Here is a 70,410-nt window from a genome sequence, read left to right as displayed (position 1 = left end):
AATCTTTGCGCATAACGTTTGGACCATTTGCAATTTAGATATTTGTCCTTTGTTTATTGTAATTTGTGACAGCACAAACCACATTTTTGTCCTTGTCCTTTCATAAAAAAATTGTTTGTTGTGATTTGTGCTAACACACCTTGTCCTTTGTATATTGTGATTTGTGCTAGCACACAATACATTTTTGTCCTTGTCCTTTCATAGAAAAAATTGTTTCTTGTGATTTGTGCTAACACAACTTTTTCTTTATTTATTGTGATTTATGCTAGTCCACATCAAATTTTTGTCCTTGTCCTTTCACATAAAAAATTATTTGTTGTAATTTGTGCAAACACACCTTGTCATTTGTTTATTGTGATTTGTGCAAATATACTCCACATTTTTGTCCTTGCCTTCCCTATAGAAAAAAATTGTTACTTGTGATTTGTGCTGACACATTTTAATATTTGTCTTTGTGTTTGTATAGGATAAATTGTAGTTTGTTAATTGTAATTTGTACCAGTACACATCACATTTTTGTGATCCTATTTTATTGTGATTTGTGCCAATACAGACCCCATAATCTAAGCTCCTTGCTGCTAGCCTCTATGACAAATTTATCATGCACAAGGGATTCCGCAAGATGGCCAAGGTTGCGAAGAACCCTGGTATAGAACAACTCCATTCCATGCTCAATCTTTTATGTAGTTTGGGGCATCTGGTGTAGTTCTAGATGAAGCTGATTTGCGCATAGAATACAATTTTGCCTTACTATATATCAGAAAATATAGGAAGCCTTTCTGGATTTTTAGGGCACAACAGGAAAAACCTGATATGTTTTTCCTCATCTTTTGTGCTATGGTACGCCTAGAGATATAGGCCTCAATGGCACCACAGAACATATAGATGGTGTTTGATCATGCACCAGTGGGCTTTTCTATATGCACATTTATCTAAACAATGAACCATATATATGATGTTGAAAAATTATGATTTGTGACAACACAAACCCCACAAACTCAGCTCCTCCTCCCTTCAAATATTCTCTCTCGTGTGTGGGTCAGGCCACTGCTGGCCTGGACCTGGACCTAGACCGCTAGCTGGCTCTCTTCTTCCCCCACCCACCCACACACTCTGTCTCAGTCTCTCTTCGTCTCCCTACCCTAGCAGCAGCTAGCCAGAGGACAACTAGAGCTCTATCCTCTCTCACTCTCATCATTATTTATGCATCTGTTATAAGATGGGGTTTCACAAGAATATTTTTCTTATCATGTGATCTGTTTGTGGGGGAATTTATGCAAAACAGCTCTATCCTCTCAGTTTTTCTGTTTTGTGCATGATCTTATCACATTGTCATATACTGTGGTTACGCTCGAGTCAACTCTAGAAAAAGAATACAGTGTGTTGATCTATTTTGTTGTTAATTTCAGGTGCTAGCTACTATCAGGTTTGTATTAGACGAAGAAATGCTACCCTATTTACTTATGAAGGATCTGATTTTGCAAATAAGCTTACAAGATCTGATATTGCATTTTTCAATACTAGAAATTGCACCAGTTGAAATGCGCATTTTTTCATTATTGTTTTGTAATTCGTAATATCTTTTCATTTTTCTTAGTATGTTTGGCACCATGAACTATATTGTCTATCCTATTCTCTACCATTGCAGAAGGGGAAGAAATGTGGAAGGAAATATAAAGTAAGTCATGAGGCAACTTTTGAAGGTGCTTCTGCAGAGAAGATAATAATTTCTAGTGTTTATGTATAGACTGAGTTGTCTATTTTGGTATCAATAAATAGATTTCCAAAATGCTATTTTTGGTCAATCATATATAGCTGATTGAATTGGTTGTTTATGTGTCAAATAGCTGTTTTAAATGACTATTTCAATAACCAGATATGACCGCTTGGATTGGCTATAGATTCTCATGAATTAGTCTAAGTATCTAATATTTTGGTGTGTTATTATTGATTATTAGTGTTTTCAAGGTTCGAAAAGGTTCTAAAATGTTTATAAAATTTGTAACTTTTGTGAACAATTTGCTATAATTTTATCTGAGATTTGGACTGCATATAAAACATTTGCAATTTTGGTTTCTGTAAAATGTGGTAATTGTGGTGTGTCTTTTCCAATCCATAGATTTTTTTTGAGAAATGTATGGCATGTTTTCTGAGATCTATATTCCATAGAAATGTTTTTTGTCCTAAAGAATCAGACATATGTGATCTGATATTTGCATTGCTCTAGTAGTGTCCTTCTGGTGTAGGATTACATTAGTTTTTGGTCAGCTCTTGTTGTGCATTCTAGTGTCTGTGCGAGTATTGCAATAGTACCTTTGAAGATGTAATCTTTTCAATCCATAGTTTCTATTCAATTGGTTTTGTTTCAGTTGCTTTTCTTCCTTTGAGGTGCAGGTTGCACTCTTAGTTCTGCTATTTAAAATTGGCAGTCGTGCCTGGTTTCTATGGTGGTTACATTTCCTCATCGTTTTCTTGCCTGTGTTGCTTTGCACTGCTGAGAGGCAATTCCATCAGGCTGCAACGTTCGCTCCTTTTGCTTCCTTTGCTTTGCACTCCTATGTTTGGGGATGGATGCAACTAGTTCTATGGTTGGAGCAGGGATTTGGTACTAATCTGGAGTTTCAATTTTTGTAAGATGAGCTATTTTGGTTGATCTACTTGTTGCCCTTGGTAGATTTTTTGGTTTTGGATCCTCGTTAGATTACATGGGTATTACTTGATGACCTGCAGGTAGTTATCAGGTTGATGAGTTACCTTGGCTTTAGTTGTAGGTTGTTTCTGAGTTCTCTTGTCATAGCTTTGGTGTCGACCGAATATCATCGGCAGTCCTCCGAGGGGTATCCCATGAAGGTAGATTGATCGGTAGAGAAGCGTGTGATCAAGAACAAGAAGGCAACAGAGACACACGAGTTAGATAGATTTAGGCCATTAGTATGACATAATACCTTACTCCTATAGCCTGTTGGTTTATATTAGCTATCATATGATATTGCGTGAATTTGGAGGGGGTCCCTGTCTGCCTTATATAGTCCGAGGGCAAGGTTACAAGTCGGTTAGATCTGAGAGATAACCGAAAAGTAATAATAGATTATAGGAATCTTGAGATCATACGTATCCTAATAGATCTCATAGTATCTTTAGGATATCTTCCTGGTGTCTTGCGAGAGGTGCCGAGCAGAGTCACGCCTCGCAAGGCTTTGTCTTATGGGCTAGGCCGCCCTTGGGGGCGCAACCCATGTGGTCTACCATGGATATCTGAGGTCGTACCCCCCACAGCTAGTCCCCGAGCGTCTTGTACCTATTATGCAATGCCGTCTTGAGCTTGTCCGAGCAGGTGTGAACAAAGTCGAGCAGTCAAACTCATGGTCCGACCACCATGATAAGTTGCTGAGTAGTTGTGAGTAGTTGCCGAGCAGCGTGAAACATCACCGAGTAGCGTGAACCATAGCCGAGTAGTATAACACAAGTGCGGCTTGCCATAAGGGTGTAAGGAGCTCAAGTTCAGAATTGAAAATTTCTTTGTAGTGGACCAAGTATGCCCACATAGAGTCCGGCCACAAGAAAAAGGAGAGTCTTCTTCAGCTTCAAGAGGTGTGGAGTCTTCCAGGAAAAAGCAAACACATTCACCACAAGGTAAAGTGTGCCCACTTAGTCCCCGAACCTGATAGAAGATGATGTAGTCATGTGGTGCTAGGGTTCAAAGTAGAAGAAAAGTAGAAGACCAGCCAAGCAGGTAGCCAGTCACCGGGCGTAGCCTCAAAAAGCACATTCACCATGAGGTGAAGTGTGCCCACTTAGTCCCTGAGCCTAATAGTAGGTGATATAGTCACGTGGTGCCAGGGTCAGAAATAGCAGTCAACTTGGAGAAAATAGAATCACAGAGAAAACACTAGAGTAATGCCTATACAGTAGTAATTACTGAACCGTAACGGTTGGCGGAAATGTCGGCGAATATTCGGTGAGCCGTAATAAATTATGGAGATAAATCATTGAAACGGGTTAGGGTTGCATGAAGGCCCAAGTAATTCCCACCTTTAGTTGTGGAGAATTTGGAGAAATGGGCTAGGGTTTCCCAAAAACCCTCAAAAGCGAAAAGGTGGGGGAGTGCTTTATAACTGCACTGCCACACCCCGCACTCATACCTTTGCCCCTTTGCCATTTCATCCTCCTCCCCAGCCATCGCATTTCTAGATTCACATCGACACCTACTTCGGCCACCAAACCCTAACCAGATCTGAGAGATGGCACTAAAGAAGGGAGCTACGAAACCGAAGAAAGTAGCCCAAAGAAGGCAGATGCCAGAGCCAGCCATGACGAAGAGTGGGCACTGTCGCACACAGGTGAAGCGGAGCTCAACGGATTGCTGAAGGCGGGCGTTCTTCCTGATCATGTCACCATCGGATGGCGGTCAGCCAATGGTGAGCCCTTCCCAATGCCTCACACTGATAAAATAGTGGTGTTCGAGGATTATTTCTGGCGAGGATTGGGATTTCCCGTTTATCCTTTTTTGAGGGATCTGTTGGAGTTCTGGGCAGTTAGTCTATGCAATCTCCACCCAAACACCATCTTGCACCTCTCAATTTTTATTCACTTCTATGAAGCATCTTTGGTGATTCTTCCACACTTCAACCTCTTCAGACATCTGTTCTAGCTGAAGTAGAAGGGTGGCAGCGGTTCAAAGGTGGTTGACGGAGTATATCTTTAGTTGTGTGATGGAATGGCGGGCGAGTACATTACTGTGTCACTAAACATGTCACTGAAAGGGTGGAACGCCAGGTGGTTCTACATGAAGCAGAGTCATCCTACAATCCGCTACGATGCTGACCACATCCCAAAGAGCCAGAAAAGCTGGTCGGAGAGGCCAAATAGTGCTGATATGGAGCAAGTGAGGGAGCTCCTTGGCCTAATAAAGGGCGTGAAAACAAATGGTGGACTGGTAGCGGCGAGCTTCATAATGCGCCGCATCCAACCCTACCAGGAGAGGGCCTAAGTGGGCTTTGACTTTAAGGGAGACACCAATGACACCTGAGAGAGGTTAGAGGCGCTATCGAAAGATGAGGTTGTAGAGCGGGCCACAGAGCTGTTCACTCCATTGGCCTCCTTCGAGTGTTAGGGTAGACAAGACCTTTTAACTACATGAATCCATGCCCTTAGGTAACCATCTTGATTGTTTGTTCCTGATACTTTTAATCATGTAGCATTGCCGAGTAGTGAATTGATTCACTTTTACAAAGATCTATTCACAGGAAAGAGCAGTGTACTTCTCAGGCGTGCCGAGGGGTGATTGGCCAAGGGAGTAGACGCCCGGCCACTAGCTCGGCCTGAAGAAGATGCGTCCAGTGAATCATTAGAGTCCGAAGGCATAGACGCTGGTTGGACAGAGAGTCCTCCCCTAGTGTCAGAGAAGGTCTAGGGGAAGAGGGCAACGGCGGATGAGCCAGCCAAGAAGAAGAGAAAAATGGGGAGTACCGCTTCCCTCAAGCCAAGTGGCATCTCGCTTGGCGGTGATCGAAACACTTGGACATGGAGCACCATGGTGTTTGAGTGGTCGGACAACAACGACGTGCTAGTGGCTCCTCCACCGAGCATGAAGGTGCCTCCAAGCAACATGCACATGGAGGCACAATCAAAGAGAGGCAAAGAAGTCCCTGAGCAGTAGGCGATGGGAATCATTGAGCAGCAGGCAATGGGAATCCTAGAGCAACGAGTGGGGGAAGTCCTAGAACGATAGGCAGAGGAGAGGTCGATAGTGGAGAAAGCGGGACCTCCACCCCAGAGCATGGGAGTCAACCCCATGGCCATGCCTAGGGGCTCAAGTATGAAGCACCGGTTCAAGAAATTATACCAGTAGACTAGGCCATAGGTATCCTTGCCTTGAAGTTAGTTTGCCCTCATTTCTTATCCATTTTTGGCAATTGATGAGTTGATCTAATATAGAGCAAGGCATACAGAGGATCTAGCCTAGCCCATCTAGACTGGCGAGTAGCTGAAGGCTAGCCCTAGGGTGGAGGAGATGCTGGTGGACCCCATCCCGGAGTCCTCAGGTGCTCAGCAACCTAAAGAGGAGTCAAACTCCCCTTCTACTGGACTTGGTGATGACAAACGGTTAGCATCGACAGCAGAAGGATCAGCGGCAGTGCTCGAGGTAATGGTGGGAACCACTGGGTCCTCAAGAGGGGCTGGAGTTGCTGACGTCATGCTAAAATCTATAGCAGAAAAGCCTGTAGTGCTAGGAGAGCAGACGGCGCTCACTGAGGCGTTAGAGGGTGTGGTCGGACATGCTATCTGGCCACAGACCCCAGGTGATGCCTCTAGCTATGGCGGAGGAGGATGAGGTGGAGGAGATCGAGCATAATGAACCTCGACCCCAAGCTGTCCAAATCCTCCAAAAGCACGGCGATGAGGTGGTGGTTGTCGAGGAGGAGGACACCACCAGGGAGCTCAGGAGATTGGAGTCCACCCTTGTTGGGGTGATGAAACAGATCAAGGTTAGTACTACGTCTAGAATGCTCCTCTTTAATGTTGGAGACCAGAGTTCTTCATAATCTTGGCATTTTTGCAGGGAATAACTCGAACTATCGAGCAGCGGCGCCAGCTGATAAAGAGGATGGAACCCCTTGCCAAGGAAAATGAAAAACTCAAGGAGGTGATGAACCTTACAGAGAAGAACATCTAGAGGGCCTAATGCGAGCAAGACCTTGCTGAGTCCAACATGTGGGACCTAGAGTACCAGAAGGGGGTCCTGTCCGAGTAGCTGGGGGCTGCGTTCGAGCAGCTATGGGGCAAGTCCAAATAGCTGGCGAATGCTTCCATGCAACTAGAGCAGAAGTTCGAGCAACTCAGAAGCGTATCCGAGCAAAAAGCAGGTACGGTATATTGGATATGTGCTTTGTATTGCTGAACAACCAAATTTTTGGTGATGACTATTGTGCTTGTAGAGCAAGACACGGAGCTCGCCCAGCTATGCCAGGCCCTCGAACAACTTCAAGAGGAGAAGGTGAAGGAGACAAGATGTGCAGACAAACTGGCCGAGGAGCTGAACGGTGAGTACTTCCTAGTTAGAGTTACTGCTAAAGTAGTTTCCTCGTATGATGGAACCTTGTAATGCTTGCAGACTACCATCGAAGGGTCAAGGCATAGTTCGATGTGTTGGAGCAGGATGCTCAGACCTAGAGGGACAAGTTTGATGCCATAGTTGCTGAGTCAAACCAGTGCTCGACTGCATCGACCTAGAGGTGGCTCTCAGCCTGATAGTAGGCCGCCATGTCCAGACATAGTCATCGAAAGGTGCAAGACGACGTGGGAGAGCTTCAACCATGATGCCATTGTTATCGCCATTACTCATGCTCTTACGGTGGTTCGGTCCCACTATCCATTCGTTGACCTACAGGAGATAGGTGTCGGATTCATCAAAGGGATGGGTGAGGCAGAGACCCAGCAGCTAGAGGATGAGGTGGAGGATGTGGCGAAGAAGCTGGCCGGCGACATCGACCTATTCGGTGAGATGGATGGCAATGGTGGAGCTCGGTGATCTGCTTAGAGAGTATTATCTGTAACATCTGGAGAGGGTAGTTAGAGCACGTGAGAGCGCAGAAAACATTTATGTATTTATATAAATGTTATAAAGTGCATGTTTATGCAGCTTGCTCGTATTTGCGGTGAAAAATCATTGTAGTAATAACCCTAATGCAATTATACATAGTATAACTAGCATCCGAGCAGTTAGAGTGTTACTCAACTCTTTGGCCTTAGCTAGCCCATAGTCCATAACGTTGAGCGTGGAGCCCATGCACTTGTTGGAGGAACATGCATCACCAGGGAACCATAGCCGACCACCCATAACGCAGAGCATGGAACCCGTAGCACATGTAGGGAGAGATCAGAGACTGGGTCTTCTCCATAGAGCGTAGAGTGGAATGTGTGCTGCTCGACGGTTGGCGAAATAACTTAGAGATAAACATAGTATAAGTGGTGTCCGAGTAGTTAATTCTTTACTAAGCTCTCAGCCTTGGCTAGCCCATAGTCCATAACGTCGAGCGTGTAGTCCATGCATGTGTAGGAGTAACAGGCGTGACCAAGGAACCATAGCCGACCACCCATAATGTAGAGCGCAGAGCCCGTAGCACATGTAGGGAGAGATCAGAGACTGGGTCTTTTCCATAGAGAACAGAACATAACGTATGCTGCTCTCTGATCGATGAAATATCTTGAAGATTTGGAGAAAAATGTTCGACAATTTGGAGAAATATGTTTGGCAAAATACATTGGTGATTTGGAGAAAACGTGTTCTACGATTTGGAGAAACATGTTCGGCAAAATACGATGACGATTTGGAGAAATGTGTTCGGCGATTTGGAGAACTTGTTTGGCAAAATACATTGGCGACTTCGTATTGGAGTTCATTATGGAGTAGCGTAGAGCTCGGCGACCGTAAGTGGAGATTAAACCGTAATGGAGAAAAAGTGGAGATAAATTATGGAGACCAAAATTTTACTCATCACAAAGTGGAGAGTACATCTGCCTAGATGTTTTTCTTCTTTCTGATATAGCCTCCTTTTGAGGGCATCAAAGATCATGCCGTTCGCCCATTTGACCTGGCCATTGGCTCTAGGATGGGCAACAGAGACGTATTTGACGAAGATGCACCGGTCTTCGTAGAAGTCCCAAAAGTGATGACCAATAAATGTAGTTCTAAGGTCGGTGATGATGCTGTTTAGGAGACCGAATTTGTGGATGATATCTTCGAAGAGCTCAACTGCTTTCTTTGCAGTAGCCGAGATGAGCGGTTTATACTCGATCCACTTGGAGAACTTGTTGATGGTGACGTATATGTACCAGAAACCACCTAGCACTAGCTTGCAAGGCCCAATCATATCTAGTCCCCAGCATGCGAAGGGCCAGGAAGCTGGGATGGTCTACAGCTCTTGTGCCGGCATGTCTATTTGCTTGGCGAAAAATTGGCATCCTTCACAATGTTGGACGAGGTCTTCTGCATCGGAGATGGACGTGGGCTAGTAAAAACCAGCTTGGAAAGCTTTGTCGACTAGGTTTCTCGAGGCCGCATGGTTGCCGTAGGAACCAGAGTGAATTTTGAGAAGTAGCTTCACTCCTTGGGTGATGCATTTTTATAGTATCCCTTCCTTGGCACTTTTCCTCATCAAGTTGTCGTCCACCAGCACATAATGCTTGCTTTGATGGATTAGGCATTCAGTTTTAGTCTTATCGGTGGGTACTTCAGTGCTCGAGAGGTACTTGATGAACTGTTCTCTCCAATCGGCAGTCGGCGAAGGTACCGTAAGTACCAACTGCTCAGCGAGGGGAACTTCCTAAATTTCCATATCTTTCTTAATGGATGGCGCTAGAAGATCTTGATGAAGACCCCTGGCAAAATTGTGGCATGAGAGGAGCCTAGCTTGGATAGGTGATCGACGAGCTGATTTTGATGGCGTACCACGTGGTGGTACTCGATACCGTAGAACTCCCCTTCAAGCTTCCTGATTTTAGCGCAATATGCATCCATCTTCTTGCTAGAGCAAGACCAGTCTTTGTTGAGCTAGTTGATGACTAGCGCGGAGTCCCTGTATACCATGAGGCATTTGACGCTGAGCTCAATGGCTATATGGAGTCCGTGGAGACATGCTTCATATTCAGCGGCGTTGTTGGAGGCTGAAAAGTGTATCCAGAGAACATATCGTAGCTTATCCTTGGTCGGCATGATGAATAGAATGCCCACAGTAGCACCGTTGATGTTGAGGGCACCGTCGAAGTACATCACCCAGTGCTCGAGGCAGGTGGCGACGATGGGCTCTTGGATCTCGGTCCACTTAGCGACGAAATCAGCAAGCACCTAAGACTTGATGGTAGGCCTGCTTCTAAATTCAATGGAGTAAGTGTCAAGCTCAACAACCCACTTGATGATATGGCCATTGGCCTCTTTTTTGCGGAGAATGTCCCCTAGAGAGAACTCGGTGACCACTGCGATCTTGTAATACTCGAAGTAGTGGCGGAGCTTGCACGACGTAATTAAGACGGCATACAGCAGCTTCTAGACTAGAAGATAATGAGTCTTGGGTTTGTTGAGAACCTCGTTGATGAAGTATACTAGACATTGCACCTTATAGGCATGCACGGCCTCCTCGCATTCGACCACAATGGTTGTGCCGATGACACGAGAAGTAGCGGCAATGTAGATCAGGAGAGTTTCGTCTAGCCATGGTGCCGTCATGATCGAAGGCTTTGTTAGGAACAACTTGAGCTGCTCAAAGGTTGTGTCTGCCTCCTTCGACCAGGAAAAGCGCTCAGAGGCCTTGAAGAGTTTGAAGAATGGTAGCCCTTTTTCACCAAGGTGCGATATGAAGCGGCTTAAAGCAGCCATGCAGCCTATAAGCTTCTGTATATCCTTGATGCATGTTGGCCATTTCATATTAGTGATGGCAGAAAGCTTGTCAGGGTTGGGCTCAATGCCTCATGTGCTGATAATATAGCCCAGGAGTTCAGCTTCCATTGGTACCTTTTAAGGTTGGTGAACGTTTCTTCGAGCTCGGCGATAAGATCATCGGCGATCGTAGACTTGATGACCACATCATCTATGTAAGCTTTGATGTTGCGGCTAATCTATTGATCGATGCACATCTGGATAGCCCATTGATAAGTCACCCCGGTGTTCTTGAGTCCAAAGGACATGGTGGTGTAGCAGTACACACCGAAGGGCATGATGAATGACATCTTGATCTGGTCTTCTTCCTTGAGGGAGATCTGGTGATAGCTGGAGTAACAAACTAGGAAGGAGAACAGTTCGCAGTCGGTGGTGGAGTCTACAACCTCATCTATCTGAGGCAGATCGAAGGGGTCTTTAGGGAAGTGTTTGTTAAGATCAGTGTAATCAACGCACATTCTCCATTCTTTATTCTTTTTTTGAACAAGAACAGGGTTTGCTAACCACTCAGGATGATACACTTCTTTTATGAATCCAGCAGCTAAGAGCCATTTTATTTCTACCCTAATAGCCTCCTTCTTGTCTGGCGTGAATTGGTGGAGTTTCTGCTTGATTGGTTTGGCGATTGGCGAGACATTCAAGAAGTGTTTGATCTTCTCCCACGGTACCCCTGGCATGTCTATAGGTTTCCAAGCAAACACATTGGTGTTGGCATGTAGGAAGGAGACGATTGCACTTTCCTATTTGGGGTCAAGGTGAGCCCCAATCTTCATGGTCTTGGAGGGGTCGTCGAGGCCGAGGCCAACCTCCTTTATTTCCTTGGACTTGGCGGAGGCGCGAGGAGGCTTTAGCTCTAGGATCTCCATGTTGTCGATGGGCACCGTCTTGGCTTCGGTGACCACGATGGCCATCTAGATGGAGAGGTCAGTGGCTTCGGTGAGGGCGAGACTCTCTGTCTCACAGGCGTAGGCAATGGAGAGGCTGGCCCATAGGGCCAGGACTCCTGCAAGTGAAGGCATCTTCAGCACTAGATACGCATAGTGCAGTACAACCATGAACTTGGCTAGAGCTGGCTGACCAAGTATGGCATGGTAGGCGGTGTTGAATTCAACAATGTAGAAGTTGATGTACTCGACGCGATAGTTGCTTGCCATGCTAAACTGTACTAGTAGGGTGACCTCTCCAACTAGTTTGGATGCCCTGCTAGGTACCACACCCTAGAAGGAGGAGTCTGAGGGTGTGAGATCTATCATCCCGAGGCCCAACTCCTTTAGGGCTCCATCGAAGAGGAGATTCAGAGCGCTCCCACCGTCGACGAGCACTTTTCTAAAAAGCACCTTCTAGATAGTTGCATCAAGGATGAGGGGGAAATGCCCTATGTAGAGGATGTCCACCCATTGGTTGGCCCTGCTGAAGGTGATGGGGACCTCGAACCATGGGCGATAGATGGGGTTAGCGACGATGTATTCCGTAGTGATGGCGAGCACCCGCCGAGCGGCGAGCTTCCGTTCTCTTCTACTCTCAGTGGAGGCGAGGCCCCTGAAGATGGTGGCGACCACCTTGTCATGGTCCTAGAAGGCATTGTTATTGCCCCCAGGTGGTCGGCGGCCACTGACTCCATCGTTGGTGTCGTCGTCTAGCTTTTTGTCCTGGAACTCCTTAGCCAAACCGAGGCAGTCTTTCATCTTATGTCTGGCGTTCTTGTGGAGAGGGCACATGCCATCAAGGATCTTCTTGTATTGCTCATTGTAGTTGCGCTTGGCGTGAGGTTCATTGATGGTGGCGATGATGTGGTCTGGCTGGCGGTGGTGATTTTGGACAGACTTGGGTCCTTTTGGCCAATCACTGCCGCTGTCACAATGGTAATTGCGGTCATCATTGTGGTGGTCATTGTAGCATCGGTCATTGGGGCAATCATCATAGCAGCATGTTGAGCGATGAGTGCCCGCATCCTCATTGAAGCGTACCTCGGCTTCCTCAGCGTCAATGTACTAGTTAGCGGTCATGATCATCTCGCCAATCCTTGTAGGTGGCTTGCGGTTGAACTTGGAGTGAAGCTCGCGGTGGTGGAGTCCTCGGATGAAGGCAGTGATGACCTCAGCTTCCGTGATGTTGAGAATAGAATTCCTTATCTCAAAAAAGTGTTGGATGTAGCTACGGAGGAGCTCGAACAGCTTCTAGTTGATGTGGTTCAGATCATGCTTGGTGCCTGGCCGAGTACACGTAGCCATGTAATTATTAGTGAAGACTTTTTTTTAGCTCTTCCCAAGATCCAATGGAGTCCAGGGAAAGGTTTGTAAACTAGCTCATGGCGGCTGGCGTGAGCATGATGGGAAGATAATTCACCATGACACTTGTGTCTCCTCTAGCGGTGCGGACAGCAGTGGCATAAGCCTATAGCCACTGTGTTAGATTCATCCTTCCTTCATAGGGCTTGACCCCGGTGATTTTAAAACCATGGGGCCACTGAAGTGTTTAGAGCGCCCTCAGGAATGTTGGGGGCCCTTCGGGGTTATCGGCGCCGTTGTCTACAGCATTGTCGGTGGCGAGCAGCTTGAGAGCTAAGTTTGGGTTATCATACTCTTGCTCGTACTCCTAGCGGCGGCATACTTCTGCCTTGTGGCGACCGAAACGGTGTTCATCGATACATCGTCGTGCATCTCAGAGATTGTTGAGGTGCACTCGGACGTCTTGGTCTACCTCCTGGTTGGGTTGGCGGTGATGTTCAATGCGGTTGCCCCTAGCTCTACCCTAGAGGGGTTGCCTATTGTCACAGTGCTAGTTAATGAAGCGACTTGGATGACGATTGGATCTTGTGGCGACTAATCGGCGAATTGAAGTTGTGGAGTAAGAAGGTCTCTGATCCTAGCGGATCTCACTGACCTGGCAATGCACCGCTTTAAGCATTGCGGTGACCTTGGCGACCTCTGGTGTCTGTAGGAGCCGGGCAAGCTCGTTGGTAGCCATGGCTAGGTTGGTGCTTGGGTCTTGTAGACGTTGTGGCCGTCGACACGGACAAACTCATCGTTGAGGTTGCGTTGGAGTGGTCTTCCTTACGAGTCAAGCTGCTGCTCAGCCCTCGCAAGGACAATCTCGTTTGCTCGGCACTATGCATGGTTGACATTCTGGTTCTCACGAGCAACGCGTTTCTCCTCGATTTCACCGTTCTGAGGGGGCTGTCGACACTGATGTCGAAAATTGTGCCACCACAGAACAGAGGGGGAAGAAGTAGTTCGGTGGTTGTTTCGGCAACGGTCTCTATAGAGCCCTAGGACTCGGAGTTCAGATTCTCCTCCAAGATGGTCTGGAGGGACACTCTAGAATGTGAGGCAACGTGGAGCATGTTGATGGCCGGCGGAGGCTGGTTGGTGATCCGGTCGGTGGGAGGATGAACATCTCCAACCTAGTCGATGAATTTGCCCCTTAAGGCATCTTGGTAAGCGGCAGCGGCATTGGTGAGCCTAAAGGGTCAGGCCGTACCCCTTGGAGTTTCCCGAGCAGCCTCTGATAGATCTAGATTAGAGGGTGGTCGGCGCTGAACTAGAGTGTCCAGAGCCGATTCGGTGATGGAGAGCCAATAGGTGAGCTTTAGACCAACCCGATCGATGGATGCGATTAGATCATCATTGTTGATCCACCTCCTCTGATAGCGAGGAAGCGGGCGGTGATTTGTTGATGAAGGTGACCTCAGAGGCGGTTCTGAGATCGGATCTACAGTCGTAGGTGCAGGGGTGATCGACGCAGAATTGATCTACACTGGCTTGAGGAGCTCTCCGACTCCATCAGCATTGATGATCTATGAGATTGATTCGACCATGAAGATCTGGCTAGGCTATAGGAGGGACGAAGAGCCTGCGGAAAAGCCATCTTGTTTGATAAGGAAACAACATGCACACCCCTACCTAGCGCGCCAACTGTCGACAGAATATCATTGGTAGTCCTACGAGGGGTATCCCACGAAGGTAGATTGATCGGCGGAGAAGCGAGTGATCAAGAACAAGAAGGCAACAGAGACACACGAGTTACACAGGTTCAGGCCGTTAGTATGACGTAATACCCTACTCCTATGGTCTGTTGGTTTGTATTAGCTATAGTATGATATTACGTGAATTTGGAGGGGGTCCTTGCCCGCCTTATATAGTCCGAGGGCAGGGTTACAAGTCGGTTAGATCTGAGAGATAACTGAAAAGTAATAACAGATTACAAGAATCTTAAGATCATACATATCCTAACAGATCTCGTAGTATCTTCAGGATATCTTCCTGGTGTCTTGCGAGAGGCACCAAGTAGAGTCGTGCCCCATAAGGCTTCATCTTGTGGGCTGGGCCGCCCCTGGGAGCGTAGCCCATGTGGTCTGCCGTGGGTATCTAGGGTCGTACCCCCCACATTTGGTCTTTGAAGAAATTTCAATTCTATCTGTTATCTTGTACCTGTTTTTTAGTTTGTGAGTTGAAGCATTTGGCTATTTTTAGGCAAGCCAGTAATTCATGTTCTGAGAAATTGGTCTTACCCTTTAGCATTTCTTTAGAAATAGTGATTGAGCTCTTAGCAAGTTGATGTTCTGTTATTTTTCAGTTTGTAAGTTGATAGTTTTAGAGTTGGACTTGTGCAGTGCTCTGCTTGTGTGCTCTTTTGTTGAGTCTTCTTCCTTTTCTGTTTTCATGTTGTCGTTCTGTTAAGCTATGTTCCTATAGTCGTTGACTATGCAGAGGGATCATGTCATTTTACTGTTGTTACTTCTTTCTTTCTGTTCTCGTGTTGCCATTCTATTAGATGCCTTCTAGAAGAGCATCTATAAGAGGCAGAGGTCGGCGTGCCCCGGCTGAGCCTACAGCTCAGGCATCCACTGTGCCTACCCTTGCGCCTTTGGTGTTGTACGGTCTCACGCATCGCGTGCCTGCTGTCGCCGGACCACTAGCATTGTTCATGCTGCGGTGGAGTTTGGTCACCTCACGGGTATGTCTTTTCCTTATAGCAGCACCTGCTATTTTTCTCTGTTGCTATCAGTTGGCCTACGCAGTCCTCATTGCCGATGTTGTTTCTCAGTTGATTACAGTTCCTATATTGTGCATGGGGTAGACATGCTTAGGTTTTAAAGTTCGGTATGCCATTTTGGTTTCTTGCTTAGTGTCTGCGATTGGAACCTCTCTGTGGCAGGTGCTACTTCCCTAGGAGTTGAAGCATTTTGGCTATTTTTAGGTAGGTTAGTAGTTCATGTTTATATGGTTGCTCTGAGCAACTAGTCTTACCCTTTAGCATTTCTTCAAAAATAGCGATTGAGCTCTTAGCAAGTTGATGATCTATCATTTTTTAGTTTGTAAGTCGATAGTTTGAGAGTTAAGACTTGTGCAGTTCTCTGCTTGTGTGCTCTTTGTTCTACCTGTGCTCGTGGATGTGTGTTAGGGTGTTAGTGAGGTCATCACTCAATTGTGCAGGGTCACTTATATGTTAATATTACTAGTTTTACATCCTAGGAGACTATGTAATTTTTCCCAATTTAAGTGTAATTTTAGTATTTTGTTGGTATAAGTATTTTAGTTGTATTTAATATATGTTTTTTTATTATATGTCAGTATGACTATTGGTGTGAGTGTTAGCATATGTCAGATAGTGCATGCCAACATTTGTTGATTTCGTGTTGGTGTATATTATTTGTCACCATCGTATTACGATCTGAGGTTCTGTATTTCATGTGTTTTTTGATTCTCTAACACTCAGATTTGCTAGTTGAAAAAAATCGGGTGTTTTAAGGTCTGCCAACACCCGAGTTCCAAGATCCCATAAAACACCTGATTGTTGACTAGACAGGCTCCTGCCCAATATACCCACGACATGTGGATCTTCAGTTACGAGTGCCAAGCCAATTTTGCTGTACCCAATTTTTTTCCTAGAAAAAAAGGAAAAGAAGATGACCAAAGGGCACGAACATGGAACTCCGACGCCATAGATCGACAATTCAACACCGCGTGAGAGGCCATAGACCGACAGTGGCTGATTATTATCGGAGTCACGACTTCGCAAGGGGAAACGCATAGCGGTGGGAGGAGGGGGAACGGAGTTGTGTTGGACTAGTTCCATTCATGCTGTGATCTGATACGGAATTGCTATAGACTGGGTGTCCGGGCTTTCGAACGCACCGCCCCGTACTCGCAACTCGCACACCCGCTCCGCCCGCTGCCCCGCAGTCGCTTTGTCCCACACTCCGCTCATTCCCCCGCCCTCACTCTCTCTCCCATACTTGCTATCCACATCGCTCGTCACCATGCGAGCTCCCTCTGTCCCTCGTTGTGGCAGAATCGCCCGAAATAGCACGCTTCCGGAGGCTCTTGTCTTCCACCAAACACTAAGCACCCCAAAAGTTGGCTACACCAGACGGTTTCGTCGAGCACACCCCAAGGGAGAACTCGAACAATCCATATTTTTCATCTAGGATCCAATAATGAGAATGAGTTTACAATACTTTGTCCATTTCATACAACAAGAGTTCTCGAAAATACATTATTACAATACCAAGCTCAGAGTGTGGAATTTAAACAGCGGAATTAAAATAAACATCTAACGATAAGATACAAGGATCCGTCTGTATCCATTAGAAGAATCCTCCACACAACAGTCATTCCTCAAGCTACACCTGTAACAGGGGTAAATAAATCCTGAGTACATAATGTACTCACAAGACTTACCTGACTAATGGGAATAATTTTTCGACTCCAAAGGATATGATAAGCTTTATGGTTTGCTAGGTTTTCTTTTTATTTACAAAAATCATTACTAGTAGTGAATCCTTATATATGTGTTTTATTAGCAGTCATGATTAGTTCATTAGCTAACCATTCTAGGTAAACACGTGTTCTACTTTCAAGCAAGAGTTGAGCAATCAGGTCCATTCATTTTCTTTCATCTTCCAGTTCTTACTATAGTGCTAGATCGTAGACAAGTCATACTGTATCACATGGCAATTTGTGAACCAATGTATCCTAGCTAGGTACCCTAAAACACACGCCCTGCTTGTACCCCAGGCACAAGCAAGACCAACCCACCACTCTCCTATTAAGGGGTCTAGGTCCCCGTTCAAACTTGGACTCCAAGCCCCCACTCCTGAGTCCCAAACTCAGTGTGGTACTTAGACCTCCACCATCCCCGCCTCCAATCAGTCGGTTCAGAAAGAGCTGGAACCCACGACAAGAGAGCAACAAACCTTTCTGCTCCCATAAGCAAGTATGTGCTTAGGATAATAAGTCTATGACCTGACTAGAATCCACTACAATGGACGGTCCTTAACTGACATAGACAGGAAAAATAGTGTAACCAAGCTATGCCCCATTGGCCATGGAACACAACCTATTACACCTACCAATACCCGTACCATATCCCTGTCCGGTCTCTATTTCTTTTCACCATTTTATCATGAGAGTTATAACAATAATCACCTATTGTGAGTAACGACAGGTTACTCACGCTACCGATAGCCTAAGCATAGCAGCTACTTGACCTATGCTAGTAGGACTCCTAGGTAGGTTTATCTATGCATGTAGTTTCAATATAAATCCTATAACATAAATGCATATATATATATATATATATATATATATATATATATATATATATATATATATATATATATATATATATATATATATATATATATCCAGTGATTATTCAAAATAAGGGTTATGCACCGGGGCTTGCCTTAGGTAGGTGGGGTGTTAGCTTAGTTAGTCAGTGGTGGCTCCGAGACTTCCTCCTACACGAGGATCTCCTCTTCGTACTCCTTGATCACCTCCTTGAACTCGTGGTCTTCGATGGTCACGACCTCCGCCAACTCGTTCTCTACATGCATGCGATGATGATGCAACACGTTAATACTAAAGCAACAACAATTCTTAAAATAAGAATACATCTACTAAGCCACTAAGCTAGCTCTAATGGTTAAGGTACTAACTACTTATCATTTCCACAAAAACAGGTATGGATTCATCTAACGGATGTTCACTTAGCAACTAAAATGTAATCTTACTCTTGTTAGCGATTTAACTTATATTACAACAAGGAGCACCTAACTAGGCTAGTACTTAGCCTATTCTAAGGCTACAAAAATTGCAGGGAGAACATAATAATACCATGAAGCTACTGTAAAATTTTTAAAGCTAAAGCTATCACCAATTTACCATAAAAATTCCTACAACATTTATCCTAACAATATTAAGCACTCTCAAATGACTTAATAGCTCCTGATATCAATATGTATATATATAAACTAAATACACTAACAGATAGAGCACAATTTTAGAAATTTAACAAAATTTGTTTCATAATTTTTGGATACCTACACTATTTTATATTAATTATCAAAGTTCAGCTCAGAATTAAAATGAAAAGCTATTTCTATTTTCCACGAAAAAGATAAACTTATTTTGGCCCAACGTGGCCCACGTGGGGTGCGGCCCACGCGTGGAGGCGGCCCACGGCAGGGAGCTCGTGCGCGCTGACATTCTTGCAAAAACACCCTCATGTTTTCAAACAATAGCGCGAACACTACATGTACTATTTCTATAGACTGTGATTTTGCAATGGAACCCTTGCACTTTCTTCTCTTTACAATGGCATGGTCCTTGACCTCCCCCATGCGCTTCGACACGGCGAGTGGTGGCACTAGGCAGTACGTCGGCAAGCAGACCTAGCTAGCGGACCTAGCTAGGGGACCGATGCTCACCTATGGGCCGACGCGCGACGATGGGCGGTGGTGGCACGAACAGGAGTGAAGTAGAGCGGGCTCTTCCTAGCGGTGGGCGACCTACAATGGCAACCCATTTTGGTGAGCCACAGTGCTAATAGGACGATAGAGATAGCGAATAAGCACTAGGGGCACACCACGAACCCGTCTGAAGTGGTGGTTCGGCCAGCAACTACCTGAGCAGTGCTTGCAATGTGCGCGCGACAAGCACGACAACGAGCCATGGCGGTCACAACCACATTAGTGGTAGCAAGGAGGTAGTAGCACTCCTAGTGGCATGCGCATGGTGGAGAGGGAGCCAAGGCAAGCTAGTGGTGCAGAGGAATTTACGCGGGGTGAAGTGGTGGAGGCTAGCCACGGCGCGGGCGGTGATGGGCCTTAACGACATGATGACGGACAAAGCTCCAAAATTGGAGCTCAGCTGAGCCACAATCAAAGTGGGATGGGGGCGCTTAGAGAGGGGACGTGAAGGATGAGGTGCGAGCACGAGGAATTGATGAGAGGTGCTTGCTCTCTGGCTCACCGTGACGCGACGCGACGTCGGCGAAAAATAGAGGGAGAAAGAGAGAAATGGAGCACGACAGTGGGCTCGACTCATCCTCGCCTTGGCGGGACGTGAGCCATGAGATCGGGAGGCCCACGCACCAGTGCTAGCCGATGGGCGCACACGTCCGACCGCGTGGCCCACGTGGCCGCAACACCATAATTGATAAAGCGACGACGGTGGGGACGGCCATGTGCGGACGGCACCCAACCAGGCCAGGGAGGGGGCAGCATGATGTAGCAAGCAGACACGAGTACGGAAGTGACATGGCGGTAGTGGCAGCGTCGCGACACGAGGCAGTAGTGGTGGATGCGATGGCAGCGGCAACACGGCCGCGATGGCATCAATGGCGGCAGCGCGAGGTAGGGCAGCAGGCCACGAGGCCAACGGCTCGCTGCGGCTGGCCTCATCTAAGCCCAGGCGGCCCAACCGACCTAGCGTGGTGGCACAAAGCGATCACACACGCGACGTGAGGAGGCCGCACGGTGACCGCGCTCCCGACGCCAATCAACCCAAGATAGTGATGCGCACGAATTTTAAAGCGCTCAACAAGACCAAATGGTTGCTTTAGAACCTAAACCATCTTCACCATGCTCAAGATTGCACATGAGACTACCAAATCGAGCTATAACACTACACCACTCCTTAACCCAATCTCTCATAATTAATTGCTAAATATAGCAATGTCTAGCTGTTGGCAGACTTGAAAATTTCTAAGTTTTTGAGCTGGATTTGTTTTCAAGTTCTGTTTCTAGACTATTAGAAATACTAGCTAGTAACATTATTTTTCTATAGCAAGTATTTTATTGTCATCTACAAAGTTTGTACTTCAAACTTTATTTAAGTATCACATACATGTTCTATGGTATTTTTGCTTAATAAAAATTGGTTTTAAACCCTACTTGATATGCATGAACTATTGAATCAACTTTTGTTTCGCATTTTAGTTGATCATTTTGAGTTACAGAAATTGATCTACACACTTTATCACATGTATTAGCACATAAATATGATGCTCATGACATATTTTAGTAAATGATTTATGGTGTAACACCGAGGGTGTTACACTCGCCCCTTCGCGACCTCCCTCCCTCCGCACGCAAGCTCGCTGCGCACCCGCTCGCCCGTGCTCCCTTCCTCCCTCCATCCCTCGCGCCTCTGCGACCTCCATGCACCCCCACTCTCCCTGTGACCCGGCTCCCGCACCCCACCGGAGACGAGGACGACGGCGACGGCTCCGACGAGGTACGTTGCGGAGGGATCTAGATCTGAGGCCTTGCCCTTCTCCTCTGGATCTGGATCTAAGCTCTCCTTCCTTCTTCTCTAGATCTGAGCTCTCCTTCTCTGGATCTAGATCTGAGGGACGCGACGGTGGCTAGGGTTCCGACAAGCTTTGTTGCAGCAGGCTTATTTTGCTGTTACAACAAGCAATATTTCTTTGTTGCATTAGACCTTTTTTCCTGATGTTGCTTCTCGCATTTGCGTTTTTGTTTCTGTTGTTGCAGTAGTGTTGTTTCACTGTTGCAATAAGTAGTCTTTCTTTGTTGCATTAGTCTTTTTTTCTCATGTTACATCTCGCACTGCCCTTTTTGTTTCTGCTGTTGCAGTAGCTTTGGTTTGCTGTTGCAACAAGCAATCTTTCTTTGTTCTATTAGTCTTTTTCTGGATGTTGCATCTCGCAATCTGCTTTGTTTCTGTTATCGCAGTAGCTTTGTTTTGCTGTTGCAACAAGTAATTTTTCTTTGTTGCATTAGTAGTTTTTTCTGACGTTGCATTTCGTATTGTAGTAGCTTTATTGTGTTGTTGCAGTCGCTCTTGTTCTGATGTTGCAGTAGACTTGTTCTGATGTTTTACCTCGCATTGCGTTTTGTTTGATGTTGCAAAATAATTTTCTAATGAGAGCACGATGAGGATGTGACACATCTAGCGTGAGGGAACGGGTGATGCAGGGGCAAGCGGGTTTCATTGTATTCTCGCGGCGGGGGAGGGGGCGGTGAAGAGAAGCGAGTGGCTAGGGCGGGGGTCTGGCGGTGAAGAGAAGCGAGTGGCTAGGGGCAGAGGGTCGGACGGTGAAGAAAAGTGAAGCGGCTAGGACGGGCGGGTTTGTTTGATGGACGGTGCCGAACGTCCGGATGCTAGCCGTCCCGATCTGATGCGCACAGGTCCATCCAAACGTCAAGCAACGGTACCTGTTCACGCTGTTAATCATTGACGGGCCTAAACTTGCTCGGACTCATATTGGGCCTATTTCTATTCGGAGTCGCTTTCAGCCCATACTTTCCTTCCTTCTATTCCGTCCGCACGCAGCGCCACCGTCCACAGATGCCGCGCGTGGTTTCGTCTGGCCTTCTCCCCCAGAGAGACTCAGCCCGATGGGCGATGGCCCTCGCCTGCCTGCTCCCCGTCACATACATGGGCCCCTCCGTGCGCTCGCAAGCAATGCCTCCGCCTAGGACTACCCCAACAATCCGCCCCGCCTCTGCCTAGGACTCCCCCTTCCTCGCTCGTGGCTGCCCCCGCCCGGTCCGCCACAGCCGCCGGCCGGCCCCTGCGCGCACTCCGCCCACCGGCCCCTCCATCCTCCGCTCCCCTTCACCCCCAAGCCAAGGGCTCCGAGGAGAGGCGCGGCGCCGACGGCGATCCGTGCCCTCTAGCCCTTCCCCTGCGGCCGCATCGAGCTGCTTGCAGATTTAGGGTAAGTCGATTCTGCTCTTCCCCTTGCTGTAACAGAGGTGTACATCGATTATTATCATGCTTCTGGCTAGTTGGCTCTGCTTAACCATTTGCAAAACTGATTTTGTCGTATGTATGGATTGATGCAAAACTGATCAATTATGGCGCTGTTTAATCAACTATGCAGCTACTTAAAAATCACAAAAGCTTTCAAGACTTGATTGTTTAATTTGGTAGCAACTAGGAAGTGAATCCTACATATGAAATTGGGAATGATGAGCTCTTGGCCAAATAATAAACCCTTTAAAAGTAAAGGACACTGTAGCTATATATGACCAAAATTGAGAGGAGTTTTTTATGAAGTAAGTTGCACCAGAATTCTATTATTGGATTTTACATTATAGGCAGGGGCAGTGACAGAGTAGTAGCCCTTGGGAAAACTAAGCTAACCCTAGAATTGGAAAAATCAAAAGGCTTACTGTTTGTCTTATGCAAATAGATCGCATAAGGGACGAACGAGGTATTTGCCTATGAAATTGCAGGTTGAGGATCAGGGCTGCACAGAGTGGTAGAAGAAACTCAGGCAAGCAGCTGTTGCTTGCTGGAACTTTGGATTTTGGGAGAGGGAGGGAAGTAAGCGATATTTGAGGATTCAGCTTATATGCCTTCTGATCCAATGTAGAATTCTTGGTTGGGCTATTAGCACAGCTGTATTTTTCTTGCATTTGAGTGGTGAGTGTTTCCCAGCTCAGCCCGGGAAAAGTTCAGTTTCTATTAGTCTTAGGCGCTCCACAAGCTATATCACATTAGTTTATTTGGCTTTGACATATGAGTTTTTTTTTTATTACTGAAAAATAATTGAAACTAAAATTTGGATCTGGTGCTGTTTATTTAGTGTTGCTATCTTGCTATCCAGGCCCATACTGACCTGGGCCAAGCACAGGTTGTTTTCATCAAACAGGGCTCTTTTTAGGCAGATTTAGTTTTGCCTACTATTTTTTAGTTTTAAAAAGGCTTCTTTTTAGGCCAGTCATAGGTTTCCACGCACCTAACTCAAATTACAACCAACTTAACAAAATGACAGCAAGTCTTTACCCTACAACGTCTTGTCACCAGTTCTAGAAACTACACAAACTTCTACCAAACTCTTAGCCAAATTATAGCAACCCAGGGCGTATCCCGAGTAAGCAAAACAAAAGCATGAGACCACAATGATCCTTGTACACATAGTACATAGGCTTGTCCACCTAACCAATCAGAAAAAACTTGACCAAAGCCTCAATCTAAATATTCATTTCCCCCCTCCATGTGAAACAGAACTACAGAAGGCCCCAGACATCTTCAACTGCAACAGCACTGTCCCAGTATCTTCCCTCTTGGTGCGAATGGAAGTACAGTGCCAGTCTTTTCTGCTCCATATTCCTGCATCGCCCGGTCCTCACCCTATTTTAGACCTGCCCAGTGATGCAAAAATGAAGAAGCCGTACACACAATGTCAGTCGGTGATCTTATTGCTTTCTTTTCAACAATGTTTTCAAGTCGTCCGATTAATCGCGATTAATCGTCCTAATCGGTCCCTGGTGACTGATTAGGGGCACCGTCGACTTGTACAAGTCGTCCGATTAATCGCGATTAATCATCCTAGTCGGTCCCATGGCGACTAGGTTCGACTGGACGACTTGAAAACATTGCTTTTCAACACACATTGTTTATGGTTTCTATAAAGCCCGGTAGATTGCTGCCAAACCAACAAAATGAAACTTATATTATTTGGCTATAAGTTTATGTCCAAGACCAAAATTGGTTGAAAGAATTGGGGCGACAAAGGGCCCCAATCACATATGCAGTTATATTCAAAGCATAGTTCGCCATTGGAGGTACACATTGTTTTCTACCTATATTCTGGAAAAGTAGTTCTTGGCTTCTTGCAGCCTATGGCACTCAAAACACCCAATTGTCCACCTCTAGTTGGTTGTCATGATATGTTATTCTATGTCATATGCTAAAAGAACATTTTGTGAGAGTTAGCTGTATATATACGTGCACTGTGAATATTAGGAAACATATAGACATTTTTTTCCAATTCCGTACACATTGCTGCTTTGGAGGTGTTTCTGTATGAAATAGCAGGAGCATATAACATCCTAGTTTATTATTAATAATAAGTGCTACATATGCTTCTCACCATTTTTGTATCCCTCAGATTTGAGACAACATGCCTAAGATAAAGACAAGCCGTGTGAAATATCCTGAAGGATGGGAGCTTATTGAGCCAACGCTTCGGGATCTGGAGGCCAAAATGAGGGAAGGTATTAACTTAAGTTGCATTCTATGCAGATTTTTTAATACATATTCTCTCTGATAGGAATAGTAATGTGATTTTCTCTTGCAGCTGAAAATGATCCACATGATGGGAAGAGGAAATGTGAAGCTCTTTGGCCAATCTTCCGTATTTCTCATCAAAAGAGTCGCTACATATATGATCTTTACTATCGAAGGAAGGAAATATCGAAAGAGTTATATGAGTTTTGCTTAGACCAAGGTTATGCAGATCGCAATCTGATTGCAAAGTGGAAAAAGGTTGGTGAGCATCCTCAATAGTACTAAACTACTAATGCTTTGTTTTGATGCTTTTACAAAACTGTCTGGAATGCTACTCCCGCATATATTTTGTCGTTGAACTTTGATGGTGTAACTATTTCTAGTTTTCTTAGAACTTATCTAGGCCATATGTTCATCACGTGAACCATCACGTGAACAAGTAAAAACATACCAAGTATAATCTTTTTGTCTGGATGCATCCTTTTTTTCTGACCATCATTACTTAAAGAAGAGCCATATATAGAACACAATTCAATGCTTCTTCATACATTTTTCATGTTTTTGTAAGTACTGTCACTTCATCATGAAAGAGTAAACTTTGGTGTACTTTTGAGGAGTGGTTTGCTTTGCCAAACCCATGATCATAGAAATCGAAGGGTACTTTATGGCTTGATCCATGCGAGTGTACTTTTGTGTGTGAGAGTTTTCATATGGAAATTTCGAAGGGTACAATCTTTTTATTGATTCACTCATTAGGGGCATTGCTCAGATACTTTCCTTCTCTCACTATTACTATACTTTTGCTCCATACCCTGAACCACACTATCTTTATTTGTATAGCTACTGTCATTCTGCTGTGTCTAGGCTCGGGTTCTTTTACTGTGACTATATTTGGATTCTATTACTCAATTCTCTGGATCGCTACTAACGATTATTCTCTCGAGTCCTTTTGCAGCCAGGTTATGAGCGCCTCTGCTGCCTTCGCTGCATACAGACACGAGACCACAACTTCGCAACCACTTGCGTCTGCAGAGTGCCCAAGCACCTCAGGGAGGAGAAGGTGATAGAATGTGTCCACTGCGGATGCAGGGGCTGTGCCAGCGGTGATTAAAGTTGATATCCTGTGGTTGTGAGATAACCTCAAAACTGTTCAAAATGTGTCCTTATATTTGAGCCCGTATGCTGTGAACAAGCACCGTATAATCAGGTGGCCAGCGGTGATTACAGTTCCCATCTCGTGTCAGCAAAATAATGTCGGACTAATTGCTCGAGGTGGCTCGTTGTATTGATGATATCTGTTGAGGACAAGCACTGGATAATCAGTTGATTTCAACCTGTGCAATGTATTGCAAAATTCCTAAATGAAAGTTAAATTCAAGCGATTACCTCCAGTGTACTGTTTACAAGTATTGGTGACTATATAGTGACAACATATTTGTCACATCAATTGCTAGTATGGCCGTTATTTGCGATTAGTGACAAATGATATGCCTCATCATGGGCAGGGTTGGACAAGATGTTTGTTTGATGGCTTATTTCAAAATTGCTTTGATTGTACTCGTTAGATTTTCAAAAATCAAAATGAGTTGATTTTGAAGGACGAGCCTAGTGCACGTGGTAGAGTCTTACCGTCTGTGACTGGAAGGTCCTGGGTTTGAGTCGTGGTCTCCTCGTATTGCACAGGCGAGGGTAAGGCTTGTCACTAACACCTTTTTTAGACCCTGCACAGAGCGGGAGCTCTCTGCACTGGGTACGTTCTTTAAAATTAGTTGATTTTGAGTGAAATTTATTCTTGACTTGGTGCCTTCAGTTTGGTTTGAAGTTGAGGGATTAAACAGTTAAGGAGAATAGAATATCAAATTGATCTAATAACAAGGGTTAATTGGATTGGTGCCATTATAATTCTCGCGTTTCTTATAAATACTATTACTATTCAGCTTATTGTAAGAGTGCCATTATAATTACACTGGAGTCTGAAAAATGTCATTATGTACACTTGTCGCGACGTTTGGCCCACGTGCAGGTGTATACAGGGGTTACGTACATGTATATGGACCGTGTTGCCCCTAGTACATGTGCCCTAGGGTTTGACTCAATCGACTGAATCCATCCAGTCCCCACCGCCTCCTCTCTCTCTCTCGCGCGAACCCTAGGCAGTCCGCCTCGGGAGGCGACTGCGACTGGCGGCGACGGCGGCGGCGACTGCTCGAGGCGGCGACGACCACGACTACCGAGGGCCGCGGCGACGACCGCGACTACTGCTCCTCCTCCCCTGCCCCATCTGCTGAGCAGAGGTGACTGCGACCGGCGGCGGCGGCGACTACTGCTCGCGGCGTGTCGACCGCGACTACCGAGGGCACCGGCATCGACCGCGACTACTGCTGCTCCTTCCCCGCCCCATCTGCTGACGAGAGATGGCATCCACAGCTGCCAGTTCAAGTGCTAGCTAGGTTGGTGGTCTCCCACAGATCGATTGCCCCAAATGCAAGATCCAGGTCATTAGGAGAAAGAGCAAGGCTGGCAATATGTATTACACTTGCCCCAATAATTTCCCGGTAATTTGTCTTGATTTTCCTTTGATGTTGGGTTCCATGTTTGTCCAACTACAAATAGTGTTAAGTGGGTTGGGGTTTTGATTGTCAATTGCAGAACGATGACACTTGTATGAACTATTGGTTTGAGGATCAATACCTAGCCTATCTGCGCGCCAATCATCCAGACAAGCTCAGGGATGTGGAAGTGGAAGGTGTACATGGCCCTTTTGTTGATCCTGCGGTTCAAGGAATGTCACAAGAAGTGCCCAAGATTGGGATGATGGACTTGAAGGTTCAAATCATTGACTTGAAGGTTGACATTTTAAAGTTGGAGCAGGAGATGAAAGAATTGAAGAATGGAGGATTGAAGAAGGCTTTTAGCTTAGGCAATGCATTAGTTGCTGTGGTGATGCTAAATCTGTTTGTAAGCCTCTTAGTTGCAGCAGTTTGGAAATGAAGTAGTATGCACCTTGGTTCCAGTAGTTTGGAGTTTAGTGATCTTAGCCTGTAGGTTGTCAAGTGCTACTACTAATTTCTATTTATGGAACTATGTATCTGTGATCAAGGAATGTATGTTTATGTAGGTTCTGTGAATTTATGAATCTGTGAATTTGTGAAACAAACAAGTGGATTTGTATGTGAAATTGTGATGAATCTGTCAATGTGAATCTGTGAATTTTGTAATGATTCAATTGTTGGCAACATATAAGTGAAGGCATTTTTTGAGCATTGGCTGGGGATTTTTGCAAAGGAAACCTGGAGCTGCTCAAGTTGTCTGACAACAGTCTGAATGGAATCATCCAAAGCAGTTTTGGAGGCCTTTCAAGGCTCATAGAACTGGAGATGGGAGGCAATCGTCTGTCTGGTCAGGTCCCGGTTGAGCTTGGTCAGCTTGCTGCCCTTCAGATTGCTCTAAATGTTAGTCACAACATGATGTCTGGTGAGATACCGACGCAGTAGGGAATTTGCACATGCGTACCTGTACTTGGATAGCAATGAGCTTGAAGGTCAAGTTCCTTCCTCATTCAGTGACCTTTCGAGCCCGTTGGAGTGCAACCTGTCTTACAACAATCTTGTCCAGGTTCATCAGCATCATCTTATTCAAGCAAGAAAGCAGCAGCACAGAAGAAGCGCTTTCTCAGGGAGAAGATAATCAACATCGCCTCCATTGTCATTGCTTTGGTTTCATTGGTGCTAACTAATCAACTGGCACACAACAATCTAAGCAGCACAAATGTCATCGTTGACAAGTGGTGCACCTTCCAGATAAACACAGAGAAGCAGCTCAAAAGCAACTAGCAATGGTGCTTGTGGGGGTATTAACCCCTATACCCTTACGGCTAAGCTTGGGCTGGCCCGGATCGATGGGTTCAGTCCACTCGAAAGATGACGTGCGGCCCAGTTAACCTGATCGGAGTCCCGCACAAGGAATCAAGACGGATTTGGCGATCAAGCAGGATCCTGGTCGGTTAGAATAGGAATCCTTATCCGGCCACATATGGCAATTGTAACTGACTAGGATTAGTTTCCAGATCTGTAACCCTGCTCCCCAGACTATATAAGGCGGGCAGGGGACCCCTCTAAAAGATATCTCTCATTGACATACAGCAATACAAATCAGACGCAGGACGTAGGTATTACGCCTTATTGGCGGCCGAACCTGGATAAAACCTCGTGTCTGTCTTGCGTCACCGTCTTGTTTGGGGCTTGCGCATCTGTCTGCCGATAATCTACTACCTTGGGCATACCCCTAGGTAGACTGCCGACCATATTTCGTCGACAGTGCTGCACAGTTGAATGATCAAAATAATCTGCTTTGAAAGCAAAAGTAGAAAACACACTTGACAAGTGGACTGAGGTTCCAGATCTTGGCATTCATCAAGTATTCGGTGCTAACCATAACAGACATCGAGTTCAGGCCCTAGCATACATCAAGTTCAGGGCCTACAATACATCAAGTTCAAGGCCTACAATACATAACATTCAGGAGACAAAAGAAACTATCACATGGTGTTTAAGGCCTATAAGACATCAAGTTCAAGGCCTACAATACATCAAGTTCAAGGCCTACAATACATAAAGTTCAAGGCCTACAATACATAACCTTCATTCTTGTGATCACAACAAATCACATGGTGTTTAAGAAGTCCTTCAGGCTTCTCACAACACTAGCTGCTGAGCAGCAACTTTCTTTTGCTGCTTCTTTTTCTTAGGTGTCTTCTTCTTCTTAGGAGTTTTCTTCTTCTTCTTGGGTGCACCCTTCTTCTTAGGTGTTGTCTTCTTCTTCTTTATTTGTGAAGGTCCAGCACTGTCATCATCTTTCAATTGTTGCCTTTTCCTACAGATGCACACTATGATTACCAAAAACTAGGGAATGTCACAAGAATTGGAAAGAGGCATATAAATTATTTTACCTTTTTTCCTTTGAATTCAGTCCAACTTCACCATCTTCTCCTAGCTCTGGTTGTTTGCAAGTCTTAGAGAAGTGCCCAAAATCTCCACACCTTTTACACCTAACCTTCTTCTTGGTAGTACTTTTCTCAAGGCTTCCTCTAATTCTCACCACTCTCGACCTACCTGCAGCTCTACCTAGCAGAGGAGGGAGAACTTTGAAGCCTAGGTCAACCTATGGCCACTGTGACCTGTCTGGCAATGGCTCAACTCTAGAAGCATATGCAGCCCTAAATCTCTTAATAGAGTAGTACTCATGCACAAAATCTATCTGTTGGAAAGAATCCATGCCAGGGCATGTTTGTATGGTTTTCCTGTGATTTGCCACTCCCTACATGAACAGGAGTGACCTTGCAGGTCAACCATGTGCCTCTTATGGTTGTTCCAGTCATCTATAAGTGTTACTTCAGTTATGCCCTCATCACTTCTTGCAACCTTCACAACTTTGAGGTTTTTGCTTATAGTGTTCAGGTCTTTGATGACATTGGGCAGTATACAATCCTGTATATCCTTACCAATCTGCCTTCTTAAGTACCTCTTTTCCATTATGAGTTCCCTAATCCCATCTATAAGTTCATGCAGCAGAAGTCCTTTCAACTTCTTTATCTGAGCATTGAAACTCTCAGAAACATTATTGGTCAAATAGTCACATTTACTAAGCTCTGAAAATCCACACCTGTACCATATCAAATTGTGATGTTGCTAAAGAAAGTCAATGGCATCTGGGGCAAAATCTGCTATCTTCTGCATGTGCCACCTGAACAGCCCTTCTATGTAACTCCTGGCAGCAGGGTATAGGTGGTCAGTAAACACATTTTCTTGATAGTGCTTCATAAAGTTGCTGTATATGTGCCTCATACACTCTCTGTACTCCACTTCAGGGAACACTACACCCACAGCCTTCTCAAGTCCTTTACAAGCATCAGTACATATGACTAAACCTGTAGGTGAACCCACTGCTCTATGCAGCTGCTGCATGAACCACTTTCAATTGTCTTCTGTTTTAGAATAAAAAACACCATATGCCACATGATATAACCAGCTATGCCCATCCACAGAAGTGCTGATGCCAACTGCCCTCTATATTTACCATGCAATGCAGACGCATCTACACCTATAAATGGCCTACAACCAGCTAAGAAGCCATCGATACATGGCTTCAGGGCTACAAAAATCCTCTTGAAGCGCTTCTTCTTCTTCCCTTCTAACTCTATCTCTATAATGCTTCTAGGAGAACTCATTTCTATCTGTGCTTTCCAATTGAACAATAGCTGAAAACTTTCTGAGTACTTCCCATGAACCTATTGTAGGGCAACCTTCAAACCACACCATGCCTTGGAGTATTTCAGTTTAATGCCATAGTCTCTTTCTAGCTTTTCCTTTGCATCCTTGGCTCCTTTATTTGGGTTCTTCTTGACCCAGTCCGCCAATCTATCTGCACACCAACCTTGACTAGCCATCTTTCCCTCCCTCAGCTTGGTAGTTGGACAATTATGTTCAGCAGGCAATGTTTTAATCTACATAAGAAATTAAGATGAGTATCATATGTATAATCGAAAAAGTTACAAACAGTAATAAAAGGACCACACCAACCTGTATTGTTTTATTATAAAAAATCCTAGATGCATGAATTTTCCATGGGCACCCTTCGGCAGCACAATGTGTAATGAATCTTGTTGGGTCAGTTTGCAACTTAGCTAACTCGAAACCTTTCTTGACAGCGTAATGACGAATAGCTTTCCTGAATATTACTATGTCAGGAAACAATTGTCCCTTGACAATCTTTGGATTTTTAGGATCATGGAGGACATTTATTTCCTGGGGATCTGCATCATCAATTTCTACCTCAAGAGGAGCACCTCATCAGCAACAACATGATTAGCATTATCAACAGATGGTTGGGCACTGTCAGTGTTGGCTGGGTGTGTAGGTGGTACTGAAATGTAGATGTGCTCATCATCAACCCCAACATACTCCTCTTCATTGTCAAAGATGTCTGGCTCCCTATCAGGCTCTACGTTCGACTCATCAGCAGTACAAGGATTGGCATCAGTAGAAGCTTGGGCATTTGAAATGGCATTAGTAGAAGCTTGGGCATTTGGAATAGCATCAGTAGAAGCTTGGGCATTTGGAATGGCAGCAGAAGAAGCATTTGCATTTGAAATGACATCAGAAGCATTTGCATTTGAAATGACAGCAGTAGAAGCATTAGTTGCATTTGGAATGGCATCGGTAGAAGGTTGGACATTTGGAATTGCAGCAGTAGAAGCATTAGTTGCATTTGGAATGGTAGAAGCACAAGCATTTGCATCAAGATTGAAATCAGAAGGGTTGACTGCTCCATCATCAGGTGGAATAACACATAAAGGCTCTATCAACTCATACTCAAATGCATCAGCAACAGCATTATCAAAGACTCCTACCAACAAACAGCAACACATTTCAAACTTATACATGTCAAACAAATCTATCATCTGAATGTCACTGACTAATCTAACATCTTCTTGCACATTCTTGTCAAAGAACCACACATATGCAGACTGGTTAGAGGCCCATTTAACTTCATTCCGCAAGCTTTCCATCAACAAGTCTAAAGAAAACGACCCTATCTCGACATTCCACTTAATCACTGAACCTTTGGTGTAAACTTTTCTACCCAACGCATCTGTTGTATTGAAACCTTCAACTTTAATATCTAGCGAGAAGAGGTCGGTCCTAGCAGGAAGTAAGCAGATCAAGTCAACGAGTTCTACAACAAATTGTAGTAACAACTAGGGTAACCTAACAACTAGCCTATTCGTCGAGGGAAAGTCATGTCAGATCGAAAATACCTCGGTATGCTGTCATCCATTGCTGCAACACTTGAACTGGTAGCTGTGGATGCCATCTCCGGTCAGCAGATGAGGCGGGAAAGGAGCAACAGTAGTCGTGGTCGCCGTGCCGCAAGCAGTAGTCGCCGCCGTCGCCGGTCGTAGTCGCCTCCGCTTAGCAGATGGGGCGGGGGAGGAGCAGCAGTAGTCGCGGTCCACGCCGCGGCCCTCGGTAGTCGCGATCGCCGCCGCATCGAGCAGTCGTCGCAGTCGCCTCCGAGGCGGACTTCCTAGGGTTCGCGTGAGGCAGAGAGGAGGCGGTGGAGACTAGATGGATTCAGTTGATTGAGTCAAACCCTAGGGCACATGTACTGAGGGCAACACGGTCCATACGCATGTATGTAACCCCTGTATACACCTGCACGTGGGCCAAACGTCGCGACAAGTGTATATAATGGTATTTTTCAGATTCCAGTGTAATTATAATAGCACTCTTACAATAAGCTAAATAGTAATAGTATTTCTAAGAGACGCGAGAATTATAATGACACTAATCCAATTAACCCAATAAACAAACAAATGAGACTGAATATCAATTTCATAGAAAGCTGAAAAAAGTTTAGTTATTTTCTGACAGCACCGTGATACAGCCTGTTCGGCTAGTGCTGATACAATCATATAAAATCGTAGATTATTATTATTAATTGGTTTGATATGGGTCAAGCCAAGGGGCTGATACTTTGTTCCCACTGTTAGTCGGGCCCCGCAGCCTTTCTCTCTCTCGCCGAGTCCTCACGGTGGTTCCCCCTCCGGCCCTCCCCCACGCGGCCCCGCCTATCTTAACCGGCGACGTCCTTTCCAATCTCACCATATTGGCCACCATATTCGCCGGCTGGCTCCCCCCATCTCGCCTGAGAACTGAGGCGGCCGCCAGTCGCAGACCTCGGCACCTCCTCATCCCTTTCCCCTAACGCTCACACTCTACGCCGCCGCGTCGTCGGCGTCGCCGCTCTCCATCCTGCTGCTCCCTCTCTACGAACTAGGAAGCCATCCCCGCCTCCGGAAACCGCTCCGAGCCTCCGACACACCCCCAGGCCGCTTCCCTCCCATCCGGCCTTCCTACTTTCTCCACGCTCCGCAACTGTCACCCTCCGCTCCGACGCGGGCGCCGCAGGCCGTTGACGACACCTCGAACCCAACCCGCAACGCGCCCGAAAGGGCAGGGACTCCTTTTCCGTTTCCTTCGCACATCTCCTCGCTTTCCGCGGAGGGAAAACTTTTTCAGTCAATCATCATATATAATTAAAAAAAAATCGACGGACGGCTTTACGCACCCGTTCGGCCCCGAATTTCCCCTCTGCTTCTGGTTCGTCTGACGCATCTGATCCATACCCCCTCCTCGACGCGGATCGAATCGCGAGCGTGTGGCGGCGGCTGTGGTGGTTGATTGGTGGTTAGGGTTGGAGTTCTAGGAGGATGGCGAGCCACGGCGCCGGGGCGGCCGATGGATCTGACGCGCACGCTGAGGTATTGATGTGACTCGACACATGTTTGTGTGTTTTTTGGTTATTGCTATTAGTTTAGCTTATGTTTGGGTTCCAGGTAATCTCCACAGATTATGATGGGTTGGCTTTTGCTGTGGATACGGTCTAATCAGGAGTTGCTAAGCGCTTGATATGTGCTAATTATTTGGTCACGGCGAAAATCTTTTGCTTTGGTTCCAGTTAATCTCCACAGATTATGATGGTTTCGCTTTTGTTGTGGATACGGTCTAATTAGGAGTTGCTAAGCGCTTGATATGTGCTAATTATTTGGTCAGGGAGAAAATCTTTTGCCTGATTGAAATCATGCAATTTACCGTGCCATGTTTTTTTTGGGAAGGGGGTATGTTTAGGCATGCGTTATGTTTATGTTTATAAACTATACTGGTTAAATAATTAATTAAGAGTTGTATTTGTGCCATTTTTACTTCTCCGATGTGTTGTTCTGTTAGTATTTGACATTCATGTGTGCCTTGCTATGCTTCGGTTACTTGTTTGAAGTGTCATGTAGCGTGGAATCTTATGGAAGTCTAGTCATATCATTGTGTTAATGATGATTTTTCACTGGTCGTAATTTGACTACTGTTAACCCCCTCTGAAACGGCCATTTAAATTAGAGAGTATATATACACTGTGAATGACCACTTTATTTGGTAATGGCAGGTCGTCAGTATGGGACAGACAAATCCATCTCCTTATCCTCCTCTATCTTCCAGTCATCATTCATGGTCCTCTGCGACTGGGTCAGCAACAGTTTCATGGAACAATACAGTGGACAAACTTAGCCAAGATACGGTTTACTATGACCCACAACGGGATGTATCGGTCTCAGGAGGAAATCACAATGTAGGAAGTAGTGTGCCTCTTGTTGCCCAGTCGAGTGTGGGGATGACAGATGCAGCTCATTCTCATGTGCCTTACTCTAGTTCAGCCCAACATGTCTATAACCCTGTAGAATATGCCAACTATTATTATAGCTACCCACAAGCGACAAATGATTCTTCTGTTCAGCAAGGAGCAAACCAACATCCAGGTGCAGCTTATCAGCCTCTTACTTCATTTCAAAATTCAGGGTCTTACATTGATCCTACAAGTAACACATATTACAATGCTGGGGGTCATCAGACTGTGCCAGGATATGGAAGCAGCAGCTACTATTATCAGAACAACACATGGAATGGTGGAAGCACAGGGAATAATTTTGCTCAATCATACCAGAACTACTCATCATCTGATACAAATGCACAACAGAGTTCTACTTCAGTGCCTGCCAATTCTTTACCGTATCAGCAGCAGTATAACCAGTGGCCATACTATTACAATCAATCTGTGCCAAGTGCTTCTAGCAATCCAGTTGCTGGGAACAGTACTACAGATAACTTAGCTGTTAACACCCCTTCTGGCTATTCCTATCCTAGTAGCCAGCCACCTCCACCAGGAACAACATCATGGAAAAGTAATTCAGTTGCTTCTGCTGCACCTCCTATGCAGGTATTGTACCTCCCTTTTCACTATAAAATTGCTACTTCATGATATCTGGAGCAACGATTTCTCAGAAATTTTGGGTTGCTTGGGTCTGTTTGCTGTTTCAATTCTTTTTTTCAAGACTATGCAGGAGAACTGTGCATCTAAGAAGAGTTTTTTTTGGGGGTCATTGAACTCACTTTCTGCCATCCATTTTTGACACCTTTTTCTTTTTTTGGTAATTGTAACTCTACCATTAGGTGTTTGTTTCTGTTTGCCATTTTGTTCTGTTGGACTATTAAGTTATACCAAGTTTGACTGAATAAAACCTTACCACATATCGATCACTACAAGTGGTAAACCTCGACAAGTGACAAATGATCGCACCCTTAAATATATATCATTGCTATTCACACCCATTGACTTTTATTTTGTGAGTTGAAAATATCCTTTGTGATGCTGAAAATAACAAGTGTACAAAATGAACAAGCATATGAGAAAGAGCTGTAAAAACAAAATGTGACAAAAATGGATGACAGAATCAAAACCGTGTCAGGCCATCAGCTTAAGGACACAAACCAAATTACCCCGAAGAAGAATCTGGAACAAAAAAAAACACATTGACTATTTGAATTTAGTCAAGTGATATTTTGATAATCAGATAGTGGCTGTTATTAAAAACGCGTTGCTTGTTCAGCACATCACTGATACGACTTGGTATAAATTTCCATCATCTCAGTGCAGCTACCATATCTGACACAAGATTCATGAACTAACACATCCCTTTATGATACTGTATAGGATAGGAAGTTGGCATTTTAAGGTGTTTCTTGTTAACAATGGCAAGTTTGTGGTCTGCTGGTCGATCCTGGGCCCTATGTGCCATCGGGTCATCTACAGCTTTGTTTTTTGTTGCAAAGTCATTAAACTCGGGTGTAAGCGCTTTAAATGGTAAACTCGGGTGCAAGGTTTTTCGCTGCTTTCATAAGTAATGAAATTCGGGTTCGCTCGTTATGGAAAAAATAACACCACTTATTGTTTAGTATAGGAAATCTTTTAATTCATGAATGCTGCAACATACTTGCACATAAATAAAGACGGATATTAGTTGAAGTGGAAGAATGCTTAAAACATAAATAAGATGCAGGTTATCCTGTATTGAGGCAGTAGTCTTAATGTCAAGCTGGCATATGAACTTTTATTTTTCCTAAGAACTTATCCAGTCCAGTGATGGAATTTTAGATAAGATCATTGAGGGGCTAAACTAGAAAAACTTTTTACTATTTTTGTTTGCATTCAATGGCCAGAATCAAAATTTTCTTATGCTATTTGTTTAGTAAGGTAGGGATATGAGTACATCTTGGCTTGGCCTCCAAGAAGTGCCGCCCTTGGCCATGGCCCATTCTTTTCACCAAAAGAGATCAAGTGATCTTCTGAAGTCTTAGAGTAGTCAGTACATGTACCTATTGCTCTCTAGTTTATGGCTTAGGTGCATTTATCAAGCTTACTTTTCATTCTCTTTTTTACATCAATATTATGCATTTTCTGAAGCATAGACTCTACCTTCCATTTCATATGATGATATGTGACAACTCTTATGTGCTCTGTAGCATTTTATTTGCATTTATTCATTAGAAGAACAATCATCTAAATTTCACCACTCTCCAGGTTCCAGGACATCAAAATCAATATGCCAACCAGGCAGAAGGCCATTATAACCAGGGACCAGGTGTCCAATGGTCTCAAAACCATTATGCCTACCAGACACAGCCATATCCTCAGAAGACTAATTCCAATCATCCGCAACTAAGCAACCCTGAAGATCAACAGAAGACTGTAGATTCTAACGGTCCAAGCACAAATCTTTCATCGAACCATGTTTCTGAAAATTTTAAACCAAACTTGCAGGGTTCTGTGACAATGGACAATTCCAGCGAAAGCAAAATACAGGTTCCTATAAATCCTCGAATTGCCCCAGGTTTCTCTATGGTGATGCCAAAGAATGAGAAGAAAAATTCTGGACTTGATTTATCAAAGAAACCTGCCTATGTTAGTGTTTCCATGCCGACGAATGATGCTAAAGCAACTCAAGTTGGTCCTGATGCTGTAATATTCTGCTCTCTTCTTTACATAGGAATTGACACTACATAAAGTAATGAGATTTAAGAAATGCTGGAATTACATTTTGGTTGACTATCATCCTGATTTTCATGATTAAATTTGTATAGTGTCTGTAAGAGTAAATCACTTACTTCTTTGGAAAATAATGATAACAAATTGCAGCTGTGCTTATGTTTATAACTAAACATTCTAGACAAAGAAGATGTGTCGGTACTTGCATATTAACCATGCATTTTTCATTTCTCCTGTTTAGAGATCGATACCCTTTTCACTCCGTAACTATGCTACGAGGAACCTCAATCGTTGCAAGAATGATGCCCAGAGGGCAGCCTGCCGAAGCATAATGGAGGAGGTAAATCTTTACTTTTATTCTTTATTTTTTGCCTTTATTAGTTGCTAGCATGATAGCATCTCCTTGCCGAAAAGGACACCAGCGGCACCTTTGTTTTTAGTCGTGGATGCCCTAGTCCTGACATCTTTTTGTAGTTAACACTTAACAGGATAGGGTTGTTTCAACTGTAATAATAGTTAAATCACTCACTCAAAGTCCGCTTGATCTCTTGCACACACCTCCTGGAGAGTACTAGCGCACACTCTCATGAGATGGAACTACAAAAAAACTGATATAGGGAAGAAATAGAAGTAGTTTTGCAATGTACCCATGCTACTCATGTCCTTTTTCTGATATGTATATCTCACCACTGCTTTAGGACTTCTTAAATACACATATAATGACCCACACCCACTATCTTGTGCATGTGCTATACACAACCACGTCTCAACCAGGAGACTACTACGAATGCATGCAAACTTATGCATCTTTCCTACACGATCCCTACTAATTCTAGCAGTACATGCATGATCTGTGGCTTCCTCCATTTGACACAAGATTCTAGCCAACTAACCACTACTGCATGCATGCATATGAGCCAAACCCCTGCACACAACAAAAGACAACTAGCTGATCATGCACCGCACGCATGACGTCATGATACTTTTGCTGTCGTGTGCACAAACTTTAAATGTGTATAGACTTTAAGCCAAGTTTGTCAATATTAGCTTCCAACATCAGTGACTATGGATGCTACCATTCCAAGGTAAAATAAGACTGATTTCAAATTTCTAGTCAGAGTGTCAGACTTACTCTAGTAATGGGTACAATCCATATGCTGCTGCTTCATTGTTTCTTAGTTCAATTTTCCCTGCTACATAGTTTTGATTTGTTTCGTTGATAAAGAGACTCTGTAATCTCAGTTGCTTTTTTATTTTTTTTCTTTAATTTCAGATCACAAAAAAGGCTTTTGCTGAGGGAACCCTTCTTAGTAAGAACTGGGACACTGAACCACTATTTCCTTTGCCTGAAAGTGTTGTGGGCATGACTGGAACAAGGTGCGTACACTGCTTTTCAACTTTCCTCCCCCGACACAAACTAAGTATCTTGATTGTTTAGACCTTAAACACATTAATTGATGCAACTTTATTGCCTGTTGTTTAAAACTTCAGTACATAGTGGCACAGCCAGCACTAGTGTAATTTACTCCCTCTATTCTGATACCCCGAATCCATGTTGTTCCTTGCATTTTCTTTACTTTGATTTATCAGATACGGAGCAGTCCTGATAATTTCTTGTTTTCTCTCGTCATGTTTCCTATGAAGCAGTGTAAACAATTTAAGTCCCTTCTCGTCAGTATCTACACCAAGGAAACGTGTTAAAAGTAGATGGGAGCCTGTTGTGGATGAAAATGTTACCAATAAGGTGGAACAAATAGCAAAAGGATTGATCAGCAGTAACGTCCACAGTACTTTGGACCCTAAAAATAGAATGGTAAGCATTAATCTGTTGCTCATACTGGTGGAATGGACTTTCATGTTGTTGTTTCTAAGTTTCCACAATGAAATGCTTTTATCACTAGACTTGGTATTCCAAACTTGTTTTTTTGCTCTTCGTAATATTAGCCAAATCCTGTGCAGGGTAGCAGTTGGGATCATGGGAAGTTTCTCCAGTCTCGTGAAGCACTTTCAAATAAAGTCAATCAGAGGCCTGCCAAGAAGCAAAAAATGGGTAGTAATTTGAGTCAAATACAGAATGGAAATGCTTCAAGTGACAGCGAGAAGGAACATGATCTAACCACATATTATGCCAGTGCAACTGCACTAGCAAACTCGCCTGAGGAAAAGAAACGTAGGGAGCATAGATCCAAGCGTTTTGAAAAGAGTAAAGATTCGTCATTAAAATCACAAAATACTTCTGCAAATAGTGATGCTTTGGCTAGTTTGCGTTTAAGAAGGGCAATTTCATCTCTTCGTACTAGAACCTATGAAGAAGGCACTTTGGCTGTTGAGGATATGAATTGGGATGCACTGACAATCAAAGGAACATGTCAGGAAATTGAGAAAGGATATCTACGACTTACAGGAGCACCTGAGCCTGCCAAAGTAACAACACTCACCAATTGTCTTACTCTACTCTAGATTCAAAGGGTCACTGATGTTGACCCATTAAGTTGATCGCTTCTGCTTAATCATTTTACTGTTTGCTTGACTCCTCTGAGTATTTTGTTTGCAGGTAAGGCCAGAAGATGTCCTGGAGAAGGCCCTTGCAATGGTTGAAACATCACAAAAGAATTATCTTTACAAGTGTGATCAGCTAAAATCTATCCGCCAAGATCTTACAGTTCAGAGAATCCAGAATGAACTGACTGTAAAGGTAGTTTTCAACTCTACATGGCATCCTGCACTCTACTATTTAGTAGAGAAATGAACAGTCTATTTTACTTACTACTGTCAATAAATTAAAACATTACTCTCTGTTCCAAACAGAGTTCACATCTCGCTTTTTGAGGAGTCAACTAATCCCAATTTGACCAAATATATACAAAATATTACTATATTTATGATACTGAATAACTGTCATTAAATTAATCATGTAATATATTATTTTCTATAAATCTAGTGAAACTTGAATTTGATAGACTCCTCAAAAAGCAAGATGTGCATTCTTTCTGGGACAGGGGGAGTACACTTGATAATATTCATGCGCTAGAGCATTAGTTCAGTATTCTGCTACGATTTTATAACAATTAGATATCTTATTTTCAGGTTTATGAAACCCATGCCCGATTAGCTATGCAAGCTGGCGATTTACCCGAATTTAACCAGGTAATGATTTCTTTCTATTTGATTAGCATTTTGAAATATTTGTGCAAATGAACTAGAATGTTGATCCTACTACCCATTGTACCCGCTCAATCCCAACTTAGTTTATAGGGAAAATTGTGTTATTGCCCAGCAGTCTAATTGTGATTTTGCCCTTGTTTTTTTTAAGTTTGTGATTTTGCCCTTGCTATTTTGAAATGAATCCTCCGTTTGCCCCTAGTTTGGATGTCCATCAAATGGGCATGGAGTAAATGAATTAAAAAAATACAAAATCTGTAAAAACATAGGGGGAAAGACCAAACTGCCCCTTATGCTTATCTTCAACCTCTTCTTCATCCGAACAAAAGGAAACGCACGCACGGCTTCTCTCACGGGTGACGACTTAGCGGGGGCGCATCGGGAGGCGGGGTCCAATGGCTGCGGCGGCAGAAGCTCGCGGCGCGCGGACCGTGGTGCTCTTTGCGTGGCGTGCGGCGCTCAGGCTGCGGCCGTAGCGGGCGGGGCTGCGGCGCCTGGCGCACAGACCACGGTGCTTGGCGCACGGCGTGCAAGAGGCAGCCGCGTGTCGTCTTCTACTCGTGGGGAGGCAGCACGCTTGTCGTATGCAGCTCGCGGGGAGGCGGCGACCGCATCTCCGCGTCTCCAGGCACCTGTCTCGTGTGGAGGAGGCGGCGGGTCGTATCCATTCTCTTCCCTTCCTGCTGTGTGCAAAACAGAGGACCGAAATTTCTAACCTAAGTCATTAGGGACCCAAATGCCTAACCTAAGCTATTGCTAAGATGCTACCAAAATGTTGCCAAAATTTTGAATATTGAATCCGATTTGAAATAACTGCAAATTGCGCCAAATATATTTGACCATTTTTGTCAAAATACAATATAAATGTCTTATTCCCAATCAGGGGTAAAATCACAAATAGCCACAAAAACCAGGGGCAAAATCACATGGGCATTTTTGTCCTTATATACAAAAGTTAACACAGTTAGGGGAGGATGACGAATAGGGGCAAAGTGATGCTTCGTTTTGAAAACACAGGGGTAAAATCACAAAGTTAAAAAAGCAGGGGCAAAATCACAATTTCAGTACAAAAAAGGGTAGAAATGCAAGAGCCCCTAGTTTATAAATAGCTACAAGGTTTGGTTTTGCTTTTCTATTGGCAATTTCAAATGTTATTATAATAATAGATACAGGGTTGTGTGAACTGGTTTGTCTCTGGTCTTCGTCATTCTGAATTTCTGATCACTGGTACTGCTACTGAATCAGGAAAGCTGAATGCCATTAAAAATTGTTGCTCATAAAACTTACAGTTGCAAAATACAACCCCGAAGGCTAGAAATCTACACTGGTGCTTCATGATTGTCATAGTTCTAACTATTTCTGCTCAATAACTATTGCAGTGCCAGTCACAACTGAAGAGGCTATATGCACAAGGAATCAAGGGTTGCTATTTTGAATTTTCTGCTTACAATTTGCTGTGTGTCATGCTACACTCTAATAATAAACGAGACTTGCTGTCGTCAATGGCAAGGTATTGTGTTGTAAATACTAGATTATCGAATCCCAACTTAGTCATTAATTGGATTGTAATTGATATCTTGTTTTTTATTTCAGCCTATCAAAAGAAGTGGATTGTAATTGATTTTTTTTTATTTCAGCTTATCAAAAGAAGCCAAACAAGATGCAGCAGTTAAGCATGCCCTTGCAGTTCATGCTTCTGTTTTATCTGGCAATTATGTTCTATTTTTCAAGCTATACAAGAAGGCGCCCAATTTGAACTCATGCCTCATGGGTAAAGAACAATATACTAGCTTAAAATGTACTATACTTTTTCTTCTTGGAAGAGGTTTCTGATGTTGTAACCATTCTCATTAACAGATCTATATGTGGAGCGGATGCGCTTTGAAGCTATGAAATGCATGTCTAGGTCATATCGCCCAATTGTACCTGTGGGATATGTTGCACAGATTTTGGGGTTCTTGAGAACAGATACTGAAGGCTGTGCAACCAATGAGGATGATGGATTAGAAGAATGCGAAAAATGGTTGAAAGCGCATGGGGCAGTTCTTTCAGAAGATAACAGTGGGGAATTGCAGATAGATATGAAGGTATCAACCCTCTCAGTTATTTTCTGTGCTATTTAAGTACAGTCAAATCTCATCTAACTATCTAAAGGCGATGGGAGGGTGCTAACGGTTTGGTGAATTTCCAGTTAGGCTAAATAGACCTGTGTTTCCTGAGAAAACACTACACAGCTCCAGTAAGAAGATCTTGATTATGCAAACATGCACCCTCCGATTCTTGGATTCCTGTCAGTTCACAAGAAATATTTAACAGTAGTGTTCCGAGTGTTTTGCTGAAAGTGCTACTAGCTATAACCTGTCCTCATCGATTCAATCTAGTTGCCTTCTATACATTTAACGTGCAAGTTTATTTTTCTTTTTTTGTATATTTCTGCACAGGCTTCGTCTTCTACACTTTACATGCCAGAGCCAGAGGACGCGGTTGCACATGGTGATGCATCACTTGCTGTTGATGACTTTTTGGCACGGACTGACGGACATGTTAAAAGGTGCAGCAGCAATGGACCAACGGTGGATACTCCATAGTAGTATTGGTGCTGCTGTGGCGGTCATGCTGAGGTGTGGACTGTGGACGCACTGCACTTGCTGCTGTGGCAGTCGTGCTGAGGTGTGGACGCACTCCACTTCTCCCGTAACAGGGGCATGAAATGGAGCTGCCCAACGAAGCTCGCGGAGCAAGAGTCGGAACAACTGAACAAGGATGCGGTCATCTGGTTCTGGCATTTGCTCTAACTGACCTTCGTTGTGGCCATCGGGTTCTGGCATTTACTCAAATTGATCCAGTCATCCAGAGTTGCACCGCGATGACCTTCGTTAAGAAGGCAGATAAGAAAGCAGCATTACCCGGACCTGAGCAAGTTTTTGTGTCGTGGTGGTGCTGTATCATTGGTTTACTCACCCCTAACTTGGCATTAAGTGTAGAAATATTTGAAAAGCAACGACAGCTTTGAAGCATACATGTATGTTTTCCGGGGCCCCGTTTTCTGGCTGCCCCTTTGTCTGTGAAGATTGTAAATTATTTTTTTCTAGCACATAAATTTGTTTTCCTATCCTATAGAAATATATACGTTAATACCCTTATAATCTCTCGAGCCAAACTGCATTCTGATACTAAATATTTCGTACATACTGTGATAGACTGAAATATCTTGTTATACATTCTGATTTTGCCTGCCGAGTGCCGAATAGGTCAAGTTCTTGTGTTTTTTCTAGTAAGATAAAACTGGCCAATGTTACAATAGCCGGCCAAGCCGTCCTGAATCCTGGTTTTTTTTTTTTTTTGATGAGATAGTGTTAAGGCCAGGCGAGCAGCGCAAGCAGACAAGCACCTTGGCAGTTGGCACGGTGAGCTGCACGCTCCCCGCCTGGCCAAATGTTGCTGCGGCCGGGACGTGCGGGGGAGAACGCACCCACGCAATAAACCTCGTACTGCTTGTCCCGCCACCCGAGGCCCGGGGAAACACCCCGACTCCACGCCGCTGCCGTAGGTGACTCCCGACTCCGATTACGCCGCCACTGCCTGGTGCTTGCGCCAATCCAGGTACGCTGCCTCCATCTCCTCCTCCTCCTCCCCCTTCTCATCATCCCGTTTTCCCTGCAAATCCAAGGTGTGTCTCGTCATTGCCTCCCCATCTCCCCCTGTCCCCCTCCTGACCCATCCCCTTCTTGCTAGGGTTTTGAGTTTTCTACAAGCACAGGTGCTTGGCTAGGGGCGATTCGTCGGAGGCCTCACCAGTTGCATCTCTCCACCCTCGTCCCCTTCCCCTCCACCGACTGCTAGCCTACTGAACCAACCATTAGAGATGGTTTTGTGAGTTCTTGATATGTTCTTGGACGCGTTGTGCTCCAAGGTGAACAAAACTCACTTCGGAATCTGCACCTTCAAGGTGAAGAAAACTGAATTACTAGCACTACATCCCTCTGTGCATCCAAGTGCTCTTTTTTGTTTATATATGTACTTGCTTGATCCTCTGGTATTTAGTACTTTACTGTTATTTGTTCCTTGGATATTAGTCTTAACAAACCACCCAACATTGATGGTTTGCTCATTTGACAAAGCAAAATACATACTGTGTGGTAACAGCTACTTCCCTTTATTAGTTCTGTGAATGTGTCATTTTCCACCTGCAGTAATCCAAATTTTGTCTACTATAATGTTTTTGTGAATGTATCATTTATCTTATTTCGCCCTTGGGGATATCCTGTACACATGTTATGCACTTATGCTTCTTGTGCCACAATCTTTCATATTGTAAGTGTTGAGCATTGTATTTTTCTAATTAAATCTTTTGGCCAGTTGTAATTGTATGAACATGATGTGTATGCACTTACGCCGTTCAAAATAAACCCCGATATATGACCTATATGTAGTTTGATCCAGGCAGCATGTATGTGCATTTTGTCGTATAAACTATTTGAATTATTGACACAGCTCTAAGCTATTCGTTCGTTGAGAAGAAAATAAATACAGTAATAAAACATCGACAGCAACACTGCGGTGTTTCTTGCCACGGAACCATTCCATGTCAATACAAGTCATCCCAAATAATTAACTTCAGCGGTGGTTTAAACCCTCACGGTGGAAGGGGATTGGGTGGGAGGGAGGGATCAACACAATCCTTCCTTGGGTCATTTCTCTAGAACGTAACCCCCACATGCCAAACGAAGCCTTAAGGGTTTTTTTCTCTCTCTAGCTGATTGTAATGTTGATGCAAGGGGGTCAGGTCAATCCTTTTTTTCCTATAAAAAACAGTAGATGTGCAACATTGCTTAATGCTAGCATTATATTATCTGCTTGGTACTGATGGGTGCTAGGTAACCAGCAACCTGAAGTCTGCAATCAGTTGCTGCTGGGTTATTGACACATTGGATGTTGAGCATAAATGTACAAATCAGAACTTTAGCAGGTTGTAGGGCGAAACTTTGCCCCTGTTGATGCCATCAGGTTAATAAATTTCTCTGTATCTATCAGATACCACAGCTAAGGAAAATTCACAAATTTACCATTTTTAGGTAGAGCTTATATTTTTCTTACTTATCCTCACATTTCCCAGTTGCACTTTGAAATTGCAATGCGCTTTGTAATTCACTGTATCAAGAATAGTCAGATGGTAATTCACTACGGAGATACACGATAAATTGAACCGTGTTCCGTTTCTACCATTGAACAATCTGATGAAATCTCTCTGGTTTCTATTCAGGGCTTGAAGAAGACACTACTGCTGCAACCATGAGCACCATGAAGTTTTGCCGTGAGTGGTATGCACCCTTCTACATCGATCATCTTCCTCTCTCATGCATTAGATTGATCATACAGTTACTTGATGATGGATGGACATGCAGCAACAACATCCTGTACCCCAAGGAGGACAGAGACAGGCGCACCCTATTCTTCGCATGTCGCAACTGCGAGCACCAGGTACAACTCGTCAACCTCTATCCTTGTTCCACCAACAAATCCAATCCAATCTTCTTGCTGTACCCCTCATCAGTGCATCACTACAAGAATGGTGTTTGGGCACAGCACTTGGATGATGGGGTTCGAATGAGCACTAAAATGCTTATGGGATGGGGTTGTTCCCTTTTTTTCCCTAATTCCAAGATTTTGGTAGGGTCATGGCAATGCTGTGTGCCCTTCATTTCCACCTTTGGCTACTTAATTCCCTCATTTATGTCATGTATGCATAGCATAGACATAACTGTAACAGGAATACAATTATCCTGTCCACACCCAAAAATACTACACTTGTCCTACAGTGTTAGTTGTGTCTGTATTTAATGAATGGTGAATTGAATAATTTGGCATCCAAGTTAACAGTACTATTCCTGGTCCGATTCAGGAGGTCTCTGACAATAACTGCGTCTATCGGAATGAGGTGCACCACACTGCTGGGGAGCGAACGCAGGTCTTGCAGGATGTAGCTTCTGACCCAACTCTTCCCAGAACCAAGACTGTCCGCTGCACTGTCTGTGGGCATGGAGAGGCTGTTTTCTTCCAGGTTTTTTTTCTTGTTCTGCCTTGTCGCATTTTCATGGGTTGCATTTTCATGTGATATTGTTATGCATTCTGAATGACTTGTTAAACAAAATAGTATGCCAAAATTCTGCACCTTGTTAATGTTGACGTTGGAATTAATGCATCCCCCTTTTTTTGGCAGTATCTCTCCTATATGTTGAGGCCTGCATCTATATCCCTGACATGAACATGGCCTAATTGACAAGTCAGGAGTCAGTTCCCAAGAAAATGTGGCCTTATATTATTGTTTTGTGCCAGAATAAGGGTCCTCTTTTGTGCAGTAATACTACTAAATGCCATTAGAGGCGCAGAGCATATCACTTTGCATGTCTCTTTCTTTATTCTTCAAAATTACCGCATCTGCAGTTAAGCGATATTTATATTTCAATAGTTGCAATTGATGGCACTGATCCTGCTTAAATGTTTTGAGACAATCTTAAGCCCAGTGCTGTTTTTATCATTTGCAGGCCACGGCAAGAGGGGAGGAGGGGATGACCCTGTTCTTTGTGTGCTGCAGCCCAGATTGTGGTAATCGGTGGAGGGAATGATGCGATTAAATTTTAGCTCTAATAGTTGTTCCAGCATAGCTTGGAACTGAACTTGTTTTGTGATTTTCTTGGAACTATGTATTTCGACGTCCTGGCGTATCTTAAGAATAATGAGAGAATGTTTTTCCAATATTTTACTTATTCTATATGTGATATGTCATATTTAGCTGCACTACATAATCGCATATGTCTGCTATAAGTATATTGTGCTTGTACTTTAGGCCACTGCATAGCTGCGATTTGACCCTGGGTCTTTAGACAAGGTTGTTGCACGCCTGTGCCAGCAAAGATTTTGTTCTGACATATTTATAACAGAATATGGTAGCAACTTCGACATGGGGAGCACGTCTCGCACGAACAAGAGCTTGTTTCTTGTTTGTATTAGTACTAGTAGTTGTTGTTAGTGGCTTGAAACTGAATCATCCAACCTGTGTTGTCAATCCGCAACCAGCAATGCCAAAAGAAAAGTTGGACAGTGACGCACTACCAATGCAAAGCAATATGTGTCCCAGCCATTCCACATGCTCAGCTAGTCAGCTAGTTTTCCTGCCTCAATCATGCCAGTGTGTGTACGGAGTATATGTGTGACCATAGTTTACCATGAGACAATGCTCGTATCTGACCAAGACTCTACACGCATGTAAAGGTATGCAGCAAAGCATTGCAGGAATTCAAAAGATATAGGACAAGGTAGGCAGGAAAGTAGAACAAGTCAAATGTGCCAAAGTGACGAAGACGGCTCACCACAAAATATGTAGCCGAAACAGGGGGAGTTGCTGCTGATTGCATTGCAAGCAAGAAAACTTCTTGAACATGGTGGTATAAGTTAAGTAATCTTTGTTTCATCAGTAAAATAGTAAAATCTACGTTCGCTTGGCTCATAAGTCATAGCTGAAAGTACCGTTGGCTGATTTGTTGCGAGAGAAAAATATTATTCGCTGGCTGAAAAAGTACAGCTTATAAGCCAAGCGAACAGGCCACGACAAAACGATCTCACATCCCATCGGTACATACAACACTGTGAGCTGTGTCCTGGCATTTGAAGTATGATCAAGATCACAGGGAGTGAAGATCAAACGGACGTGGCATGGAGACTCTTGTGAATCGCTGCATCTCTTCATAGCTCGAATTCCTCTTCTCGGAGCACCATCTCTGCGGCCTCTTCTTCATCTTCATCGAGAGAGAAGCAGTGGCTCTTCTCGGCCGGCCTGAATGTGTAGAACATGAACAGGTAGAACGCCAGGGTGGCCATCTCTTCTGCCAAGATGCTCACCCACCGGTACTTGTAGCTGGCAACTGTCTTGAGCGCATACACGACGATCCTAGTGAAGTACAGGTACCCAATCACCACGACGTAGAACTGCCGGAAGAGGGTGAGCTTGGAGAGATTCCGTGCCGCCTTGCCGTCGGTCTTGGACGTCTCCCTGAGCGACCGGATGGACCACACAACCGGGAAGAGCACCGCGCAGCAGCAGGCGACATCCACGAAGAGCAAGATCTGATTCCATGTCACCCACCCCTGCATGAAGGGCCCGGTCTCCCCAATGACCGCGGCGGCGATGTTCGCGGTGACCTGGAGCGGGATCACGGCCATGAGCACCTTCTTCTCCCGGTCCTGCAGGACCGGCTTCAAGAAGGACCACCCAGTGCCGACCAGCGCGATCACCGCGAAGAGGATGACACCCTTCACGAGCTGGAAGAGGTAGAAGGCCACATCCCATCCGTGCGGCGTCCCGGTGACGCGGATGTAGTGCTGGTCCTCGGCCGCGGAGAGGCAGTAGAGCAGGCGCGCGACGAGGAGGCCCAACATGAGGTGGTGGATCTGGTGCGCGGAGACGCGGTCGCGGGAGAGGGTGAGGTACCCCCAGGCGGCCAGGAACGCAGCGTAGCAGAAGGCGAAGAAGCCGTAGATGGCGGGCAGGGGCGCCTGGCCGACGGGGAGGTAGTCCTTGGAGCCGTCGGCGTTGACGTTGTACATCTCGGTGCGGACGGTCATGGAGACGAGCGCCTCCGGGGCGCAGTTGGCGAAGAAGAGGGTGTACTCGTCGGGGCGGGTGACCGGGAAGGACTTGTTGTAGTGGCCGCCCTTCAGGTTTTTGAAGGTGAAGAGCTTCTTCACGTAGGGGCTGTTGAGCACGCACCCGGCAGAGACAGAGCCGCCGTCGGGGTCCTCGCCGCCGCCGTTGGTCGCCGCGGCGCGCTTCTCCCGCGTGGGCCCCTCCTGCGCCTCGTCGATGGCGTGGAGGAGGGACTCGTCGGAGAGGAGGAAGAACCCGAGCTGCCCGTTGTCCGGCCGCACGACGGGGGAGGAGACGGCGGCGCCAGAGACGATGATCCGGACCGCGCCGGGCTTGGAGAAACCGAACTTTTCGAACATGATGGACGAGCGCGGGTCCTCCCTGAAGGACTCCTTCTTGATCTCGGCCGCCACGGGGAGCGCCAGGGCTCCCGCGACGGCGACGACGAACAGAAGAAGGCGGCGCGCCGGCGCGGCCATGGAGGAAGCGGTGGCCGCGGCAAGATCTGTGGGGACGGCGGCGGGGGGCGGATGATGAGGGCGAAATGAGTGGGAATGTGTCGGTTACGGATGAAGCGTCGGAATCGGAAGGGTCATTTTGTGGTAGGTGTGGACGTGAGGTGGTTCGGATGCGCTTTGAGATTGGCGCCGGTCTGGTGGTATTTGACACTTTTGACTTCGTTCGTCGGGCTGGTTGGTGTTTGGCAGCTGACCGGAAACTGGAAAGGAGAGTGACCTGCGTCGGCGTCGTCCACCTCCGGCTGGGCTACCAAGTACCAACAATCTCTGGGCATTTCAAAATGGGACATCTAACATTCGATTAGATCGAATTTTCTTCTGTTTTTGATAAGTTTTAGTTACCGGAAAACAAAATCCGATTGGGCCCAAAGAAAACATGTGGTCCTAAGAAAACATAAGGCGGCGCATCGATACTTATAGGATAACAAAAACTACACCATGAGATATCTCATAAATCCTCCATGTACATAAATAGAATAATAGAAAACTAAGTAAAACAAAATAATAAAAATAAGGAGAATGAAAATTAAGAGAAAAATATAAATAAAAATTAGTGTAACAAAGGAAAAGTAGAAAAAGGAAAAAGAAATAGAGAAAAAAATAAAGGAATTCTAACGACTCCAAGAGCCTCTTTAAATCCTTCTTCACCGATAAATAAAATAGATTTTGGTGAAAAAATGACTTTTAGTTAGATCTCCAAATATTGCCATCCTATATTACAAATTTCTTGCTAGCTAAGAGCATCCCCAATAGTCTTTTTAAAATTTACTCACTAAATCATCATTTGAAGAGTCATTTGAGAAAAATCATTTTTTTATATCTTTGTAGCCTCCAATAATAGCTATTCTATATCTTGCGCGCACTTTAGAGAGTCATCGTTATTCTCCATCTTTGATTAGCCAGAAATCCGGAATAAAGAATGGAGATCCAGTTACAAAAGGTTGTTGCAGAGTATTTTTTTATCAAAATCTTTACTCCTATAAATTAGGGAGAATATAAAGGGTTTTTTTGGAGTTGCTTTAAAAATGAAGAGCGGAGTTTGATTATCTAAAGTGTGCAAAATATATAAAGAAGTCGTTGAATGGTGAAAAAAATATAGAGAACATTTTTTTTTTGAATGGCTCTTCAGATGATGGTTTAGAAATTATGAGTCTAAGAAACACTATTGGAGATGTTATACTGTGTATAAAGTATGCAGTGGGCCTTCGTGACCACGCCTTAGTTGGAGGCCTGGTTTTAAGACAAAACGGGGCTAGATCAAATATCTGGATCGAATCAACATATAGGAAAATAGATGAGAATAAGAGAGTCGGGTGACACCTGTCTGGTTGGTCAAGAAGATTAGAGTTTCGGCAGTGCTAGAGTTTGGATGTCCGCGTCTACGCTCGGTTTCACATGCCCCGCACGAGGGCCCGCGCTTTCCTTAACGTCACCGACATTGAGAAGAGGGGAATGGGGCAGCGCCCACATGAGCCTCTGGTTCGAATGTCCAGCCGACACCGGGAGGAGAAAGAGACACCAATGCGAGACAACAGAAGACGAGAAGGGGGTGCAACACCCGATCTACTTTTGAAACATCTAGATGCAACAATTGCAACATACGTCTGAAGACAAATAAAATACTTGAAACATACATATGAAATACTTGAAAAAACACATGAAAACCATAGTAAAACATGCGCAACATCCAGATAAAACACTTGGAACATATATATGAAACATTCATATAAACACACTTGCAACATACATCTGAAAAAATAGATTAAACATTGGGAACATAATCTTGCAAAACATACGTGCACAACAATTGCAATATCTCAATCTACTTTTACAACATCCATATGAAACAATTGCAAGATACCTATGAAACACCAAAAACATAGGCTTACAACATGTGTTTTCACCCTTCTTTTCGTACGACGCAACGCAGAGTGGGGGGACGACCGGTTCCCGCCAAGCCGACGACCAAGGATGGTGGCACGGCTTGATAGCAGTTAGCTGCACCAACGCCTGTCATGGGTCCAGCAGCTACAGCCCCCTCTCTTGGTCGCCTGGCCTGGGCGCGGCGGAGGACGAGGCATGGCATGACGCGGCGGGAGATGGAGGCGTCACGAGGGATGGGGGCGCCATGTGGGACGGCAGTGGCGGTGTGTCGGAGTGGGGCACGACGCGGGGAATGGTGGCGGCGACGCAACACAGGATGGGACGCACGACGAGAGGGAGGAGTAGGACTTGCGGACGACCACACGTGGAGAGTTTTTTTAGTGAGCGCGTCCGGATGGACGGACGTCCTCGTTCTATCGTTATCGTAATAGTTTGCATATTTTCTGGAGTACAGGAATTATGCAAAAAAAGTATACAAAGATTTTATTTATTACAGAAAAATAGACAACAAAAAAATTCCTATCTTCCAAATGGCTCTTGGTTCGCGTGCTCAGACAATCCGGCGTCGTCAACCTGTGGGCTAGGCTAGAATTGACCACATGGGCCTTGAGCGCGTAGACGGATGGGCCCTTCGGTATGCTGGCTACTCCGATCGGTATGCTGGACTGCTCCTGGTAGGCGCTGAATGTGAGTAGCATGCGCATTTCCTTGGTGCTGGCCAGCTACAAAGTACGAAGTCCTTCCATGCTAAGAACCAAGGAAATCGACAGACACCAAACACCACCAAGGAAGGTGGCAGTGACTGTGGGAATTGGCTGAGCCTCGCCATCAAGATGTCATTCTCTGGAACTAACGAGTATTTTATTGCAACTCAAGTACTCAACAACTGTGTTCATCATTCGTCATCTGATCGATCGAATCGCGTTTTCAGTAGCTTAGGAGTACAGTGGCAAATACGGGCGCCTGTTCGACAGAGCTTTCCTTTTCAGATTGTGTGCCCTTGTTATCTCTCCCCCACCCCCCACCCCCCACCCCAACCCAACCCACACACACAAAAAAAAAAGATTGTGGTGCCCTTGTTCAATCCATATGATGAATGGTATGGAACGCTCGTGGTCACCGTTATTTTTGTTAGGTTTGATCTCCCACCAGTTAGGCCCAACGGCCTTTTGGGCCTTGTTCTCGCGCCCTGATCGGGGGCGCCCAACCCTACATGGTTGGTGGGCCCCCGTCACACTACGCTATAAATAAAGGTAGGGGCCGGCAGGCTCTCGATACGAGGTTCACCTGAGCCGCGACTTCCCACCGATATTCCCCATCCCGATCCGAGAGGGGCGTAGCCAGTGACGGGAAGCTGCCACCATCTCCACTGCGCCACCACTTCACTGCACCGACTCCTCTCTCCACCGAACGTCGCTGCCGGCGCGTAGATGGCATCCGCGAACGAGATCCCGGCCGGCACTTCCACTACTCCGACTGCTTCGACCACTACGGCCTTCGATGGTCTGCAACCTCTCACTCCCATTCTCTCTGCCTCTTTGTAGATCGTATGTTAGGATTTTTAACTACTGGGATCCAAGAACATGTACCCCTACTTCACTGTGTACATGTATTCCTATTACTATGCATTCCGATCTGATGAACTTGGCTCGATTGAGTCCTACGAAATCTAACAATGGTACCAGAGCCAGTTTTATTGAAAAGAAAGATCGAATGATTGAACCAATTTCAGATCGAAAAGAACATGAATGAACCCTAACCCTAGCCCTAACATGAATGGATGAATGGGGGTCCTACCTGGGCCCTCATCCCGCCGGCGGCATCCCCACCGCGCGGGACAAAGACCGAGCCGTCGGCCCTCGCCGACGTGCCGGACTGGAACCCGAACCCTAGATCTAAATCCTTGTTTGGATAAGAGAAAAGCAGACCGATCCGAAGAGGGGAAAGGGGATAATCTTGGAGATCTCGAATCAAACAAATAAAAAAACACGAATCGGGTTCAACCGAACCCTAACCCTAGATCCCCTTTTCGGGTGAACGAGTGAAAAGAAAAGAAAGAAGATAGAAATCGAATCCGAAGGGAGAAGAAAGTCTACCTCGCCGCGCGTCGGATGTCCCTTCGCCGGAGCGGGAGAAGAAGAGCCGAGCCGGGGGGCAGCCGCTCGCCGGGCTCGGCCAAGGGGGCGCCGCGGCCAGGCCGCTCGACGGCGGCGTGCTCACCCGTTGGGGAGCACGTGCGCCAGCGAGGGGGCCGGCGACGGCGCCATGGATCGCCCGCTCCACCGCCTTCGAGTCGCTCTCGGTTGCGCTCGCCTCGCTGTTGCGGCTTAGGAGAGAAGAGAGAGAGCGGCGAAGAAGAGAGAGAAAGGAAACGGCCGAATGAGATTAGGGTTTTGGGAGGACGCGGCCGGGAGCGTTTTTTGTTCGCCCGAAGACAACGCGCAGCTGCCCGATGAATCCAACGGCCACGGATGCTCGGGCCGTCGCCGGCCCAGGCGGGCGCGAGCACGCGTGGCACTTTGTCGGCCTAGGCCCAGGTTGCGGCCTGGGTGCGGCCTGTGCGCGCGCGGACAGATGGGCCGGCCCGCGCGCATGGGCGAGCTGGGCCACGCTGGGCTGAACTGAAAAGAAAGCTTTTATTATTTTTTTCTAGGAGCAATTTTAATGCATATTTTTTGATGAATTTGAATGATTTTGATACAATTATTTCTGTGCAAATATTATCCAACGATATTTTGCCAGAAAACAGTAAAGTACTCAGTGCTTCTAGAAAATAATAATATAAAAGATTATTAAGTTTCCACTGTGCATGATGATTATTGTTCTCTTTGATTAAATTTGAACCAACGGGATAATTTAATTTTAAGAGAAATGATGAATTTCTGATAATTTTTTATGAGATTATGATGTTGTTATTTTCTGACCAACGTTGTTAATAACAATATTATAATTTTGATTCATAAGAAATTATGCATTAATTTTACTTCTGCCCAACGGTGATGTAAAATGTTTGCATGGATGAATTATAAGTTTTAATTTGACCAACGTTGAGTTAAAGCATGAAATTTTATGTATAAATGTTTCTTACTTACTCTAGTGTGATTTCAGGAGGTAAATGCATTGTGAACATTGCCAACATCCCGACACTCAATGGGACCAATTACCGTGTGTGGCGGGAGAAATATGAATTGGAACTTGCGTTGGGAGAGGTCGATTTTGCCATCACCTCACCGTGTCCTACTGAGCCAGAGGACCCAGTGAGAGGTGAAAATGAATCTGACGCTGATTTCGCTGCTCGAAAGCGTGATCATGCTGAAATAAGAATAAAATATGACCTTGAACATAGGCAATGGACTCTCTCCAACCACAAGTGCCTGTTGGTGGCTAAGGCCACCATAGAAGAATAGATAAGGGGCTCAATCCTTGAATGTGCTACTGCCAAAGAATATCTTGAGAAAATCAAGAGTTAGTTTACTGGGTCTACCAAGACCACAACAAGTTCACTGATTAAGAAGCTTGTGAATGAGAAATTCACTGGTGGTAGCATAAGAGAGCACATTTTGAAGATGAACACTACAGCATCTAAGCTAAAGGAAATGAATTTGAAGGAGGAGGATTTACTGATTCATTTGATTTTTGCTTCTTTGCCAAAAGAATATGACACCTTCATTGTGAATTACAATATGCAGCCTGAAAGATGGGGCATAAAAAGACTTATCTAAATGTGTGCTCAAGAAGAGGAGAGGATAAAGTCCTCACAGGGTGAATCCGCTCATTTTATGAAGGATAACAAAAGAAAGAACTTTAATGGCAAGAATTCTAAACCACAAGGGAAACCTAAGTGGGATAAGACCTCTTCCTCCAATTCACAGGGAAAGAAACCCCAGGATTCTGAGAATCAGCAGTATGGTGGAGCTGAAAAAGATCAGTGCAAGCACTGCTTCAAGAAGGGATACTACAAGAGGGATTGTCCAGACTTCCTAAAATCTCTACTAAAGAAAGGTGATGAATTTATTACATTTGTAGATGAATCCCTGTATTTATGTTACGATAAATCCACTTGGTGGGTTGATTCAGGAGCAACTACTCATGTTGCAAATTCCTTACAAGGGTTAAGTGGGACGAGAATCTTGCAAAGAGGAGAAAGAACGATTAAAGTTGCAAATGGAGTGCAAGCCAATGTTAAAGCCATTGGAGTTTTTTCTTTAGAATTGAATAATGGTTTTGTACTTAGACTTAAAGAAGTACTTTATGTTCCCTCTTTGCGTAGAAATTTGATAAGCGTTTTGAAACTTGATGATGATGGAATTGATTGCCACTTTGGTGGTGGCAAGTGTAAGATACTGGTTGATAATAAATGTGTTGGACTTGCCTTCCGATAAGACAAGCTTTATTTATTATCTCTTGCTGAGAATGCGAACAATGTATGCGATGAGAATGTGAATGATTCCCCATCTACGAATGTAACTAAGAAGCGGAAGAGAATTGATTATGTCTCTTCGAAATTATGGTATTGTCGCTTGGGCCATATTTCGAGGGGAAGAATAGAACGATGGGTTAAGGAATCAATTCTCCCACACTTAGAATTTTCAGATTTAGAACAATGTGTTAACTGTATCAAAGAAAAGTATGTCAAAAAAATTAAGAAAGATGCCAAACGAAGCACATGAATTTTAGAAATAATCCACACAGACATATGTGGTCCTTTTTATGTGAAAAGTGTGGATGGTTATGATTCATTTATAACATTCATAGACGACTACTCCCGTTATGGCAATATTTATCCAATTAAAGAAAAATCGGAAGCATTGGATAAATTCAAAATATTTAAAGCTGAAGTTGAAAATCAGCACAATAAGAAAATCAAGATAGTACGATCAGACCGAGGTGGAGAGTACTATAGGCGACATACCCCATATGGCCAAATTCCTGGACCATTTGCAAGGTTCCTACAGTAAAATGGCATAGTTACTCAGTACTCCACACCGGAGGAGCCTCAGTAGAATGGAGTGGTTGAAAGACGTAACCGTACCTTAATGGATATGGTAAGAAGCATGATGAGTTACTCCACATTAGCGATTAGCTTATGGATGGAGGCACTGAAAATCGCCATTCACATACTTAATCGAGTACCAAATAAATTGGTGCCTAAAACACCGTATGAATTATGGACAGTAAGGGAACCCTCACTTAACCATTTGCGTGTGTGGGGCTGTCCGGCTGAGGCAAAAATGTTTAACCCAAACATAGGAAAGTTAGACTCCAAGACAGTCAGCTGCCATTTTATTAGCTATCCAGAAAGATCAAAAGAATATCGCTTCTATTGTCCTGACAGACATACGAAGATTGTATAAACAAGACACGCTGTGTTCTTGGAGGATAACATGATCAGGGGGAGCATGGTAGCACGAGAAATAAGGCTACAAGAAAAGTGGGTACATGTACCCACTCCGATGGTTGAAGAACCATTCTTCACGCTATCTGTTGCTGTTGTACCAACAGTGCAGGACACTATAGTGCCAACACCTGTTGCAAATTCTCCCGTGGCGACAATGAATAAACATGAGGAACCTATCCTTGAAGAACCTATCCTTGAGGAACCTATAGAACCAAATGTTGTACATGAGGAAGAACAACAACAACCCAATGTGGAACAAGTGCCGAAGGCACCTAGAAGGTCTCAAAGAATAAGAAGATCAGCTATTACTGATGACTATAAAGTTTATGAAACAGAAGAATGTCAGATAGGGGATAATCCCACCTCATTTGAAGAAGCCATGAGAAACAACCACTCATCAAAGTGGCTTAAGGCCATGGAAGATGAATTAAAATCAATGAGTACCAATAAAGTTTGAGACTTAGAAAATATTCCTAAATGAGCTGAAAGGATCTAGGATGTCGCCTAGAGGGGGGTGAATAGGCGTTTCTAAAAAATCAACACCTTTAAATACGGAAACGATTAGTAATAGGAGTTTCCAAAATGGAAACTCCAAATCAAAGTAATACAACCCCTCACAAGTTAGCCACAAAGTGTATAAAAGATACTAGATAAACCTAGGGAGCCAAACAGCGGCAACCAAAGTGTTGAATCAAAATGCACTAGTCTGTTAATGTCGGAAGTCCCGACGTTTGAGTCAGAACTTCCGACGTGTCGAAAGTCCCGACAATTGGGTCAGAACTTCCGACGTGTCAGAAGTCCCAACAGTTTGAGTCAGAACTTCCAACGCAAACTGTCAGCACTTCTGACCCCTGCGGGAAATGAACTACAAGTGCTAAAATGAACTTTGTGATGCCGATAACTTACAAACCCACTTCCTAGTGGTAAGGTAAGGTGTTGGGTCACTCTCTTGACGTTGATAAGCCACCAATCCGTAGATCGAGTCCCAAACCCTAAGAAATAGCTAGAGAGAGGGAGACAACCAAATACAAGTAATTTCGAGCAAATCACAACAACAACAAGCACGCGGGAGACAAGAATTTATCCCGAGGTTCGGCAGCCCCACAAAGGAGCTCCTACGTCCTCGTTGTTGAGGTGACCACTTTGGTCGGAGTCTCTTCCACCTCCTTGCCTCACTCAAGGATACCACAAAGGTCACTTGAGTTTCTTCACTAGAAAACAAGGGTAATACAAACTTCCCAAGGCTCTTCCACAAGATGGAAGCTCTTGGGCGACGCCTAGCCGGCTAGGGGAAAATCCCCAAGAGTAACAAATGCAAATCAAACCGGCTTGACGAAGAAATCAAGTGCTCAAGCTTGCTCCAAGTGTTTTTCTCACTCAATCCACTCTCCAATCACTCAAACCCTTTGGGAATCGAAGTTGGAAGTAAGGGAGTGAAGAGAGGGGAGCCTAGAATGCTTGGGGGCTGTTTGGCCGAGTGTTTGTCGCAATGAAATGAGTGGGCAACGGTTAGAAGTGAGGAGAGGGGTATTTATACCCCAAGTGAAAATCGAACCGTTCAGATCTACGTCGGAAGTTTCGACGCAGATCCCAGGACTTCCGACGTATGAAGAAAACACTGTTCACAACAGGTCAGAAGTCCATGTGTGCAAGTCAGTGTCGGAACTTCTGACAAACGTCGGGACTTCCGACGGTCATCACTTTCGACGTACGTCGGGACTTCCGACGTGCACAGTTAAACAAATAGCCAACACCGCTGAGGCCGGGACTCCCGGCTTGGGTCAGGTCAGTGTCAGAACTCCCGGCGAACGTCGGGACTTCCGACGGTCGAAACTCCCGGCGAACGTCGGGACTTCCGACGTGCACAGACAGCGAGCAGTCAAAAGAACCATCGCTGCTGGGACTGCTGGCTTGGGTCGGGACTTCTGACTGTCGGGACTTCCGACACACGTCGGGACTTCCGACTGTCGGGAGTTCCGACACACGTTGGGACTTCCGACGTCCATAGTCACCGCCCAGGCTGTGACTGAGAGTCAGCACTTCCGGCAAGAGTCATGACTTCCGACTGTCGAGAGTTCCGGCTTACGTCGGGACTTCCGACACCGACAGTCACAGAAAATTATTCTATGTGCTCGTGAAGTGCTAGAGTGTCTCATTATTGATTTAGTTATTATGCTTGAGCACTCTATCTTCCTCAGACCACCTAAACTTGCATCCCTCTTAATAGTATGGCATTCCTATTAACTCAAATTTAAAAGTATAAGGAAATTATACCTTTTGAGTTGATCTCTTTGAACCGAAGCCGTGTTTTCCAATCTTCATTAAGTGAGGGTGCCAATCATGTTGATATTGATCTTTTCACTTGAGCATAGCCATCTTGAGCATGTGACTTGATTCCATTCATCAAATATGAATAACTCCAAATGCATCAAGTCACTTCCAACGCTTTGTCTAATATAGGTTTGATTCTCCACATCAATATGACTATCGCAGCTTGATTAGTACCTCAACTAAATGCAAGTACTTCATTCTTCACCCTAGCTAGGTTCTTCGGCCGCCAAGCCGTCGCTTGCCCTTCACCATTGCTTAGTACCTCGAAGCCTTTCCTTGCTATCTTCACCATCTCAAGCCATCAAGTCACATCTTGTGTTGAATCATCCATTCATTTGTATTGTTGTCTTTTTCTTTTCAATTTAGCAAGCTTCAAATATAAGACCATTCCATATGCAATCCCTCATGTCTCATTAATTAACTTTTATCGTGCTTGCTTTCACATAGATCATTGAAATCCCACAATAAATAAGCCTTCACATGAATTCCATTTGCATTGTTGTCTTATGCTTGAACTAGATTGTTTATACAACAATACATCATTTTTGGCTTTATACAATTTCATCAAGTATCTGTGAGATAATCAATTTCCTGTCTAACACTTAGTAAACATGTTAGACCTTTAATCGTGTTGTCATTCAATCATCCAAAACTCACTAAAGGGCTAGATGCACTTTCAATCTCCCCCTTTTTGGTGATTGATGACAACCCGATTAAAGCTTACAAAAAGATATAAACAATTAGGCTTTTGGATTCAATGATATATGAGAGGCTCCCCCTTAATGTGTGCAATATGAATTGAATTCATAAATGACCTCAAATGTCAATTTGCACATACTAAAGCACATAGGAGACCCCTCTTAAATCATTGCATCCGTGGGGTGCAAGTGTGTGTGACAAAGTGAAACCGTGATGCATATGACAAGATATATCACACAAGAATAAATATAAAGACATCACATCAAATATTTTCATTCTAGCATGCATAGTCCTTATGAAAATAAATATAACACATGTAATTCACACATAGCACTCATCACAAAGATTTCTCAAGTCATATCTCTCCCCTTGTCATAGCTACTCTCCCTTTCATAGCTAGACACAAGGTTGCATTCCTGAAGCTTTAAACATATCTCTCCCCCTTAAGCTTTCATCTCTCTCTCCTCCTTAAGATTTAATCATATCTCTCCCCCTTTGTCATCTATCGCCAAAAAGGGTCACACAAAGCATAAAGGGTGCTTAAGGTACAAACTTTGTACTAATCTCTCCCTCTTTGTATTAACCTCTCCCCCTTTGTCATCTTAAAGAGGTTGTACTTGACACTTGTTTGCAATTTAAAATAGATCAAGTACATGGGTTTACTAGCTCATGAACAAACTCATACACTAACCACTAGATTATATAACCATTCAAGCAACAGTGGTAGTCTATGAATCTAAAAAATTTTCATTTGTAATGCATGATCCTATAAGCATGTACTATATGCACTAACCGCATACTAGTAAGGGATGAAAAATGATCATGCACAATACAATGATACCTTTGCTATATTGGAGAGGAAGATAGTCATATAGATTTCAATTCATTTCTCCAATAGCACCATGAAGTCCAATTATAAGCTTGGTGAAGACCAATAGATATCAATTCTTTAAATTCCTATTCTTCACCCTTATGAATTGAGAATCACTAATGATCAAGTGCACTCTTCTTGTTATGGTTGGCTTGCTTCTTCTTTGATCATTGCTTGCTTGAGAGAACTAAAAGATGCACCACTTGTAATACCACTTGAAATTTCATGACTTGTTCTCTTTTGGGTGTTGCTTGCTTTCTAGACCAATCTCTTGATTTTCTTCAACCAAGTACCTCAAATATTCCTTTAGATTACCACTTCGATTTTAGCCATCCAAGCCTAGGGTGAAGTGACCTCTCTCCAAAGAACCATCCTTGATGCTCACTTGAAATAACTTGAAAAAAAATCACTTGATCCACTTGAAGGATTTTGTTTGATTGATCCATATTGTTGGACTTAATTTGATGAATAACTTTGAATCCTTCTTTAAGTCATTTTCTTTCTACTTGTTTAAGTTCTTTTCTTTCTATCAAAAGATCTCCAATTTTCACTAGAACTTAAACTCCACAAACAAATTATCTTGTACTCATCATTTGTCATGCTTCTATCTCAAACCAAGACCAAAACATAGGTACCTCAATCACTTATAGATATGATTCTAATTTGAGGACCTTTGAATCTAAGTGACTTTTGATCAATCCAATAATTGTCACTTTCCTGATAGATTCTGTACTCTTCAAAGAATAAATTATATCTCCCAAAGTACATATCCAAAAACCACGAAATTTGGTGAAGATGTGACACACTAAGTCTTCTAGTAGCTGTAAAAATTTGAGCTTCTTTGGACTTCTATATTGCTACTAGATTTCATATCTTTCCACACAGGTACATGCTGAAAACTGCTGCACTATAGCTGACCAGATCTACTCCAAATCCGAAGTATCACTTATCCAAATCTCATGAAATTTGCACAGCAACTAATACCATAAGTGTAGAGCATGCAGACCAAATTTCAAGCCAATACAAATAGATTTGATTACTCAAACATGTCTATGATCACTGCTAGCTCAGATTTTCAATATTGGACAGATTTCAATAATTGAGCCATTTTTTCTCCAAATTGAACCAAACTTGAAATCAACTTGTTTGAATACTCTCACAAGACATATGTCCATTCAAACCACTTACTAGAAGAAATCTTATGAACATATTCAATCAAACCAACTTCAAACTTGATTACTTAAGCATTTAATCCATTCAAACATCTCATAGCAAGCAACATATGCATATATATCCAATTCAATTAACTCATATGCACCCAAATAAACTTTGATCAACAAGAGATATACCTTGATAGCTTATGATCATCTTTGTAAGCTTCAACTCCACTTATTTGCATGCCTTCAAATATATCAATAAATTCCCACAACTTGAATATGACACTTGTATGTTGATAGCATATGGACTTCACTCAATTTTGACTTGGCATTGGGATAGAATTGCACTAGGCTTCAATACTTGACTCAACATAAGATGAACAATAATAATTCCATTGAATCAAGTCTCCAATGCCATGGTACCTACAAACGATCATCCACTTTTCGATGGTACCCAAACTAGTTTGGGTCCTCTCATGTTAGACGCAACATACTTAGGCATAGCCTTAGTATGAATAGCGGAATATTTTTGCAATACTAACCAATAGGGTACCATAACAAACCTTCCTAGGCATAATATTTGCATCAATTGAAATAGGCTTAGGATTCTCACTTAGGGGACATAAATTAGCCAAGAATTGATTTTCTCTTTTTTTGAATATTTGTCAAATTTATGTTTTTCAAAACTTGAGAGAGATTTTAGTGGGACATAGGGATATTTGTAGACTTGAGAGAACCATGTCACATGTGATTAGGCAAATAATCAACCAAGGGTAGCAACAATCACAATATGACATGACTAGGTCACAAAGACCCAAAAACCACATGATTTTCAAAAACCACACCACCTACACATGCTAGTTAGGGATTTTGTAAAACATCTATTCTATATCACACAAATGCACACACTAGCATATAAAGGGCCTTAGATGCACTTACAATGCACGTATGTAACTGCATACCTTTGCCTTGAGCCCACAATATCACCATTGAGATAATACATGGCATGACAACATCATGTTGACCTCACTTGTCAAATAATCATACCATATATGAAATCAATTTTCATCCAAAGGACTACAAATAATGCTAGATAAATTTGTTAGTCCACAATATCATCACTGAGATAATACATGGCATTACAACATCATGTTGACCTCACTTGTCAAATAATCATACCATATATGAAATCAATTTTCATCTAAAGGACTACAAATAATGCTAGATAAATTTATTAGTCCACAATGGTGCAAAATAGAAACTGAGCTCCCCCTAAATAAGTACCACAAGTAATTTGAATGACTTTCAACAAGCACTTTATTCTTTTAAGAATTTGGGAGTCAATTTTCTATTTTGACCAACACAAAGTAATTTGCCATATTTAAATTTCGTTGAGACATACTCACAACCCACTTAGGTTTGATAGATCACAAGCTTCTGAGCAAATTAAGGATATATGAAATCATATGGATCAAACCTCAATTGCATCCCAATTAGTGCTCTGGTTCCTGCCATACCGGACACGTCCGGTAGACATACCGGACACGTCCGGTAGGTGCAGGACAGAAACAATTGAAGCGCTGCTTGTGATTCTTCGTTTTAGCTCTAGTACTTCTTGTATGCCTGCATCTAAACAAATGCATTGCTCTACTAGAGAGCCATTAAAAGCATCACATGGCAAACATGATAATTATTAAATGAAACTAATTAGCCACTTCCAATTATTTCACAAATGTGCTTATTTGTGAGCCATTGAGCACTAAACACAAAGTGGCTATCCTATAAGGTTTTTAGGTACTTGTTATTAATGGTAGAGATGAAGTAAATGATATGGTCATTGATTTATCTTCGGGTCAACCATATATGAGATTATGATAAGAATTGATTGATAGATTGAGTGAATATTGTCAAATTGTTTGCTCAACCACCCCGAAGCTTTCATCTCACCACCAAGTACCTACATTATCAACCTAAGCACATTTTGGTACCCAACTCTTGTTGGGTCCTTTTGGGTTAGTCAACAAGTGCTTAGGCACCCAAATGGCCTTAGTACTAGTTTATGGTGAACACATCACCTTGCTAGTGCTAACTCCATTTGAGGTCTTCCTAAGCATATTATTATAAACAAATGTGTTCGGCTTAGGGACGTTACCTTTTGGGCAATCATAGCTTAGATGCCCCTTTCTTCCACAAGCATAGCATATGCGACCTTTGTTTGCTCTATGCTTGTTTTGCTTGTATGGACATCCATCAACCTTGTGGCCCATCTCATTGCATCCATAGCATCTTCTTGTTGCAACTTGGGCTTCCTTTCTTAACTCTTGATATATAGGGCATTTCTTGGTAGGATGCCCCAATTTCTTGCTCATGAGACAAGCGCTTTGTCCATTACTCTTCACTTGCTTGGCCTCCTTGATTGAAACCTTTTGAGTGGCGGCTTCAACCTTGTCGGCCCAATTCTTATGTGGACACGTAGCCCACTCATGTCCATACAATCCACAACCATAGCACATCCTTTTTTCATATTTCTTGCTCTTAGTTGTGTTGGCCTTGCTTGAAATGTGATTCTTTTGTTGGGTTTTGGAGGAAGCAAGGTTTGAACCCTTCTCAAGCTTCTTCACCATGTTATCACGGTTATCTTGAGAAGGTTGTGCTTTCTCCTTACCCTTCAATCGAATCACATCTTTCTTTAATCTTTTCACCTCTTCTTTGAGCTCTATGTTTTCTATAAATTTTTGCTCAATCGAAGATTGGCTTGCTTGAGAAGCACACTCATTAGCACAAGAAATATTCAATTGAGATTGTGTACAAGTGAGTGTGTGAGTAGGAGGTTGAGATGATTTTACCGTTGTAATCACAACCTCATGAGCCACCTCAAGCATGATGCTTGATTCTACTAATTCTTCATGAGAGCACTTGAGATGAACATAGTTTGCTTGTAGCACATTATATTTGCTTGAGAGTTCATCTAATTTTGCCTTGAGCTCAAAGTTTTCCTTCTCTAGTTGTAAAACACTAGAAGAGGAGTTAGTAACTAAAGCATGCTCAATTGATAATTTTTCATACCTCTCATTTATGCCCTTTAGCTCTTGCAATTTGGAGATGAGAAACTTTTCTTGATTTTGAAGAGATTGCTCTTGTTTCTCATTCTCTTCCTCTAGCTCATCATTCTTCTCAACTAGCTTCATGAGAATGAGCTTGTCTTTGTTGCTTAGATGATCAAGAGTGTAGCTATCTTCAATTTCAATATCACTCTCTTCTTGATCATCTACTCGTGCTATCTCCTTGGCTTGATCTTTCTTGCTAGCCTTCTTCTTGCTTTTCTTGGCCATGAGACACAAGTGATGAGTATCATGAGATACTGAGGTTGACTCATCACTTGGCCGCCATCGGGCTTGAGCCTCATCATCATAGACTGCCTGCTGTCCGGCTGCCTCAGCCATACCGAACGCGTCTGGTAGGGATACCGGACACGTCCGGCATGCGCTTGCAGACAGCGCAGTCACCTCGGCTTGCACCTCTTGCTCTGGCTCGGCGCTCTTGAGATCTTGTGAGGCTTCTTCGCTGCATGAAGACATAATGGACATATTTTCCATTGAATCGACCTCAAGTGCATCATCACATTTGGATTTTCCATATAACTCAATGAGTTTGTTCCAAATGAGATGAGCACTCTCTGGAGGTGGTTGTCCATTGAATATTGCCTCATCTTGAACCTCTGCACTCAATGTACTCAAAATGATATTAATAGCATGAGCATTGAGTTGCACGCATATCTCTTCCTCTTTTGATAAATTCTTATAGTTGCTCCAATCAACTATAGGAAGAGGTATGCTTGCAAACACAATATGCTCAACAAGAGGACTAATATCTCTAAAAGCATTGAGTACATGAATTGACCAAGGTAGAAAGTTTGAACCATCATTTTGGAGAAGCATCGGCTCCAACTCGATAGGCGTCGACATCCTTTTCTCACGGCGGTGAAGCTTTAGGTGAGAACCTGGCTCTGATACCAATTGAAAGGATATAGGATGTCGCCTAGAGGGGGGGTGAATAGGCGTTTCTAAAAAATCAACACCTTTAAATGCGGAAACGATTAGTAATAGGAGTTTCCAAAATGGAAACTCCAAATCAAAGTAATACAACCCCTCATAAGTTAGCCACAAAGTGTATAAAAGATACTAGATAAACCTAGGGAGCCAAACAGCGGCAACCAAAGAGTTGAATCAAAATGCACTAGTCTGTTAATGTCGGAAGTCCCGATGTTTGAGTCAGAACTTCTGACGTGTCGGAAGTCCCGACAATTGGGTCAGAACTTCCGACGTGTTAGAAGTCCCAACAGTTTGAGTCAGAACTTCCAACGCAAACTGTCAGCACTTCCGACCCCTGCGGGAAATGAACTACAAGTGCTAAAATGAACTTTGTGATGCCGATAACTTACAAACCCACTTCCTAGTGGTAAGGTAAGGTGTTGGGTCACTCTCTTGACGTTGATAAGCCACCAATCCGTAGATCGAGTCCCAAACCCTAAGAAATAGCTAGAGAGAGGGAGACAACCAAATACAAGTAATTTCGAGCAAATCACAACAACAACAAGCACGCGGGAGACAAGAATTTATCCCGAGGTTCGGCAGCCCCACAAAGGAGCTCCTACGTCCTCGTTGTTGAGGTGACCACTTTGGTCGGAGTCTCTTCCACCTCCTTGCCTCACTCAAGGATACCACAAAGGTCACTTGAGTTTCTTCACTAGAAAACAAGGGTAATACAAACTTCCCAAGGCTCTTCCACAAGATGGAAGCTCTTGGGCGACGCCTAGCCGGCTAGGGGAAAATCCCCAAGAGTAACAAATGCAAATCAAACCGGCTTGACGAAGAAATCAAGTGCTCAAGCTTGCTCCAAGTGTTTTTCTCACTCAATCCACTCTCCAATCACTCAAACCCTTTGGGAATCGAAGTTGGAAGTAAGGGAGTGAAGAGAGGGGAGCCTAGAATGCTTGGGGGCTGTTTGGCCGAGTGTTTGTCGCAATGAAATGAGTGGGCAACGGTTAGAAGTGAGGAGAGGGGTATTTATACCCCAAGTGAAAATCGAACCGTTCAGATCTACGTCGGAAGTTTCGACGCAGATCCCAGGACTTCCGACGTATGAAGAAAACACTGTTCACAACAGGTCAGAAGTCCATGTGTGCAAGTCAGTGTCGGAACTTCTGACAAACGTCGGGACTTCCGACGGTCATCACTTTCGACGTACGTCGGGACTTCCGACGTGCACAGTTAAACAAATAGCCAACACCGCTGAGGCCGGGACTCCCGGCTTGGGTCAGGTCAGTGTCAGAACTCCCGGCGAACGTCGGGACTTCCGACGGTCGAAACTCCCGGCGAACGTCGGGACTTCCGACGTGCACAGACAGCGAGCAGTCAAAAGAACCATCGCTGCTGGGACTGCTGGCTTGGGTCGGGACTTCTGACTGTCGGGACTTCCGACACACGTCGGGACTTCCGACTGTCGGGAGTTCCGACACACGTTGGGACTTCCGACGTCCATAGTCACCGCCCAGGCTGTGACTGAGAGTCAGCACTTCCGGCAAGAGTCATGACTTCCGACTGTCGAGAGTTCCGGCTTACGTCGGGACTTCCGACACCGACAGTCACAGAAAATTATTCTATGTGCTCGTGAAGTGCTAGAGTGTCTCATTATTGATTTAGTTATTATGCTTGAGCACTCTATCTTCCTCAGACCACCTAAACTTGCATCCCTCTTAATAGTATGGCATTCCTATTAACTCAAATTTAAAAGTATAAGGAAATTATACCTTTTGAGTTGATCTCTTTGAACCGAAGCCGTGTTTTCCAATCTTCATTAAGTGAGGGTGCCAATCATGTTGATATTGATCTTTTCACTTGAGCATAGCCATCTTGAGCATGTGACTTGATTCCATTCATCAAATATGAATAACTCCAAATGCATCAAGTCACTTCCAACGCTTTGTCTAATATAGGTTTGATTCTCCACATCAATATGACTATCGCAGCTTGATTAGTACCTCAACTAAATGCAAGTACTTCATTCTTCACCCTAGCTAGGTTCTTCGGCCGCCAAGCCGTCGCTTGCCCTTCACCATTGCTTAGTACCTCGAAGCCTTTCCTTGCTATCTTCACCATCTCAAGCCATCAAGTCACATCTTGTGTTGAATCATCCATTCATTTGTATTGTTGTCTTTTTCTTTTCAATTTAGCAAGCTTCAAATATAAGACCATTCCATATGCAATCCCTCATGTCTCATTAATTAACTTTTATCGTGCTTGCTTTCACATAGATCATTGAAATCCCACAATAAATAAGCCTTCACATGAATTCCATTTGCATTGTTGTCTTATGCTTGAACTAGATTGTTTATACAACAATACATCATTTTTGGCTTTATACAATTTCATCAAGTATCTGTGAGATAATCAATTTCCTGTCTAACACTTAGTAAACATGTTAGACCTTTAATCGTGTTGTCATTCAATCATCCAAAACTCACTAAAGGGCTAGATGCACTTTCATGAGCCAAAACAGTAGGCTGTAAATTGGTCTACAAAATAAAATATGACTCCAAAGGGAATATAGAAAGATTTAAAGCGCGACTTGTGGCGAAAGGCTTCATGCAAAGAGAAGGGATTGATTACAATGAGACATTTTCGCCAGTCTCATGTAAAGATTCCTTTAAAATTATAATGTCACTTGTAGCCCACTATGATTTGTAGTTACATCAAATGGATGTAAAGACGGCTTTCCTAAACGGGGATTTGGAAGAAAATATTTATATGGCACAACCGAAAGGTTTTGTCATAAAAGGAAAGGAAAATATGGGATGCCGCCTGAAGAAATCAATCTACGGATTGAAGCAAGCTTCAAGACAGTGGTATTTGAAGTTTGATAGAACGATAAAAGGTTTTGGGTTTAAAGAAAATATTGAGGACAATTGCGTTTATGCAAAGTTCAAGAATGAAAAGTATATATTCCTAATTTTATATGTGAATGATATCTTACTTGCTAGTAGTGATATCAATCTACTAATGGAAACGAAGAAATTCTTGTCCTTAAACTTTGATATGAAAGATCTCGGTGAGGCCTCATTCGTTTTGGGAGTAGAGATTCACTGAGACAGGAGAAAATGGGTTCTAGGATTATCGCAAAAGGCATACATAAAAAAGGTCCTGAAGAAATTTAGTATGCATGCGTGCAGTCCTTCACCTGCTCCTATAGTCAAGGGTGATAGATTTAGGGAACATCAATGTCCTAAGAACCAATATGAAATTAACCGAATGAAAGCGGTACCGTATGCTTCAGTTGTTGGAAGTTTACAATATGCTCAAGTGTGTACACGCCCTGACCTAGCTTTTGTTACCGGGTTACTTGGCAGATATCAAAAGAATTCGGGAATTGAACATTGGAAATTAGTAAAGAAAATCCTGCGTTATTTGCAGGGTACGAAAGGCCTCATGCTTATATATAGAAGATCTGATTCCCTGCAGATAGAGGGGTATTCAGATTCTGATTATGCGGGAGAAGAAAGAAAATCCACGTCAGGATGTGTATTTACTCTCGCAGGAGGGGCTATATCGTGGAAAAGCTCCAAACAAACCGTAACTACATCCTCGACAATGTATGCCGAGTTTGTAGCATGCTATGAGGCAATGGAGCAGGTGAATTGGCTGAAGAAATTCATACCCGGATTGAAAGTGATTGATGATATAAATGAACCACTGAGATTGTATTGTGATAACAATCCAGCGGTACAGTACGCTCACAACAATAGGTCAAGTGGTGCTGCCAAACACATTGACATAAAGTACTATGTTGTGAAAGATAAAGTTCGGGGTCATATAATAAATCTTGAGTATATAAGTACAGAGAAAATGCTCGCGGATCCGCTCATAAAGGGCTTACCACCCAACGTGTTCATAGAACACGTAGCCGGTATGGATTTAAGGGAAAGCCTATGATTCCTGAACATACGAAGGGCCCAAAGAAAGTTTATATTTCAAAACGGAGAAGTGTATTGTGGCTGTTAATCTAATGGTACTAATTGCTGTGATGATGGGACAGTTATATGCACTAAT

General features: G+C 44.0%; 5 protein-coding genes and 1 pseudogene across 10 annotated transcripts; 3 read left to right on the top strand and 3 right to left on the bottom strand.

Moving 5' to 3' along the window:
- The first annotated feature begins 22,093 nt into the window (after positions 1–22,093).
- On the top strand, positions 22,094–26,099 carry LOC136516693 (protein BUD31 homolog 2). 3 transcript variants are annotated; one of them, XM_066510170.1, is made up of 5 exons: positions 22,094–22,408; positions 22,929–23,019; positions 24,590–24,695; positions 24,779–24,966; positions 25,664–26,099. In XM_066510170.1, the coding sequence occupies exons 3-5, from the start codon at positions 24,602–24,604 to the stop codon at positions 25,817–25,819; spliced, it is 438 nt and encodes a 145-aa protein (XP_066366267.1). In that variant the 5' UTR covers positions 22,094–22,408; positions 22,929–23,019; positions 24,590–24,601; the 3' UTR covers positions 25,820–26,099. The 3 variants fall into 3 exon arrangements, with proteins under 3 accessions (XP_066366267.1, XP_066366268.1, XP_066366266.1); XM_066510171.1 differs by having other exon boundaries at positions 22,929–23,118; XM_066510169.1 differs by lacking the exon at positions 22,929–23,019 and having other exon boundaries at positions 22,096–22,408.
- Positions 26,100–29,402: 3,303 nt separating this feature from the next.
- LOC136515881 (uncharacterized) lies at positions 29,403–30,671 on the bottom strand. The gene is made up of 4 exons (XM_066509345.1): positions 30,451–30,671; positions 30,057–30,369; positions 29,885–29,964; positions 29,403–29,580 (listed from the first exon to the last, which is right to left on the bottom strand). Exons 1-4 carry the CDS (start codon positions 30,669–30,671, stop codon positions 29,403–29,405), a joined length of 792 nt encoding a protein of 263 aa, XP_066365442.1.
- Positions 30,672–30,835: 164 nt separating this feature from the next.
- Positions 30,836–32,580, bottom strand: LOC136515880 (uncharacterized; annotated as a pseudogene).
- Positions 32,581–33,285: 705 nt separating this feature from the next.
- LOC136518760 (SAC3 family protein A-like) lies at positions 33,286–43,915 on the top strand. 2 transcript variants are annotated; one of them, XM_066512450.1, is made up of 13 exons: positions 33,286–34,030; positions 34,708–35,535; positions 37,177–37,614; positions 37,883–37,981; positions 38,915–39,018; positions 39,286–39,454; positions 39,601–40,065; positions 40,196–40,336; positions 40,729–40,788; positions 42,183–42,313; positions 42,441–42,574; positions 42,661–42,890; positions 43,245–43,915. In XM_066512450.1, the coding sequence occupies exons 1-13, from the start codon at positions 33,980–33,982 to the stop codon at positions 43,389–43,391; spliced, it is 2,997 nt and encodes a 998-aa protein (XP_066368547.1). In that variant the 5' UTR covers positions 33,286–33,979; the 3' UTR covers positions 43,392–43,915. The 2 variants fall into 2 exon arrangements, with proteins under 2 accessions (XP_066368547.1, XP_066368548.1); XM_066512451.1 differs by having other exon boundaries at positions 33,287–34,030; positions 39,289–39,454.
- A 137-nt stretch (positions 43,916–44,052) lies between these two features.
- LOC136518762 (DNA-directed RNA polymerases II, IV and V subunit 9A-like) lies at positions 44,053–47,575 on the top strand. Of its 3 annotated transcripts, none has more exons than XR_010774606.1 (6): positions 44,053–44,406; positions 46,067–46,124; positions 46,209–46,284; positions 46,706–46,864; positions 47,024–47,246; positions 47,349–47,575. XR_010774606.1 is itself a non-coding variant. In XM_066512453.1 (6 exons), the coding sequence occupies exons 3-6, from the start codon at positions 46,096–46,098 to the stop codon at positions 47,427–47,429; spliced, it is 345 nt and encodes a 114-aa protein (XP_066368550.1). In that variant the 5' UTR covers positions 44,053–44,406; positions 44,539–44,752; positions 46,067–46,095; the 3' UTR covers positions 47,430–47,575. The 3 variants fall into 3 exon arrangements, 2 of the variants coding, with proteins under 2 accessions (XP_066368550.1, XP_066368549.1); XM_066512453.1 differs by lacking the exon at positions 47,024–47,246 and adding an exon at positions 44,539–44,752; XM_066512452.1 differs by lacking the exon at positions 47,024–47,246 and having other exon boundaries at positions 44,081–44,406.
- A 666-nt stretch (positions 47,576–48,241) lies between these two features.
- Positions 48,242–50,065, bottom strand: LOC136516600 (protein CANDIDATE G-PROTEIN COUPLED RECEPTOR 7-like). Its single transcript, XM_066510038.1, has one exon. It carries the CDS (start codon positions 49,924–49,926, stop codon positions 48,547–48,549), a length of 1,380 nt encoding a protein of 459 aa, XP_066366135.1. The 5' UTR covers positions 49,927–50,065; the 3' UTR covers positions 48,242–48,546.
- Between the last annotated feature and the right edge of the window lie 20,345 nt (positions 50,066–70,410).

The sequence above is a fragment of the Miscanthus floridulus genome, chromosome 17 (assembly GCF_019320115.1).
Source record: "Miscanthus floridulus cultivar M001 chromosome 17, ASM1932011v1, whole genome shotgun sequence".
Lineage (NCBI taxonomy): Eukaryota > Viridiplantae > Streptophyta > Magnoliopsida > Poales > Poaceae > Miscanthus > Miscanthus floridulus.
Note: the sequence above shows the minus strand (reverse complement) of the source record. Positions and strands in the feature narration are given on the sequence as shown.

Bases quoted from the DNA above. Each gene is read 5' to 3' on its own strand.
- LOC136516693 (XM_066510170.1), top strand. From the start codon at position 24,602: ATGCCTAAGATAAAGACAAGCCGTGTGAAATATCCTGAAGGATGGGAG. The intron at 24,696-24,778 runs GTATTAACTTAA...TTTCTCTTGCAG, and splicing joins GGAGGCCAAAATGAGGGAAG to CTGAAAATGATCCACATGAT. The intron at 24,967-25,663 runs GTTGGTGAGCAT...GTCCTTTTGCAG, and splicing joins TGATTGCAAAGTGGAAAAAG to CCAGGTTATGAGCGCCTCTG.
- LOC136515881 (XM_066509345.1), bottom strand. From the start codon at position 30,671: ATGCAGCAGCTGCATAGAGCAGTGGGTTCACCTACAGGTTTAGTCATA. The intron at 30,370-30,450 runs GTGGCACATGCA...GATATGGTACAG, and splicing joins TACATAGAAGGGCTGTTCAG to GTGTGGATTTTCAGAGCTTA. The intron at 29,581-29,884 runs GTCACAGTGGCC...GTGCATCTGTAG, and splicing joins GTTGAGCCATTGCCAGACAG to GAAAAGGCAACAATTGAAAG.
- LOC136518760 (XM_066512450.1), top strand. From the start codon at position 33,980: ATGGCGAGCCACGGCGCCGGGGCGGCCGATGGATCTGACGCGCACGCT. The intron at 39,019-39,285 runs GTGCGTACACTG...TTTCCTATGAAG, and splicing joins GTGGGCATGACTGGAACAAG to CAGTGTAAACAATTTAAGTC. The intron at 42,314-42,440 runs GTATTGTGTTGT...TTTTTATTTCAG, and splicing joins TTGCTGTCGTCAATGGCAAG to CTTATCAAAAGAAGCCAAAC.
- LOC136518762 (XM_066512453.1), top strand. From the start codon at position 46,096: ATGAGCACCATGAAGTTTTGCCGTGAGTG. The intron at 46,125-46,208 runs GTATGCACCCTT...ATGGACATGCAG, and splicing joins ATGAAGTTTTGCCGTGAGTG to CAACAACATCCTGTACCCCA. The intron at 46,865-47,348 runs GTTTTTTTTCTT...TATCATTTGCAG, and splicing joins GAGAGGCTGTTTTCTTCCAG to GCCACGGCAAGAGGGGAGGA.
- LOC136516600 (XM_066510038.1), bottom strand. From the start codon at position 49,926: ATGGCCGCGCCGGCGCGCCGCCTTCTTCTGTTCGTCGTCGCCGTCGCG.